At 44.1% G+C, this 72089-nt stretch overlaps 1 pseudogene; it reads right to left on the reverse strand.

Moving 5' to 3' along the window:
• Positions 1–9249: 9249 nt before the first annotated feature.
• Positions 9250–34417, reverse strand: LOC147728616 (uncharacterized; annotated as a pseudogene).
• Positions 34418–72089: the final 37672 nt, after the last annotated feature.

The following is a 72089-nucleotide window of genomic DNA, read 5'->3' on the forward strand; positions in this document are numbered from 1 at the left end:
AGTAGTTGTTGTAAAGGATTCCATAAATTCTGTTGTTGATGTTCTCCTTTTACGTATGGTATTTTTGATAATTCTTTGCCTTGAAGGCATTTTTGCTTGCTTTTCAGAAGTTGATTTGAATCTGTTGTTCTGAGAAAAAACCACATGAAAGACCACTATTAGCAAACAACAAAGTAATGTCAAAAAGCAAACAATAAAAACAATAAATTGCAACATATTTAAGTTTATACAACAGCAACTCAGGGCCTTCTTTATGAAGGCCTTGCACCACCACTGCAACCCATATTAAAAGTGACATACCGGCGCCACAAGACAATCATAAATAAGACCCAAATAAAAACACCATTGATTGGCACCAAAAATCGTTTTTTGAATAACATTTAAAAAACACAGGGCAAAACCTATCTATAAGCAGTCAATATCACTTTTGAAACCTCACTGTTTCCTAAAATACAAATCCTTTACCTTGCAAATGTTAATATCAAGCATTATCAAATAGCAGAGCACAAACCAAGAGCAAATAAACTCAGGGCCTTATTTATGAAGGCCTTGCGCCACCAGTGCGTCACTTTCTTTCCATATTTAAAGTGATGCACCGGCTGCACAAGGCAATCATAAATTAGACCCAAATATAAATTCCATTGATTTGCACTAAAAATCGTTTTTTGATTAACATTTTAAAAACACTGCCCAGAACCTATGTACAAGCACAGAATTTCACTTTTGAAACATCACTGTTTCCCAAAATACAAATCCTCTATCTTGCAAATGTTGATATCAAGCATTATCAAATAGCAGAGCACAAACCAAGAGCAAAGAAACTCAGAGCCTTATTTATGAAGACCTTGCACCAGAAAAGCGTCACTTATTTCACATGTATAAAGTGATGCACCGGCTGCACAAGGCAATCATAAATAAGGGCCAAATGAAAATACCATTCATTTGCCCCAAAAATCGTTTTTTGAATAACATTTTAGAAACACTGCTCTGAACCTATGTACAAGCACAGAATTTCACTTTTGAAACATCACTGTTTCCCAAAATACAAATCCTCTATCTTGCAAATATTGATATCAAGCATTATCAAAAAGCCAAAAACAAACCAAAAGCAAATAAACTCAGGGCCTTATTTATGAAGGCCTTGCGCCACCAGTGCGTCACTTATTACCCATGTTTAAAGTGATGCATCAGCTGCACAAGACAATCATAAACAAGGGCCAAATGAAAATACCAATCAATTGCACCCAAAAATCGTTTTTTGAATAACATTTAAGAAACACTGCGCAGAACCTATGTACAATCACTCAATATCACTTTTGAAACGTCACTATTTCTCAAAATACAAATCCTCTACCTTGTAAATGTTGATATCAAGCATTATCAAAAAGCGGAACACAAACCAAAAGCAAACAAACTCAGGGCCTTATTTATGAAGTTCTTGTGCCACCAGTGCGTCACTTATTACCCATGTTTAAAGTGATGCATCAGCTGCACAAGGCAATCATAAAAAAGGGCCAAATGGAAATATCAATGAATTGCACCCAAAATCGTTTTTTGAATAACATTTAAGAAACACTGCGCAGAACCTATGTACAACCACTCAATATCAGTTTTGAAACATCACTGTGTCCCAAAATACAAATCCACTATCTTGCATATGTTCATAATAAGTATTATCAAAAAGCAAATAACAAATCAACAGCCAACAAACTCAGAGCCTTATTTATGAAGGCCTTGCGCCACAAGAGTGTCACTTATTTCCCATGTATAAAGAGATGCACCGGTTGCACAAGGCAATCATATATAAGGGCCAAATGAAAATACCATTAATTTGCACCCAAAATCGTTTTTTGAATAACATTTTAGAAACACTGCTCAGAACCTATGTACAAGCACAGAATTTCACTTTTGAAAGATCACTGTTTTCCAAAATACAAATCCTTTATCTTGCGAATGTTGATATCAAGCATTATCAAAAAGCCAAAAACAAACCAAAAGCAAATAAACTCAGGGCCTTATTTATGAAGGCCTTGCGCCACCAGTGCGTCACTTATTACCCATGTTTAAAGTGATGCATCAGCTGTACAAGGCAATCATAAAAAAGGGCCAAATGAAAATACCAATGAATTGCACCCAAAATCGTTTTTTGATTAACATTTAAGAAACACTGCGCAGAACCTATGTACAACCACTCAATATCAGCTTTGAAACATCACTGTGTCCCAAAATACAAATCCACTATCTTGCATATGTTCATAATAAGTATTATCAAAAAGCAAATAACAAATCAACAGCCAACAAACTCAGAGCCTTATTTATGAAGGCCTTGCGCCACAAGAGCGTCATTTATTTCCCATGTTCAAAGTGATGCACCGGTTGCACAAGGCAATCATAAATAAGGGCCAAATGCAAATGCCATTCATTTGCACCCAAAATCGGTTTTTTGAATAACATTTTAGAAACACTGCTCAGAACCTATGTACAAGCACAGAATTTCACTTTTGAAAGATCACTGTTTTCCAAAATACAAATCCTCTATCTTGCAAATGTTGATATCAAGCATTATCAAAAAGCCAAAAACAAACCAAAAGCAAATAAACTCAGGGCCTTATTTATGAAGGCCTTGCGCCACCAGTGCGTCACTTATTACCCATGTTTAAAGGGACGTATGACGTTAGCACGCATACTATTACCACGCATACCTTTACAACGCGGTATTTACAACGAATACCGTTACAACGCATAGCGCTTTGAGGTGCTGGATAGTGGTAAGTATAATTTTATATTCCAACTCCAGTCCCCGTGGACACTAGGGAAGGTGTTGGATATAAAATTAAACTTATTCCCTATCCTAGAGCGCCCCCCAGCGCAATGCGTTGTAATGGTATGCGTGGTAATGCCTGCGTTGTAATGGTAGTGTGTTGTAAAAAATGCGTGCTAAACGTTGTACACCATGTTTAAAGTGATGCATCAGCTGCACAAGGCAATCATAAAAAAGGGCCAAATGAAAATACCAATGAATTGCACCCAAAATCATTTTTTGATTAACATTTAAGAAACACTGCGCAGAACCTATGTACAACCACTCAATATCAGCTTTGAAACATCACTGTGTCCCAAAATACAAATCCACTACCTTGCATATGTTCATAATAAGTATTATCAAAAAGCAAATAACAAATCAACAGCCAACAAACTCAGAGCCTTATTTATGAAGGCCTTGCGACACAAGAGCGTCATTTATTTCCCATGTATAAAGTGATGCACCGGTTGCACAAGGCAATCATAAATAAGGGCCAAATGAAAATACCATTCATTTGCACCCAAAATCGTTTTTTGAATAACATTTTAGAAACACTGCTCAGAACCTATATACAAGCACAGAATTTCACTTTTGAAAGATCACTGTTTCCCAAAATACAAATCCTCTATCTTGCAAATGTTGATATCAAGCATTATCAAATAGCAGAGCACAAACCAAGAGCAAAGAAACTCAGAGCCTTATTTATGAAGACCTTGCACCAGAAAAGCGTCACTTATTTCACATGTATAAAGTGATGCACTGGCTGCACAAGGCAATCATAAATAAGAGCCAAATGAAAATACCATTGATTTGCGCCCAAAATCGTTTTTTGAATAACATTTTAGAAACACTGCTCAGAACCTATGTACAAGCACAGAATTTCACTTTTGAAAGATCACTGTTTCCCAAAATACAAATCCTCTATCTTGCAAATGTTGATATCAAGCATTATCAAAAAGCCAAAAACAAACCAAAAGCAAATAAACTCAGGGCCTTATCTATGAAGGCCTTGCGCCACCAGTGCATCACTTATTACCCATGTTTAAAGTGATGCATCAGCTGCACAAGGCAATCATAAAAAAGGGCCAAATGAAAATACCAATGAATTGCACCCAAAATCGTTTTTTGAATAACATTTAAGAAACACTGCGCAGAACATATGTACAACCACTCAATATCAGCTTTGAAACATCACTGTGTCCCAAAATACAAATCCACTATCTTGCAAATGTTCATAATAAATATTATCAAAAAGCAAATAACAAATCAACAGCCAACAAACTCTCGGCCTTATTTATGAAGGCCTTGCGCCACAAGAGCGTCACTTATTTCCCATGTATAAAGTGATGCACCAGTTGCATAAGGCAATCATAAATAAGGGCCAAATGAAAATACCATTCATTTGCACCCAAAATCGTTTTTTGTATAACATTTTAGAAACACAACACAGGACCTATATACTAGCATACAATTTCACTTCTGAAACATAACTATCTGCTTCCAAATATTCTCCATAGAGCAAACAAGTCTCTATCTTAATTAAATAAATAATTTCTTACCTTTACAAATGCTTTGGAAGATTGAAAACAGTGTCAGACACAGACACCAATTTTTCTTTAGCAGAGCAAAAGATGTGCACTCAATACACTGAAACCAAGACTGGCATAGAAATCTCTAACTTTGTACACATATGCCTTAATTCAACCAATCAAAAGTCTTCCCTCACTATTTTCAAACCAACACCCTTCCCCCTCTCAGATCTTTCTATCTGTTACCATAGCAACTCCCTCCTAACTGAACTCTCAGGTTCAAAAGTTTATTGTACAATGTTGCAAATTAACTCAGCAAGTATGTTTGACCTCTCAATACACCAGCTTATCCAGGGTATTATTGCTTTTAGTGACTGTTTTTTTAACCATTCAAATTGCTTCTTTCACACAACACAACCATGCACCCAAACTTTCAGTTTTCAACTATCTGAATCCACCAATCATTGCTTGTGATTCAAGAGCAGTGAAACTCCACAATTATTTTTTTGTAAGCTCCTACTGTTCCAACTGCCATTTCATTCCCACACTTCATCTGACTGCACCAGAACCTTCTCACATCATGTATTCTGTATGGATTATTGGACATAGCTACATCCACTGGGCTCAAAGGTATGCAGCAAGCAGAAATTATCACAACCTTGATTTATCAAATCTGGAAATCAAGTGGATTGGCCAGAGAGGATTGAGATGTCATCAACTGATACCATTGGTGAAAACCTTTTTGCATCTGCCAAGCCCTGACCTCTTAATAGTGCACTGTGGTGGAAATGATTTGGGCACTATGACTGGGGTTGGTCTGGAAATGCTATTAAATGACACCTTGATCAATTGATGACACTTTTTCCACAAACTGCCTTGGTATATTCAAATATATGCCAAAGACAGAAATGGAACTGGTCCAACCAATTTTATCCACAATTTGAGAAAGCACGGAAACGTGTGAATAAATCTGTTTCTGCTTACATGAGAGACTGTGGAATGGGTTCAATATACAATAACAACTTGCGTTACAACATGCAAGACATCTACAGAGGAGATGGTGTGCACTTCTCAGATGAGGGAGATAGAATATTCCTCCTGAATTTAAGACTGTGCATTGGAACCTACTTGTAGGTACCTAACTCAACCACAGAACCAAAAGCTCTTTTCAGAGCTACCCTACCTCTGATCATTCAAAACGTTTATCTTTTTCTAACTTTTTTCACAATTTTTCACCAAAGTACACTTCCCGGTACGCTTACCGGTGCGCGTACCGGGCGCTTCCCCCGCGAAAAATTAAAGAATTCTTTTTTTTTTACCTTTATGAGCCTCCTAAGCCCCCCTCGGAAAACCTAGAGGGTCAAGAAGTCTCTACCGTGCCCCCTTCTAGCCATACCGAACATTGTTTGCCCTCCATCTTGTGTCTCGATTGTAACAAAACACAAAATAGAGGACTCCCGTTACACTCCCGGTGCGCGTACCGGAGCGCGCACCGGTAAGCGCTCCATAAAAAAAGGTAGGAAATTAATTTTCAGAAAAACCACTGGAGACACTTTCATCAAATATAGAATAGGCCCTACTACATACCAGTCCCTACCATTTGCCCAAATTTGGTGGAATTCCATTGAGACATTTAGGCTACAGGCCTGTCTAAATATCCTGAGGTAAATTACATGACAAAAACACATATGAAATGTTAGAATTTACAACCAATTAAAAAGTTTCTTTCATTTTCTACGATTATTTCCTGACATTTGATTGGTTATGTACAAGAATATATATAAAAGAAGAGAGGGAAACACAGCCATTTTGACTACTGCTTCCTGAAGTACATTTGAAAAGAAATAACACTGACAACTTCAACTGATTTCTCAAAGGTAAGTTGTTATTTTGGAAAGTGAAGTATGTTGTGCACTTTAAGTTAATTTGAGAAAAAATATTCTGTTAGTTATATACTATCCCTCTGTAATAGTTATAGATTGAGATAGACTTCTCTGTAATAGTTATGGATTGAGTTAGGCTTCTCTGGTATAATTATGAATTTACTTAGGCTTCATCACATGCACTTTTTAATAGTTCTACTTCCTGCCTGAAACCATACACAGCCCAAAAATTACTTCACTGTTAAAAACTCAAAAGTACCTGAATGAATGAATGAATGAATGAATTACACATTTGTTACGCGCACAGCTACCCGTAGGCATCCCGGCGCCCTTTGCTCATTCATTCACAGAGTTAGGCGAACAGGTGAGTTTTAACTAGCCTCCTGAATTTTTGATGATTGGGTTCCAATCTAATGGAGTCAGGAAGACTATTCCATAGTTTGGTTGCCTGTAGCGAAAAGCGTCTCCCGCCTGTACGTGTTCTTTTTGTTTTAGGGACCACTAACAGATTCTTATTATTAGATCTGAGGGTCCGTTGAGGGGAATAGGGGGAGAACATGGCTTGAATCAGTACGGGCCAGTCTTATAGAAGGCTTTATGTACCGTGGTCAAGGACTTAAACCTGTCTAAACTTAAACCCAACAGTACCCTAACTCTACTAATATAGTTAATTTTTATGCAATTTTCAGAAAGAAAATGGAAGGAGAAAAACAAGCAAATGTTACTTCTATCGAAGTAAAGGTGGAAAATCCAGAAGAGCAAAAAGATAAAGTTGATTTCATGGATGACTCTTTGGACCAACAGTTTATAGAATGTTTGGAACAAATGGAATCACGTACTTATAATTATGAAGAAATACCGGACAATATTATGTTACAAGTTTTAATAAATTATGAAAAAGAATCAGAGGAATAAATTTATATTTAATAATTTTAAATTGTTTGAGACAATATTCATTTTTATATGTAATTCATGAAGTATTACCAAAATAATTATATTATAAAATGAGACTTATAGTATACTGTGCAACTTTTTTTCTGTTACATAGTAAGTTTACTCATAGTTACTACCTTTCTCCCACTATATTATCTCCTATGTGTATTTTACACCTCTTTTTCATCATAAGGGATCAGGATAGACTACCCATGATCCCCTAGGACTTCTCAGGGAGTGCTTAAAAGATCTGTTTCTGCTTTCCTGACAGACTATGTTATGGATTCCATATACCACAATAACTTCGATAACAACATGCAAGATATCTACAGAGGAGATGGTGTACATTAAATTTAAGTCTCTGCATTGGTACCTACATGTAGGTACTTAAATAAAATAAAAAAAACAACAAAAAAACAATTAATAAACATACAATTTTTTGAAGTGATTTTTTTCCCATAGTACGCTCCCCGGTGCGCTCCCCGGTGCGCGTACCAGGCGCTTCCCCGGCGAAAATCGAAAAAAAAAAAATTTGAGACCCCGTGGAGCCCTTTATTGGCCCCCACATCAAACCTAGGGGGACAGGGGGTGTCTACTCTGCCCCCTTATGGTCATTTCCCCCTTTGTTTTGGCCACCTCTCATGTCTCAATCCTACCGAGACACAAGATGGCGGCCGCTCCGGACTGTTTAGAGTGTTTACAGACACCCGAGAGCCAATCAGCTTTCCGTACGCAAGTCGCGTGGCGCGCCCGGTGCGCTCCCCGGTGCGCGTACCGGGGCGCGCCTATAGATATATATTTTTTTTTAACCTAAATTACTCAAAATCCACTGGAGCACCTATCTTGAGACATAGCAAAGGCACATCGGGCTACCAGTCCCTACAATTTTGCCAAGTTTGGTGTAAATCCATTCAGCCGTTCGGGCTAAAAGTGAAATCGACCGCCCTATGGAAATTAACATGGAGAAAACGCGTTTTGGGACCCCCCTTTTATCTCGGCCCCCGCTTGACGAATCCCCCCCAAACTTTAAGGGAAGGACCGAAGCGCCGCGCGGCCATTTTCAGGAAATTTTCAGGCAGATTCGTCAACCGGCGCCAAAGTTATTCCAAAAAGAATTCTGAGATTTAACATTGAAAAAAATCCTAACTATAACTACCTACTGGCGACCGCCAGTAGGTAATATATATATATATATATATATATATATATATATATATATATATATATATATATATATATATATATATATATATATATATATATACCGCCAGTAGGTAATATATATATATATATATATATAGTAGGTAATATATATATATTACCTACCCCTGAAACCCGTTGTGTCCTTTGCTTTCTTCAGCCTGAGGGAAGGAGAAGTTGATGTTATTTTACCGCCGACCTATGAGGCGGACAAAGGACCCTTTCGTCAAAAGTGTGTCACGGGGACATAGGAAACAGTTGAAGGTAGCCGAGGCATCGGATTTAAGCCGTGACCCGCCACTCACCAATCTAACACCAGGAAGCCGCTGTTGCACGGCGGACCAAAGACTGCTAGGTGAGACGCGAGGAAAATGTTGGCGTCTCCGATGCTGGTACAGAGAAGTGCGTGGCAGAAGGAAAGGGGGCAGGAGGAAGAATTGCATTAACAACGAGGCAGCCCCGTTCCGCGCTGAATTCCCTGAATGCTGCACTGTGGGACTGGCAGTCCTCCGAATTGGCAACAAAAGGTGATTCGAAGCAGGTGAGGCTCCTGAACCACTGAGAGGAGGAGCCCTTAAAAGAACATACGAACGGAGAGCAAGCAATTGAATTCTTGCATCTGACGAAGGCACAAGCCGAAACCTGGTTATGCGGTGGAATTCAATAAAAGGCAAACCCCTGAAACCCGTTGTGTCCTTTGCTTTCTTCAGCCTGAGGGAAGGAGAAGTTGATGTTATTTTACCGCCGACCTATGAGGCGGACAAAGGACCCTTTCGTCAAAAGTGTGTCACGGGGACATAGGAAACAGTTGAAGGTAGCCGAGGCATCGGATTTAAGCCGTGACCCGCCACTCACCAATCTAACACCAGGAAGCCGCTGTTGCACGGCGGACCAAAGACTGCTAGGTGAGACGCGAGGAAAATGTTGGCGTCTCCGATGCTGGTACAGAGAAGTGCGTGGCAGAAGGAAAGGGGGCAGGAGGAAGAATTGCATTAACAACGAGGCAGCCCCGTTCCGCGCTGAATTCCCTGAATGCTGCACTGTGGGACTGGTAGTCCTCCGAATTGGCAACAAAAGGTGATTCGAAGCAGGTGAGGCTCCTGAACCACTGAGAGGAGGAGCCCTTAAAAGAACATACGAACGGAGAGCAAGCAATTGAATTCTTGCATCTGACGAAGGCACAAGCCGAAACCTGGTTATGCGGTGGAATTCAATAAAAGGCAAACCCCTGAAACCCGTTGTGTCCTTTGCTTTCTTCAGCCTGAGGGAAGGAGAAGTTGATGTTATATATATATATATATATATATATATATATATATTACCTACTGGCGGTCGCCAGTAGGTATATATAGTTAGGATTTTTTCTCTATGTAACTTTTGAAAATTCTATGTCTAATAACTTTGGCGTTTGTGGACCGAATCGGCTGAAATTTTCAGGAAAATGGCACATTTTGTTTCTGAGCAGCCCCTGCAAATTTGAGGGGGTTTCGTCAAGGGGGGCCGAGAAAAAAGGGGGGTCCCAAAACGCATTTTTAACATTGAGTTTTCCATAGGGCGTTTGGCCTCACTTTTAGCTCGAACGGCTGAATGGATTTGCACGAAACTTGGCAAAATTGTAGGGACTGTTAGCCCGATGTGCCTTTGCTGGGTCTCAATATATGTGCTCCAGTGGATTTTGAGAAATTAACGTTTTAAAAAATTTATATATCTGTGACAGCGTCCCGGGTAGCGCTCCGGTTCGCGTACTTGTCGCGTTACGGAGCTTTGCGAAGCGAAGCTGATTGGCTCTCCGGTGTCTGTCAACATTCTAAACAGTCCGGAGCGGCCGCCATCTTGTCTCTCGGTAGGATCGAGAGAAAAGAGGAGGAGAAAAACGAAGGGGGAATTTAATGAAAGGGGGCAAGGTAGACCCCTCTTGACCCCCTAGGATTGATGTTGGGGTTAATAAAGGGTCCCGTGGGAAAAAGAAAATAAAATTGATTTTTCACGGTAGAAGCGCTTCCCGGTTTGCGAACCGGGTCGCGAATAGGTAGCGAAACAGGAATTCGCCATTTTGTATTTCGTTTTATTAAATTACAGGGTATAAGGGGGTACGGGAGACGTATCCTGTCCCTTTATGTTTTCTGAGGGTGGCTGAGGAGGCTCATATATGTTGATACATGTCTTCCAGCGGCTGCGCGTGAGCGTTTTTTTTTGTTTTTTGCTGCGTGACGTCTGTTAACGTTCGATTTGAAGGAAATCAGGAAGTGTTGACCGCCATTTTGTCACTGCGAGTAAATATTTTGTTAAAAATAATTTTTATAAATTAATCCGTATTGATAAACATTGTCTGCGCCATCTTGCCTTTTTTCCAATGCCACAATTTTGTCGTGCACGGCAGCCATTTTAGATGCCTTGACCAGACCCACTCTCTGCACGTCGCCGATCCTCAGCATGGCTCCCCACCCTCGCAAGCATCTCCCCCACGCACTGGTCACCCCCGCTCTCTCTCTTATGCATGGGCCATAAACCTCACCCCATCTGCGCTGTTCTTCCCTGAGAATCACACCCTATGCCCGCCCGACACCACCCTTTCACCCTATTCACTACCGCACCCTCTGACATTCCTCTTCCTCTGTGTCTGATTGTCCAGGCCGGTCCCAGGCTATCACCTAGCCGTGCAGATGTAGTTTATGGCCCCAACTTTAAAGAATCACCCTCTTCAAAGGAGTTACAGTAGATCAAGGCCCCCACCCCATGAGATCCGTCACACCACACGTGTTCCTACTATCTGATAACCATCCTGTATTGTGATTGGGGAGGGGATTCTCACTGTGAGGGTGTGTGGGACCGAGCCTGAAGCGGAAGATTCCAGGGATGCCTCTTTGTACATCAAAGTTTTTACACTTATGTGTCACATTAAAAATCTATAGCACTCCAACAAAGTAGTAGGATTATAAAACTTTAATAACTTATAAATATATACAACGCAACAAAAACAGTAAACACATTTAAAAAAAAAATTGAAAAATGAAGCAACAATGGTCTGTAGCTGTCTTTTGTGCGAATAGTCCCAAGGCAGCACAACGTGCTGAGTTCTGGACGGCACCTAGGTGATGTCACCTGGGTGCCGCACTGGTTTTTGGTATCCTACAATGCTGCTCCGAAAAACGGCGCGGGCGCCCCGGGGGGGGGGGGGAGGCCTCGTCAGTAGCGGTCTGTTGTGCGAATAGTCCCAAGGCAGCAGAACGCGCTGAGATGTGGATGGCACCCAGGTGATGTCCAGTAAGTTGCCGCACTGGTTTTGGAATCCTACAATGCTGCTCCGAAAAACGGCGTGGGGCGCCCCGGGGAGGGGGGGGGAGGCGGCGTGATCGGGCCTCCCCAGGTGGAGTCTCATCTGCTGTAGTGGGGCGCCCCTTTACCGTTTCAGTTGCCATTCCGCCCGCTTTTGGTACACTGTGCCAAAATCTGCCATTCAGCTGAGTTGCGCCCACTCTTGCGGTGCTGCGATAGGCGGCTACCACAGGACTCTCAAAATGGCGGCAGGCTCTTCGGATTTGGGCCTGGTCCACTAAAATGGCCCTGGGACACCTTGGAACTCGGACACTTGTCTGCTTGGGCTTGGGCCCCATTCTCGAAAGCGTCCCCTCAGCCTTGAAGATTCTACAAAAGTCTTGGGGGCCCCCGACTCCCGCAGGCTTCCGGTGGGGAGCGGCTGTCATGATTGCTTGCGGAATGGCCACGACGGAGCTACGAGATGGTGGTGCTCTCATGCTGACGCCAGCTTCAGTCTGAAACATCCAGAAACACTGTAGACTATCAATTCGATGAGTTCCGGTGGAGCCCCAACGTGACCCGGTAGGGAAGAACTTGCCCTCCCCTTTTTTGAGTGATGGTTCTTGTTGCCTGACCCCTCTGTTGTCATCTAACAGAACCTTTTTGGATTGCCGAGTGAGAAAAAAAAAGGTGGGGCTTTCATCGTTTGGGAAAAAAAATGTTTTAATCCAATGAAAAGTGTTATTTTTAGGTCATATGATCAAGCCTTCCATCATTAGGAAACCAAAAGTAAAATGAACCAATGAAAAGTTTTATAAACAAGTCACATGACCTGTTATGCGGCTTTGGGCTATAAAAAGCCAAAATAATCCGTTGGCCCGTGAGGCGGCGTCAGTAGCGGACCGATGTGCGAATAGGCCGAAGGCAGCACAACGCGCCGAGATCCGGATGGCACCGAGGTGGTGTCCAGCAAGTTGCCGCACTGGTGTGGCCATCCTACAATGCTGCGCCGAAAGTCGCCGTGGGGTGCCCTGTTGGCCTGTGAGGTGGCGTCAGTAAGTGGGGGCTGTTTGAGGATCTGACTGCATTGGAAAGCAATGTGATGCGGTGCCTCCCCCCCAAGATGGAGGCTCCTCGGCTGCAGTGGGGCGCCCCTTGGTGTTTCACTCGCTATCCAGCTGAGTTGTGTCCGCACTTGCGGCTACAGTAGGCCGAAGGCAGCACAACGCGCCGAGATCTGGATGGCACCGAGGTGGTGTCCAGCAAGTTGCCGTACTGGTGTGGCCATCCTACAATGCTGCGGGGGGGAGGCGGCCCAAATGAGCCTCTCCCGCCTCTCCAGGTGGAGGCACTTCATCTGCAGTGGGGCGCCGTCTAGCTGAGTTTCGCCCGCTCTTGCTGCTACAGCGATAGGCGGCTGCAACAGGACTCTCAAAATGGCGGCCTGTTCTTTGGATTTGGGCCTGGTCCACTAAAATGGCCCTGGGACACCTTGGAACTCGGACGCTCGAATTTTTTTCCTTTCCTCCACATGCAAAAAAGGTAAATGCCCGGTACGTTACCTGCCTCATCTGCCACGATGTACTCTCCAGAGGAACCGAAAAAAAATATAGTTATGGTAATTATACCATGCATCGTCATATGGAGAGGTGGCACCCGATTAATTATAGTGCTGCCCAAATTCGAGATTTGGTGGATAACCCCGACCTGCCAGTACATCCACCAATGAAGTGGCAGTGACAGCATCAGAGGCAAGGGAAACGGTTCTAAATCTTCAGAAGAACTTTGGACAAATGGAAATGACATGTTTAACTTGCGGCAAATTAATTTCATGTGGAGAGAGGAGTGTTAGTCTAATCAGTAGAGCTTATGAACATCATCATAGTCGATGGTTGGTGGAGACATTTTGACTATATCCTGGACCTGCTCGGCCTCGCCCAAAATGGCGCCGGTATAAATGGGACTCGTAACTCCTTGTTGTGTACTGGTTGCCCAACCTTGATATCACGAGATACGTATGCAGTTTTGAAGCACATGGCGGGCGGGGATGAGAATTGATTGAACATTTCGACATCCCTATTGATATTAAGTTCTGATGTGTTATTGATTACTGTACTATTGAAAGTTCGTATTAACGTCACCCATGGTACTTGCCCGCAAATGTATACCTAGATAATTTTATTGTAACTGGCTTGTCGTATTTTAATTATAAAATGTACGTCCACCGATTCCGCAACTGTTAGACACCTTAGTTCTTGCAACCTAATGGCCCGCCCGTTACGTTCTTCTACAGTGTAAATGTCCCCTCATCATATACGATTCCAGTTTGCTCCGTGGCCGGCCCACGTGGTTATAGGCCCGTATTTGTATACTGACATTTTCACAATAAAGGTTTTTAAAACAAAACATGGTAGTAGTACTTACATTGGTAAAGTTTTGAATAATAGCCACTGTTTTCGAATCAGTAAAAGGCAAGTGAAATAAAGCAGTCCAATTACATGACGGTTAAAAGGTATAATATGCAGGAACGCAGTAAAGATAAATGGTCAAGGGCTGTTGTGTTTTCTACTCCTGCAACATAAAGTGATCGATAAGAATCTGATATTCATGCCTATCAGCGACTAAGACAGCAGGCCGAGCCTCTTTTGCTCAACGGTTCCCTCATGGGACGAAGAAACGCCCTTTTTCTCGAAAAAGGAATATTTTACTTGCAGGACAGTTGTAAATTTCCCGGGAAAATACATTAGCCTGGAACATTGTTAGTGATAAACTGTAAATGCATCTGGGTCCTTTGCTTTACAAGTCAGAGTGAGAAAAAAAAAGGTGGGGCTTTCATCATTTGGGAAAAAAAAATGTTCGAAAGCAATGAAAAGCGTTATTTTTAGGTCATATGACCAAGCCTTCCATCATTAGAAAAACAAAAGTAAAATGAACCAATGAAAAGTTTTATTAACAAGTCACATGACCTGTTATGCTTACGTTACGCGCCGCGCTCTGGATCGCTTCCGGGAAGCTGAGCCTCGCGCACCGGAGCACTTCCGGGTGCGCTAACGCGACGCGTCATATGACGCATTACGCGACAACGCAGGTCCAGAATATAGTCAAAATGTCTCCACCAACCAGCGGTCGGAACACAACCCCTTTCAGTAGTCCAAAAAGTTCTGTAAAATGACAACAGAAGGTACAGGCAACAAGAACCATCACTCAAAAAAGGGGAGGGCAAGTTCTTTTCTACTGGGTCACGTTGGGGCTCCACCGGAACTGAGCGAATTGGTAGTCTACAGTGTTTCTGGATGTTTCAGATTGAAGCTGGCGTCAGCATGAGAGCACCCCGTGGCTACGTCATGGCCATTCCGCGAGCAATCATGGCAGTCGCTCACCACTGGAAGTCTGCGGGAGTCGGGGGCCCCGGTGACTTTTGTAGAATCTTCAAGGCTGAGGGGACGCTTTTGGGAATGGGGTCCATGCCCTAGCAGTCAAGCGTCCGAGTTCCAAGGTGTCCCAGGGCCATTTTAGTGGGCCAGGCCTAAATCCGAAGAGCCGGCCGCCATTTTGAGAGTCCTGTGGCAGCCGCCTATCTCTGCACTGCAAGAGTGGGCGCAATTCAAGTGGATGGTGGGCGAGACGCTGTAGCCGCAAGAGCGGGTGCAACTCAGCTGGTTGCGTAAAGCGCTGGGGTGTACCTGAAAAACCTCCACCTGGGGAGGTGGGGGAGGCTCGTTCGCGCCGCCTCTCCCTTCTAGTGCATCCCACGCCGTTTCCTGGCGCAGGAATATGTGATGGTCGGACTAGGGCACCGCAGGACGTGTCTTCAGGTCGAACGGATTGTGGGACAAGGTCCAGAATGGAAGAGTCACCAAAAGGCAAAAAGTTCCGCTTGACCCCGGGAGCCGGCCGCTTATGTCGGGGGCGATCTCAGGCCACACCAGGGCAACAAGACTTGGGGAGGGGGTCGGAGCCAAGCGCCCCCTCCGAGTCCGCGCCATCACACCGCCCCTCGGGGGCCTCCGTCAAGCGGTTTAGAGAGGCACCGCATCACATTGTTTTCAAATGCAGTCAGGTCCACAAACGGCCCCCACTTACTTTGAGAATAGTGAAGCTGCAGCAGGTGCAAATAAGCTTCAGACAGTGTTACAAACGCTGCTCAGAACTCTGAACTATGGCACCCAACTTCCAGGACGTATGCCATTTGTGCAAGGCAGTGACATCGAAGCAACTCAGGGACCAAAACCATGAACGTACACTCATGTATGAAAATCTTACTATTGATGCTTGACTGAGGCCAAGGAGATCAGAGTGCATGAGTCTCATGCTTGATCGATTGAGCTAGCCGGATCGGGCAATAAAAAGTATAAAATAGTTATGTAAATAGTTATTTAATAAAATGTTTTACCCTGTTACTTTGCTGGTGTGTTGTATATATTTATAATATTTGCATAGGGTTTGTCGTTATTTTGGGTGGGGTGGGTGGCGGAGCCGAGCTGTCTTGCAGCCATCATGGTGTGGAGATCAGTTGATCTCACTAGTTTCGTATTTCTCATGAGGGGTTGTTCTTAATGTTTCTATTTTAGCGAGGTCAAAAAGAGATCCCATTAGTGGCCTACTGATTTTGCTCGATTCCTTTTGTTTTTTTAAACGATTTTTCACTATCTGCAAAGACTAAACAGAGTATTGCGACTCTGTGCTTGTTTGTAAATAGAGAATGAACCAAAGCGAACCAATTCTAAAACAGTAAATGCTTGGATAACAATCAATCAAATAGAGAGAGAAGCAGGCACGACGGATTACAACGGGGGCAAAGGCCTGCGTTAACTACCCTTCACTATCTGCAAAGAGAGAGTACTCCTAAGAGAGAAGAGGGGGGGGGGCAGCGTTCAAAGCACATCAGCGTGCATAAAATAGAAAATGTTTTTACCTATCACGTACTTGACATTTTAAAGCTTTTGATATTTGCTATTAAAAAACCATTGAAATTCACTGAAAAAACCTTAGGTTATAGACCATATCAAGGGGCCGATTAGGATGGAGGATTTTCCGCCTCCTCCGGGCCGGCGGAAGCCACCTCCGGCCCGGAGGAGGCGGAAAATCCTCTGCGGACTCACCAAAGACCCACCGCCGCATTACGATGGCTGGTGGGTCTTGGTTTCTGTCCGCTGCTTTTCCGCCGCGGTCGGATTACAACCGCGGTGGAAAAGCTCTCATTTGGCTGGCAGTGTCTATCAGACACCGCCGGCCAAATTAGGAAGCATTTGAAAACATGCTTTTCCGCGGCGCTTTTTCCGCCGTGGAAAAGCATGTGTACTTTTGATTTTGGGGGCCCGTTGCGGGCCCCCAGGGTGTTGGCGGGTGGGGGGTGCACATGGGGGGTACCTATGGTACCCCCCAGCATTTACATGCACAATGCGGCAGGCACCGCGCGGTGCCTGCCGCTTTGTGCATGTAAATGTTGCACATGCACTTTTAACATTGCGGCCGGTGCTGCTTGAAGCAGCACCCGCCGCAATGTTAAATATCCAGGATGTGACCGCCAGGGTGGCGGTCACATCCTAATCGCACATGAGGGAACGCCGCAGCCCATGCGGACGTTCCCTCATACTCTGGGGTCGCGGACGGACTCAAGTCCGTCCGCGATCCTAATCGACCCCATAGTTAGGAATTAGCATTTACAAAACCTTGAAAATTCACTGAAAAAACCATAGGTTATAGACTATATATAGTTAGGGATTAGCATTTACAAAACCTTATATTACTCGCACAAAACCATTGAAATTCGCATATATAGTTAGTTGCAATAACTATATATCGCGCGCCCGCAATCCACTGCTGATGATGTCACATATTACATCATTCATGACATGGTCAGGGACATCACTGATGACAACTCAAATGACATCACTGACAACATCACAGATGACATCAATCATGTGATAATACGATCAACCTCTTCAGACTCTAATATAACTTTAGATACACTCAGAGTAAACAGACACTCACAGACTGTCACTCATCCATGGAGTTACTCACACACCTAGTCAGTCATGCACTGAATCAATCACACCTCCATTTCCTCAACTATACAGTTATACACACCTTACTTATTGAAACATATTCTAACACATATTTACTCTCTTATACAATCACTGATACAAGTTCACAATGATCCATACAGCCACTCACACATTCACTGGCTTTATGCACAGTAATTTATATATGTGAACTCTCACATGTACTGTGTTTTACATATGTACTTACTTTGACATGTAGCACTGAGATATCCATTCACTCACCAATACACTCGTACACAGTCAACCACCCATACAGCTGTTTCCACATGCAGTTTTGAACCCATAGATCTAGTGAATCAACTGTTCACACATGTATGCACAGAGTCACACACCTCCCAGCCACCCCCACACACACACTCACTCTCCCATACAAATACTTGGGCAACCAATCAATAACCCATATAGTTACTCATATAGCTACTGATCAACACATGCAGCAGTTTATAGAACAACAGATATAATGCTGCACAAATTAAGACAGTTTAGTCACTAACCCATGCACTCAGTGAGACACATTTAATCACTCTCTCATACAGTCAGTCATGCACCTAATAAATCCTTCATCCAGACACTTATACATCCACTCATTCTTCAATATGTGAGACATATTTTAACTTTACAGAAACATACAGTCACTGGATGATGTCATCAGTGATGTCATCAGTGATGTCACTTACCATGTCATGAATGATGTAATATGTGACATCATCAGCAGTGGATTGCGGGCGCGTGATATATAGTTATTGCAACTAACTATATATGCGAATTTCAATGGTTTTGTGCGAGTAACATAAGGTTTTGTAAATGCTAATCCCTAACTATATATGGTCTATAACCTATGGTTTTTTCAGTGAATTTTCAAGGTTTTGTAAATGCTAATTCCTAACTATATATGGTCTATAACCTATGGTTTTTTCAGTGAATATATATATATATATATACATATATATATATATATATTACCTACTGGCGGTTGCCAGTAGGTAGTTATAGTTAGGACCTAGTTTCCATAGGAAATCCACAGCATTCTATTTGGGATAACTTTGGCGTTGATTGAGGAATTTGCGTGCAATTTTCCAAAATTTTGGCCAGCTCAGTTCTGCTCCTTCCCTGAAAGTTTTGGGGGGATTCGTCAAGCGGGGGCCAAGTAAAAAGGGGGGTCCCAAAACGTGTTTTCCCCATGTTAATTTCCATAGGATGTTTAGACACGGCTACAGCCCGAACCGCTGAATGGAATTACAGCAAACTTGGCAAAATTGTAGGGACTGGTACGCAGAAGTGCCTTTTCTATATTTGGTGAGTGGTTTTTATGAATAGTTACTTCTAAAAAATGTATATATCTATATGCGTGCTGCGAGCGCTTTGGGTACGCGTACCCGTAAGTGCACCCGGCGCGCCACGGAAGTGCGTGAGCGGAAAGCTGATTGGCTTTTGGGTGTCTGTCAACATTCGAAACAGTCCGGAGAATCCGCCATCTTGTGTCTCGGTAGAATCGAAACAAAAGAGGTGAAAAAACAAAAGGGTAATACTATAAAAGGGGGCAGGGTAGAGACCCCCTGACCCCCTAGGTATTCTTAGGGGGGCCTAGGAGGACCCTGAAGGGCAAAATCACTATTATTATTATTTTTTTATTTCACGGAGTGCGCTCCGGGTGCGCGTACAGGTACGCGTACCAAGGGGAAAAACAGAGAAAAAAATAGAGTAAAAAAAGAATTTAGAGTCTTTAGAGGTAGGGTAGCTCTGAAAAGAGCTGTTGTGTTATCTGGGTGAATTAAGTACCTACAAGTAGTATTTTCTTAAAAATAAACATTATTTTTAACCTTTGGAGTCCTTCAGGGTCCCCCTGAGAAGGCCTAGGGGGTCAAGAACATCCAACCCTGCCCCCTTTCCACGTTTTCAACTTTCATTGTTCACTCTCTTCTGAAACCACAAAATGGTGGCGATAGGGTTTGCTCTCTGAGCACTCACCGCACACTCTCCGAGCACTCCCCGTGCGCGGACCTATCCATTTTTTTAAAATAAATTTTTTTTTAACCTTTGAATTCCTTCAGAGAAGAGCAGTGAGGGGATGGAGAGTGTTACAAAACTAGAAAACTAGATTGAAAAAAGGGAACTCAGGATTTTAATGAGAAAAGGACAGTAAGTGAGGTACAGTGATGGAAAAAATACATAAAAGAGAAGAGATGTCAGATACACACAGGAGAGAGTATAGTGTGAGAAGGGGAGTAACTATGAGTAAATTTACTATGTAACTCAAAAATGTAGCACTCTATACTACAAGTCTCATTTCATACTACAATCCCTTGGCCACTACCTCATAAATTACATTTAAAAAAGTATAATTTCTCAAACAATTTTCAATTACTAAATATAAATTTATTGTTCTGAATTTTCGTATTTTGAAAGAACTTCTAACATTAATTCATCAGAAATTTCGTCATCGGTAGTCTCCCAAGAAGAATCCTGGAACTCAATGAACTCCAAATATTCAATTAAGTCAGAATCCAAAGATTCATTATAAAAACCCCCATGCCATCTCCTTCTTCAATAAGGTCTTCATTATGTGTATTCACATCAACTGGATCATTCAAATTGTCTACAATAGTCGCAGAAATTTCAAAACCAATGTCAACTGACTCCTCATTAAGATCCATCATTGCTGTTAGGGTAGTATGAAAAGAGAGAGAGAGAAAAGACAGTGAGAGTAAGAAACTTCAACATTAAAAAACATTGGCCCACATGCATCAAGCATTTTTGTAGTCGCAAACGGTGCGATTTCTTAAAATCGGCCGTTTGCGAATGCAAAAGTGCTTTTTGGGATGCATGAAGCAATTTTAGAATTCGTAACATGTTTGCGAGTTCTAAAATTGCGGGTGCTTTTAAGAAGTCGCAGATGTGCGATTTCTTAAAAGCAATGCATCATTATTTTAAAAAGTGAAAATTCGCAAATAGGGTGCCAAATTTACCGAGTGGTTGAACCACTCAGTAAATTTGGAAAAAGTGTTTAAAATGTTGAAAATGCTTTTTTTTCAACATTCATGTTACGGACACACATGTCCTTAGGACATGTGTGTGTGCAACATGATGCGAAAAATACATTTCAGGGGTGCATGGGGGGGTCCTTTGGACCCCCCCCTGCACCCATGAAATTTTCTAAGTGCCACTCGCAATTTACATTGACTCCTATGGGCCTTGGCCCATAGGAATCAATGGGAATTGCGAGAATTAACTTAAGAATTCGGTATTTCTTTGGGATTCGGTAAAAATTGCGATTTTTACCGAATCACAAGGAAATACCGAAAAAAATGATGCATAGCATTTTGCACTTCTTAATTTGCGATTCCTTATTTTTCGCAAATTAGGAAGTGCAAAATGTCACAATGATGCATGTGGGCCACTATTCTTATTAACTTAACATGTACAACATAGTTCCCCTTACAAATTAACAACTAATCTTTTAGAATGCTGTTGAAAATTCTCACACCAGAAACTGAAAACCAAAAACTCCTCACAAATCTACCTCAGACACTGCAATCACAAAATGGCCGTCATTCCGTCTCATTCTTCACACTTATACCCGTCCCTAACTAATCAAATTTCTTCACACACAAATACTAAACCAAACTAACATTTTAATTGGTTATACAGATCAACACTTTCAAACTCACATAATCTTCAACCTACCGAAAGAGGCAGGGTAGAGACCCCCTGACCCCCTAGGTATTCTTAGGGGGGCCTAGGAGGACCCTGAATGGCAAAAACACTATTATTTTTTTTGTTGAAAATTTCGCGGAGTGCGCTCCGGGTGCGCGTACAGGTAGGTGTACCCTGAGCGTACCAAGGGGAAAAACAGAGAAAAAAATTAGAGTAAAAAAAGAATTTAGAGTGTTTAGAGGTAGGGTAGCTCTGAAAAGAGCTGTTGTGTTATCTGGGTGAATTAAGTACCTACAAGTAGGTACCCATGCAGAGTCTAAAATTCAAAAGGAAGACTTTGTTCCCCTCATCTGAGAAATGTACACCATCTCTCCTATAGATGCCTTGCATGTTGTAACGCAAGTTATTGTGTTATATGGAACCCATACCGTAGTCTCTCAGGAAAACGGGAAACAGATTTATTCACATGTTTCCTTGCTTTCTCAATCTGTGGACAAAATTGGTTGGACCAGTTCCATTGTTGCCTTTGGCATATATTAGAATATACCAAGGCAGTTTTTGGAAAAAGTGACATCAATTGCCCAAAGGTGTCCTTTAAAAGCATTTCCAGACCTACCCCAGTCAAAGTGCCCAGGTCATTGCCACCACAGTGCACAATTATGAGGTCAGGGTGTGGTAGATGCATAAAGGATTTTACCAATGGTATCAATTGGTGACATCTCAATCCTCTCTGGCCAATCCACATAATATCCACATTTGGTAACTCAAGGTTGGGAATACCTCTGTTTGCTGCATACTTTTCACTCCAGTGATAATAGCTATGTCCCACAATCCAGACTTTAGGCATCTTGAAGGTAGATGTGGTTGTACTCAGATGAGTTGTGGAAATGAAATGGCAGTTTGAAAGTAGGAGTTCTGAAAAAAAAGTGGTTGAGATTCAGTGCACTTGAAAAAGAAAAATTATTGGTGGTTTCTCAAACATTCAACACTGAAAATTAGGGTGCATGCTTTTGTTTTTTGAAAGAATGAATTCTAATGGTTGAGAAAAAGTCATTTAAAGAAACATTGCACAGGACAAGCTGGTTTATTTAGAGGTCAAACACCCTTGGTGGGTTCATTTGCAACATTGTATGATGAACTTTTGCACCTGTGAGCTCAGTTAGGTGAAGTGTGGAGTGTTACCATTGAAACAGGCAGAAAGAGCAGAAGGGGGATGGTTGAAGATTATGTGACTTTGAAATTGTTGAAATGTAGAACCAATGAAAATGTTAGTTTGGTTTTGAATTTGTGGGGGAAGAAATTTGATTGGTTATACACAGGCATATGTGTGAAAAGTAAGAGGTAATCGGGCCATTATTTGGTTGCTGTGTCTGAGGTGCATTTCAGAGATTCTGCTTAAGAAAATCTGGTGTGTGTGACTGACACTGTTCTAAATCTTCAAAAGCATTTTTAACAATGAGTAATGATTAATTTAATATAGATAGAGTGCTGTATGCACTATGGGGAAGATTAACAAGCATATTGGGCTTCTTTATTCTTGCATTGTGTCTGATGTTTTTTTGTAATGCTGGTAAAAAATTAATGGTGCATATTGGAAATGTATTTTGAAAATGAGTCAGGTTTGTGCATTGTATTGTAGTAGTCATTTAAATGGGCTGTGCTCTGTGTCTAAAACGATTTACTATGCTAAATGTTTTTTGGTAAAATGTATGGCTTTAACATTTTTGGCAAGGATCACACTGAGTCTCTGTGTGAAATAAGGAATTATATTTTCACATGTTTCTATAATGTCACCTGTGTCTCCTCACAGTTTGCATCTCTTAGCTTACAGGGTACTGTTTCTTTTTGCATTGTGTCTCATGTTAGTATGTAATTCTGGCAAAAAATAAATGGTGCATATTGGAAATGTATTTTGGAAATGAGTCAGGTTTGTGCATTGTAATGTAGTGGTCATTTAAATGGGCTGTGCTCTGTGTCTAAAACGATTTACTATGCTAAATGTTTTTTGGTAAAATGTATGGCTTTAACATTTTTGACAAGGATCACACTGAGTATCTGTGTGAAATAAGGAATTATATTTTCACATTTTTCTGTAATGTCACCTGTGTTTCCTCACAGTTTGCATCTCTTAGCTTATAGGGTACTGTTTCTTTTTGCATTGTGTCTCATGATAGTATGTAATGCTGGCAAAAAATTAATGGTGCAAATTAGAAATGTATTTTGGAAATGAGTCAGGTTTCTGCATTGTAATGTAGTGGTCATTTAAATGGGCTGTGCTCTGTGTCTAAAACGATTTACTATGCTAAATATTTTTAGGTAAAATGAATTGCTTTAACATTTTTGACAAGGATCCCACTAACCGCCAGATTCATGAAAAACGGCATTTGCGAATCTGTAATAGCGAAAAATTGCAAATTCCGTTAGCGATTACCGATAATCGCAGAAAAATCGCTATTTTCGGCTACCCGCGCCGGGATTGCGAACTCGCAAATAGCGATATCGCTATTTGCGATATCGCTATTTGCGAGATCGCAAACTCGCGAGATCGGGAAAACGGGAAGTCGCATTTCGAGCCCAGTGATGACATCACAACCAGGAAGCAGCCAGTTCCCACCCCCATTCACCACAGTGAGGCAGACCTCGAGGTAGCAAGTGGGAGAGCTGCTGCAATACAGGAGATTACTACACATCTACTACTTTGCTACAATGTCAGAGGAACCTGTTCCTGGCCCCAGCAACTCCTCTGGGCGCAAAAGGAAGCTCAAATTTTCCGAGCAGGAGCTCGAACACTTGATTGAGGGGGTGGTGGCCAACCACGACAAACTCTTCGGAAAAGACTCCAGGAGGGTCCCTGAGCAAGAGAAACGGAGGATATGGCAGGGGATTGCCTCCACTGTCAACTCCGTGGGAGTGGCCGACAGGTCCCTAGAGGAGCTGAAGAAACGGTGGTACGACCTCCGAGGCCGTGCCAAGGAGAAGGTGCAGAGCGCCTTGGAGAGTCGTCGGGCACTGGAGGTGGCGGACCTACAGTCCCTCCCAACACAGCCATGGAGGACCAGGTGGAGGACACCCTAGAGAGGGAGGCATGTATAGGCTTCACACGTCTCGACTCATCCCGCACCACCCAAGTCACCCAAGGTAAGTGGCCTGCGACTGCGACCCTGCCCCCTATGAATGTCCATGACCAAATAGGCTCCCCTAATGTCCCATAGGCATGCCATAGTTGCACATCAAGGAATGTCCTGATGCATTGTGGGAGATGTAGTGTGGCCACAATGTAGTAGTACCACAATGCAGCCAGACAGGTCCCAAAGCACACAAAGCCACAGCCATTCAGGGATTGTCAACCAGCATGCATGTAGCAACTGCACGTCTGCCAGATACATGCAACTAATGATCCTCCACTTACCCTCACAGGTGGCGGCGAAAGCAGCGATAGTGAAAGGCTGCAAATTGATGAGGAGGTCCAGGAGGAGGAGGCGCCACCACCAACCCAGGCACCAGCCCCTGCCGCTGCTACAACACCAGCAGCCAGATCCACCTGCAGTGTTCCCCCTGCGACTGGTGCAGCACCTACAGCCGCTGCCAGGCCAGCTACTATTGTGCCCCCTGCAACTGCCGCACCACCTAGAGCCGCAGCCAGGCCAGCTACTATTGTGCCCCTTGCATCTGGCGCACCAGCAACGCCAGCTGTCACACCCCCAGCAGCTGTCGCTACAACATCTGGGCCCGCGCCAGTTGCGACACAGCGGCCAGCCACAGACTCAGGCCAGCAGGGCAGGCGTGGCAGGTCTCGCCAGCACACCACTCCAGCAAGCAGGAGGGCCAATGGACAGGGACTGGCGCGTTTGAGCGTTGAAAGACGCATGTTGAGGATACACCAGCGCCAGGCACGACAGCAAGGTGCCATTCAGCTGCAGCTCCATAAGATAGGGCGCAATGTGGCCGGAGTCGCTGACCGCATGGACCGCATGACGGCGGCCATGGCAGGTGTGGGGGAGCGCATAGACAACATGACTGCAGCCATGGCAGGTGTGGGTGAGGGAATGGCCCGCATGACTGCAGCCATGGAGGCCAACACCGCTGCGATGTCCACACAGCGCAGTGCAGCACGCCGCCGCCACCGTCAACTCATGAGCCGGCTGGCCTCCTACAGCAGGTCGAATTATGTTGCTGCCAATGCAACTTCTCTGTTGGCGCGGCGGTCCCTAACACAGCAGCACCAACTTGTCCAGTGCAGTGAGGACATGACCAGGGTCCTGGAGCACCTCACCACGGCCGTTACGGCACTACACCCTCCAGCAATACCATCCACTGTGGGGGGTGATGATGCTAGTGAGGGGGCATCCAGCGTCAGCAGCCACTCAGCCTCACAAATCCCACCACACAGCCGCAGCACCAGGCCCACGCCAGGTCCAGAAGCCCCGGAGGAGGATGCCCCTCAGAGGCGCTTGGGCGCAACGCGCAGTAGGCGCACTTGAGAACATTTGACTTTCATTGGCACAGGCTGACTTTAAGCCTGCCATGTCCTATGACACAGCAGTATGCTGTAATACTGTTAGTGGGAGATAGTTGTACTGAAACCTTTTTTTTGTGAATTGAAGAAATACATTTATTTTGCTACACACATTAGCGTTGTGTCATCATTACATTTTGCATGCATTGTTGATTTGTGGGGTGATGGAAGAGGGTGTACTAGAAACTGTTCACTGTGATGTGGTTGCGACGTCTGTGGCCTTCAGCTGGGTTCTCCCCACGTGCATGGCGCGCATGTGCAGGTGGCCGGTTTCCCCTTCAGATTCACTGCCAGAGATGTCGACAGGTATCCGGCGCTTGGTTGCAATGTTATGTAGTATTGCGCAGACAGCCACAATGCGGCAGCACACTGTAGGACTGTAATACATGGCCCCACCTGTCTTGTGCAGTATGCGGAACCTGCTCTTGAGCAGGCCAAATGTCCTTTCTATGCAATTCCTTGTCCGTATGTGTGCAATATTGTAGCGCCGTTGCTGGGGTGTAGCAGGGTTGAGGTATGGGGTCAGGAGGTATTCACGGAGGGCGTAGCCACTGTCACCTGAATGAGAGGAGCAGATGGTGATTGCCTGTGCTGCGCTGTTACATCTTAGCAATGTGACATTTTCGACAAAGTGTACTTACCAAGTAGGTGTCCTTCCCCAAACTCTCCCCTGACCAGTCGTGTGTGGAGGCCGCTGTGCCGGAATATGAAGGAGTCATGGGTACTCCCTGGGTACTGTGCGACAATGTCAGTGATGTATGTCTTAGCATTGCAGACCATCTGGATGTTGAAGGAGTGGTAGGACTTTCTATTGCGGAACATATACTCCATGGCAGCTGGTGGGCAGATGGCGACGTGGGTACAGTCTATGCATCCGAGCACATGTGGAAAATGGGCTACATTGTAGAATTGTAGCTTGGTCATGTCCAATTCCTGTTGGCTGGCGGGGAATTTGATGTGACGGTGTAGCTGGGTGAGCATGGCGTCAACAAAAGTGTGGAGGCAGCGTGACATGGTGGGCTGGGATATCCCCCCAGCAGCCGCTACTATCCCCTGGAAACTCCCGGAGGCCAGGAGGTGCAGGCTACACAATACCTGCACATGTGTAGGCACCGCATTGGTACGGCTTGTTGGGTGCTGCATCAGGGGGTCAAGGTCCTGTATTAGCTGCATTATCATTTCCCCATTCAGCCTGTATTTAGCATATATCTGCTCTCTGGTTTGGCCCAGCAAGGTGACCCGCTGGCGGAATATCCTGTCCTGGATCCTGCGTCTCCTCCGTGCTAATCGCTGTAGCCTTCGACGCCTCACCACCATGTACATTCCTGGCATTGTGGGACTCCTAATGCTGCTGCTGATGATTGTCCTTATGTGTGATTGGTCAGGCCAGAACCTGTTGGTGATTGGACAACGGTTTTTTAAAAGTAATTTTTGCATGGCTTTTATGGTTACCACCTGCTTTGAGTTGTCCTTATTTTGCGCGGCGCAAAATGCGATTTTTGGGTTTTTCGCTATTAGCGATTTTTCTTGAATACCGATAGCGATTCTATAGCGAATTCGCTATTTCTTTCGCAGAATCCGTGGATTCTCGCATTTTCCGATTCACTAATGATCACCTGCCTGGATTCTGCGAATATAATAGCGAATTCGCTATTCTGTGTTTGCGAATTCGCTTTTTTGATGTTGAATGCCGATTACGGAAATTGTGCCCGCAATTGCATTTTCGCAGCGATTGCGGGCGCAATTTTACTTCATGAATCAGGCTGTAAGTGTCTGTGTCTATTAAGGAATTATATGTTCACGTTTTTATATAATGTCACCTGTGTCTCCTCACGTTTTGCATCTCTTAGCTTATAGGGTACTGTTTCTTTTTGCATTGTGTCTCATGTTAGTATATAATGCTGGCAAAAAATGAATGGTGTATTGAAAAGGTATTTTGGAAATGAGTCAGATTTCTGCAGTGTAATGTAGTGGTCATTGATATGGGCTGTGCTCTGTGTCTAAAATGATTTACTATGCTAAATGTTTTTTGGTAAAATGTATGGCTTTAACAATTTTGACAAGGATCACACTTAGTGTCTGTGTGAAATAAGGAATTATATTTTCACCTTTTTCTATAATGTCACCTGTGTCTCCTCACAGTTTGCATCTCTTAGCTTATAGGGTACTGTTTCTTTTTGCATTGTGTCTCATGTTTCTATGTAATGCTGCCCAAAAAAATGAATGGTGCATATTGGAAATGTACTTTGGAAATGATTCAGGTTTCTGCCTTGTAATGTAGTGGTCATTTAAATGGGCTGTGCTCTGTGTCTAAAACGATTTACTATGCTAGATGTTTTTGGGTAAAATGCATGACTTTAACTTTTTTGACAAGGATCACACTGAGTGTCTGTGTCAATTAAGGAATTATATTTTCACCTTTTTCTATAATGTCACCTGTGTCTCCTCACAGTTTGCATCTCTTAGCTTATAGGGTACTGTTTCTTGTTGCATTGTGTCTCATGTTTCTATGTAATGCTGGCAAAAAAATGAATGGTGCATATTGGAAATGTATTTTGGAAATGAATCATGTTTCTGCATTGTAATGTAGTGGTCATTGATATGGGCTCTGCTCTGTGTCTTAAACAAATTACTATGCTAAATGTTTTTTGGAAAAATGTATGACTTTAAATTTTTTGACAAGGATCACACTGAGTGTCTGTGTGAATTAAGGAATTATATTTGCACATTTTTCTATAATGTCACTTGTGTCTCCTCACAGTTTGCATCTCTTTGCTCATAGGGTACTCTTTTTTTTAAATTGTTTTTCATGCTTTGATTCAATGCTGGATTAGAGATAGATGACACAGGCAGAGAGTGCGCTATCTCGGAAAGAGAGAGATAGCGCAGACAGAGACTGAGACTGAGATGGCACACGGAAAGAGAGAGATAGCACAGGCAGAGAGTGAGATGACACAGGCAGAGAGAAAGATGACACACGTAAAGAGAGAGATGATACACAGAAAGAGAGAGATGGTGCAGGCACACAATGAGATGACACACGCAAAGAGAGAGATGACACACACAAAGAGAGATGACACACACAAAGAGAGAGATGGGGCAGGCACAGCGTGAGATGACAGACGCAAAGAGAGAAATGACACACACAAAGAAAGAGATGGTGCAGGGACTGAGTGAGATGACACACACAAGGAGAGAGATGACACACATAAAGAGAGAGATGACACACACAAAGAGAGAGATGACACACACAAATAGAGAGATCGTGCAGACAGAGATTGAGATGACACACGCAAACAGGGAGATGACTCACACAAATAGAGAGATAGGGCAGAAACAGAGCGAGATGACACACGCAAATAGGGAGATGGCGCAGGCAGAGAGTGAGATGGCACACGGAAAGAGAGAGATAGCGCAGGCAGAGAGTGTGATGACACACGCAAAGAGAGAGATGACACACACAAAGAGAGAGATGACACACACAAAGAGAGAGATAGGACATGCACAGAGTGAGATGACACACGCAAAGAGAAAGATGACACACACAAAGAGAGAGATGACACACACAAAGAGAGAGATGGGGCATGCACAGAGTGAGATGACACACGCAAAGAGAGAGATGACACACACAAAGAGAGAGGTGACACACATAAAGAGAGATGGGGCAGACACAGAGTGAGATGACACACGCAAAGAAAGAAATGACACACACAAAGAGAGAGATGGTGCAGGGACTGAGTGAGATGACACACACAAGGAGAGAGATGACACACACAAAGAGAGAGATGACACACACAAAGAGAGAGATGACACACACAAAGAGAGAGATGACACAGGCAGAGATTGAGATGATACACGCAAACAGAGAGATGACGCACACAAAGAGAGAGATGGGGCAGAAACAGAGCGAGATGACACACGCAAAGAGAGAGATGGCGCAGGGAGAGAGTGAAATGGCACACTGAAAGAGAGAGATAGCGCAGGCAGAGAGTGAGATGATACACGCAAGGAGAAAGATGGCGCAGGCAGACAGTGAGATGACACACGCAAAGAGACATGGCACAGGCAGAGAGAGAGATCATGCACGCAAAGAGAGAGATGACACACACAAAGAGAGAGATGGTGCAGGCAGAGAGTGATATGACACATGCAAAGAGTGAGATGGTGCAGGCATAGGACCCGTACCCTCCAGATATGCCCCCGCCGGCCAACTACCCTAGACATGCAAGATCCCCACATTTGAAATCACCAGAGATTCAGGTGGGGTTTAAAAGGCCATGTTTATTCACCACTTTGTATAAACATGACAAGCAATAACATGCATATCTAAATTCACAAGTTATAACATAACTACATTTATGAGCATATCATGCTCCATCACCTTCCCAACCCTAAGGGAGGAACACCATCTGGTTCGCATCTCGCAACTGGGTATCCTACGCCAAGTGCCGTGCACCTGCCCCTTAGAGTGGTGGGTCCCGCCCTTCTATCCTTGTCTGCCATTACCAGGGCCCACCTCTAGACTACCAGGCTGCCCAGGGTCGCCAGGGAGGCTCGAAATCTGTCGCCCTAGCCTCCCCAGCCGGTGGTCACTTCCTCCCAGTGGAGAGCTTGCCATATCCCCCCTCAGAGCTGGCCTATGGAGCCCGGCAAGCGGGCTCCCATCCATCTTGTTTAGCCACTATCTACTGATCGCAGGTCTCTTCTCCGCAGAACGCCCCTCAAACCATTAATCTAAGGGACGGGTGGGTGAGAGTTTCGGAAAGCCGGCCCGGATCACAAGAATGGCCAGGTGCCGGCGAGCAGTCAGGTATTAAGGAGTGATAGCGGGAACAGAGACCCCAATCACAGGGAGTTGACCCTAAATAGGCCCAGAGTATCCACCCCCTGACCCCCGGGTCACGCGATATCGCCGGAGCGGAAATGGGTCAGCCGGACGCCGATTGGGCCGTCCGCCCGACCAACCACCAGAGACCAGGAGCGGGCGGGGTCCGGAGAGGCCGGGTCCTAAGTGCGCGCGTCGTGATTCTCCACGCTTGTCATAGGACCCGTACCCTCCAGATATGCCCCCGGCGCCCAACTACCCTAGACATGCAAGATCCCCACATTTGAAATCACCAGAGATTCAGGTGGGGTTAAAAAGGCCATGTTTATTCACCACTTTGTATAAACATGACAAGCAATAACATGCATATCTAAATTCACAAGTTATAACATAACTACATTTATGAGCATATCATGCTCCATCACCTTCCCAACCCTAAGGGAGGAACACCATCTGGTTCGCATCTCGCAACTGGGTATCCTACGCCAAGTGCCGTGCACCTGCCCCTTAGAGTGGTGGGTCCCGCCCTTCTATCCTTGTCCGCCATTACCGGGGCCCACCTCTCGACCACCAGGCTGCCCAGGGTCGCACGGGAGGCTCGAAATCTGTCGCCCTAGCCTCCCCAGCCGGTGGTCACTTCCTCCCAGTGGAGAGCTTGCCATATCCCCCCTCAGAGCTGGCCTATGGAGCCCGGCAAGCGGGCTCCCATCCATCTTGTTTAGCCACTATTTACTGATCGCAGGTCTCTTCTCCGCCACAAGGGTGGCCAAGGCCCACAGGTCTGACACCCTCCCCACCTGCGTTCAGAATAAATGACCAAAGTTCTCGGATAAAAGTATCAGTTCCATAATCCGACAAATGCACCCCATCCTGGTGGTACATTGCTTCCCCGGAAATCATCCGGTGCTGGAGGTAGCGCAAGCGGCCCTTCACTGAGCACAACCTTGCTAGTTCGCCGTTCAATCGCCTCACCGAGACGTTCAAAGATCTAGGACGCACTCCTGGGCCCCATGCCCTGCGTGATATCATGCCAGACCAGACTATTTTTGTCGATGGGAACTCATGCCCCAGCCAGACAAACTCTGCTAGTAGGGCTTCCTTGACAGCCAAGCGCCCTCTGTCGACCATGTCGTTGCCACCCAAATGTAGAATAATCCAATCCGGCGATTTGTGCTCTCGTGCCTTGAGCTCCTCAACGATCCGCCCCAAGTGTCAGATACGCATTCCTCCAACGCCGTGCCATACAAATTCGGTCTCGCCCAATGCGGCCGGTTTCACCACCTCTCTTCGCTGCAAGCGCACCGCGGCGCGACGCACGAAAGAGTGCCCGAGTACCCATACCATGGAAGCAGGCATACTAATCAGAAAGGAGAGAGATGAGGCCGTTAGATACTGCACACACATGTTTTTACAACAATTCAGGCCTCACATATCGCTTGTAGCAATCCGAGGTCCAGCGACCCACCCCTTTTACCACGTTGGGGGCGAGACCGGCCCCTGCCGCCAAAGTTGCGGCGCCAATCCTAAAGGAATGAGAGGAATAGCCCACTGCTCCAAGACCCAGGTTCCCCAAGGCCAACCCAAATACTGCTTTAAATTGGTATTGAGACAGGCAATCCCCGTTTTCATGGACGAAGAGAGCCGACCCCCCCCTGCTGGGCGTCGGGCCAAGTACGCCTGCATACGGGATACGGGGCAGGCTGCTATCCCTGGGGCTGGCAGCAAACGGATGGTGACCCCCTTTCCTGTTTGGTCTGTCTTGGAACGTCCCAACCGCAGTACTAGACCCCCGAGGAAAGGGCGATATCCTTGAACTGCAACCCTCCCCCATGGTCTACCTTGGAGGCTCCCACTATCTCACCCAGGCGAAGGGCCCCGTAAAAGGCTAGGCAAAATGCCGCCCCCAGCATGATTCCCTCGAACGGTGACTGGCAAATAACAGGCAGTACCCCCAAAATATCAATCAAGGTCGGGAGATCCAGAGGCCTACGACAGTCCCGCTGTGGCCCGTCCAATTGGGCCCAACCCGCTAAGGCCTTCCTGATCAAGAATGAAGCCCCAGAGTCCCGCTCCCCCGCCAGTTTAGCGAAGAAGCCTATCGCTGCCAAGGCGGCCCTAGCATAGGACACTGATTTGCCCTGATCCCACAGAACCTGTAAGAAGGCATACATTGTTTCAGTTGAGAAGATCCTAACCCCTCCGGCTTATTCCACAAATGATCTGTAAACATTAAACTGTGACTGATAAGCACGTTTGGTGCGGTCACACAGAGCGGCACCTACTAGCCCCGCTAAAGCGGGGCTCCAATTTTCCACGGTGACGTAGGGAACGTCGTCATGCGTTCTTCCGCCTGCGGGTGGAACCTCCGGAAGTCCTGCAACTTGGAACGAGACAAAGCGTCAGCAGCATGGTTATCAACTCCAGGTACATGCGCAGCTTTAAAGGTCAAATTCAATTTCAAGCATGTCAACACCAACAACTTCAGCAACCTCATCACATGTGGGCAAGTCGCCCCTTGCCAATTGATAACCTGCACCACTGCCATGTTATCCGACCAGAAGGTCACGACCCTGTCCCTGAAGCGCTCCGCCCAAACCGTAACTGCAACCCAGATGGGAAAAAGCTCTAGAAAGGCTAAATTCTTAGTCAAGCCTGCTAAGTGCCACTCCGCTGGCCAGACCGCCCCACACCAGGCAGGGCCCAAGATTGCCCCAAAACACCATACTACCCGCCCGTTGAAATCTGCCAGAAAGTCACGCCACACTTTGAGGTCCTCCTTCACCCCTGCTTTTAACCTCACCCGGTGATGCTTCTGGGTAAGACCCACCATCGCTCTGACTATAGACCTCGAGAAAGGGCGTCCCATGGGAATGATACGCAAAGCAAAGTTTAGCTGCCCCACCAGAACTTGTAACTGATGCAACGTCACCTTTGGACACGCCAATGCTACCTCAATGGCTAGGGAAAAGACCTTTACTTTATCCATTGGCAACCTACATTCCCCCGCTACTGTGTCAATTTCGATGCCCAGGAAGGACATGTACGTGTCAGGGCCGACTGTCTTGCTCGGTGCCAGCGGCACCCCAAAATCCTTTAGCATCGCCACCAGCTGACTTAGGGCCAGCGCACAGGCATCCGACAATGCGGGACCAATCACCATGAAATCATCTAAGTAATGCACCACATCTGTACATCCCGACTTTTGTGAAAACACCCATTGCAGCAAGGAGCTAAAGGTCTCAAAATACTTGCAGGAGACCGCACAACCCATAGGCATACATCTGTCGTAATAAAATTGCTGTTGGACCTGAAAGCCTAGAAAATGGTAATCCTCAGGGTGTACCGGTAACAAGCGGAATGCTGACTCAATGTCGGTTTTCGCTAACAACGCCCCACGGCCTAGCTCCCTCACTTTCTGAACCACGGCATCAAAGGACGAGTACGTCACTGAGCATACTGCCGGGTCGATGGCATCGTTTACCGATGCACCCTTCGGTGCGGATAAGTTATGGATCATTCTGAACTGTCCCGGCTCCTTCTTGGGCACTACTCCCAAAGGGGAGCACACATAGTTCTCCTAGGGAGGAGCCGGGAACGGGCCTGCTACTCGGCCTAAGGCCCGCTCTTTCTCCACCTTTCTGGCCACTACTGAGGGATGGGTTCTTGCTGAAACTTGGTTCCTACACTGAGTAATAGGGGTGACACGCAATGCTGGAATACGGAAACCACTGGAAAAACCCTCGAACAACATCCTAGCAGCTGCCCTATCTGGATACCTGTCCAACCAAAAGATCAGCTTCTCAATATAAACAGGAGTAGGCAGTTTAGACTTGGGGAGGCTTGATATCCTTAGAGGCATTACCCCCCCGTTCCTTGGATTTCTTGTTGCACTTTGGTTCGGGATGGGACGGGTGACCGCAGTAGGCGCATGCGTGCTTGAACTTGCACTGCCCGGGGGGCCATGTGCACCCTTTGCCATTGAATGCCCAGCATGTACCTTTCTTCTCGCCCGGCCCTCCCTGGGAAGTCTGAAAGGGCTGCCTAGCCGGGTGTTCCCTAGTGCTCACGCTCTCCAACCAGGCATTGACCTCAACCTGATCCCAACAAATGGAGGGGTTTTCTTCCTTCGCCCAGCGAAACTCCCTATCATAAGTCAACCAGGCTGAACCACCATGTGTGGAGTGAGCCTTCACGATCTTATTGGTATAAAACACCAGTGGAATCGCCAACTCCGGCCTTCTTTCCAACAACACCGTCATATAAACGTGAAAGCCGCACAACCAATTGGTAATCGTCTCCTCAATCCTAGGTCTCTGCTCTCGGAAGGAATGCTCTTTCCCTTCCCTGTCTTTGTAATCTTCCTCTCTTCTCTTTGGCCTGATAAGGGAGAATATGTCTACGTAGGCACCCTTCCAAATCTTCTCTCGCATTTCCACACTCACATGCGTAGCTAACATTCCTGACTGGGACAATACGTTCCCCTGACTAACCCCCACCTCGCTGCTTCTTGCTGTAGAGTCACCAGGCTTACCTCCTGTAGGTGCTACAGCTATCGCTGTCGCGGGGGTGGGCTCCAATTGCTACACTTGGCAACGCCTTGCGCGACTCGACTACGAGGGCCAACTGCCTCTGAATGTCCTGCAATGCGCCCTGATCTGTGGCCTGAGGGGGCCCCCACGGTGCCGCCGCTCCAGCGCTCACTCTATCAACTACTTTCTCCGGAGCTGATAGTTGGCCCACTATTGTGGAAACCGACGCCAGCAAGCTATCTAACGGATCGCCCACGGCTGCCACTGCGGCCACCGGCTGTGGTTGGAGTGGGGCCGGGGGGACCGTAACTACTGGTCCCGGGCCTCCCGGGGCCAACGCCTTCAGCGCCTCCCTAATCTCGGACAACACTGAACCCACCGGGTCTACTGGCGCAGGTACATTCAGAATGGGGACGGAAGGGTACACCAGCTCTGCATATAACGGAGGCGTGGGGACGGGACCTACTGATCCCTCGTCCTGTTTCCCCCTGACAGGGCTAGGCCTACCCTTCCCCTGCCTGGCTCCACCTTTCTTTTTAGGCTGTGCCTTAGGTTTCTTCTTTAATGAAGGATCCGCGGCCTTTGGTGGCACCCCCCTGCGCGGCCGCTCTACGACCTCGGGCTGATCCCCCTGAGAAGAGTCGCTCTCATCCCCGCTATCAGGAGCCTCCTTGCTCAACTTTTTCAGCAGTAATTTCATAATTTGTGCCAATTCAGGCTCAGAATCTTTCCGCTTTTGTCCTCCATTTTTGGGCACCATGCTAACTATCTCGCGCTTTGCGCTACCTTGTATAACACCTAAAGCACGCGTTCCCTGCTCCCGCACCCCTACGCACCGTTCACGCCGCCCGGCAGCAGTTCGCACCACGAGGAACCACGCACACAGCCGTAACCCCCTCAAAGCAGCGACACTCCTATTCCTTCCCAGCACCCACCGTGACTCACGGCTGTCCACGAGGCCCCCCGAGGCACTCGACCCCTTACCTGGCTACACGAAGGATGCTCGAGTCTTCTGCTTCTATAGTTTCGGAAAGCCGGCCCGGATCACGAGAATGGCCAGGTGCCGGCGAGCAGTCAGGTATCAAAGATAGCGGGAACAGAGACCCCAATCACAGGGAGTTGACCCTAAATAGGCCCAGAGTCTCCACCCCCTGACCCCTGGGTCACGCGATATCGCCGGAGCGGAAATGGGTCGGCCGGACGCCGATTGGGCCGTCCGCCCGACCAACCACCAGAGACCAGGAGCGGGTGGGGTCCGGAGAGGCCGGGTCCTAAGTGCGCGCGTCGTGATTCTCCACGCTTGTCAGAGAGTGAGATTAATAATGAAACTGTATGCACTGCCATTAACTGAGAAACAACACTTACTGCATGATTTCCTATTCTGGTGAAACACAGTTGCTGTGCTATAAACGTAGTTATGTTGTAAACTAGTGTTTATATTGTTTACTTATTGTCATTGCTATGTAGTATGTTAGTAGTGGTCTATAATATGTTATTTTTCTTTACCACAGATTGTAATCATCTATAGAAAGATAAAAGAATATGCCGACGAAGGAAAGAAGAAGAAAAAGTTATAAACATGTTTTATTGTCCAAGAAAACACAATTAGAAGATTCCTCCAAAACACAATCTTCAGTGAAAAAAAGAATGCTCCTGGTAAGCAAACTAAGGACTTTTTAAGGAAATTAACGCACTGTAAAAAACATCTGGATATTGTTTCAAAGAAGAAAAAATCATCTGTAAATACAAAGAAAAAGCAGAGCTCCCCAAAAAATATTAGACCTGTACAAAGAGATGATATTGTCTAGAGTAATAGACGGAGAAATCAATTTATTGACATTCGTAGACGAATGTTTTATAACAGAATTATTTTAAATTTATTAAAAAATGTTAAGAATTATAAAAAGAAAACTGCTATCTACAAGAAAAAGAAAAGTATAGTGAAGATTGTGGATCAGGCTTTTGAAGTGAAAAACAAATTATATATTTTAGTAATCAATAGAATTCGTACACTAGATAAAGTAATCAATGTTTCAAAATCAAAATGTAAGTGGAAAAGAGTAATTAATCCGACTAATTTTTGTGATGTTTTTTCTGGAGAATGGAAGCATAGTTCAAGTTGTGAGCCATTTTTTAATGAAGAGAGTTACTTTCAGGATAATGATTTGGTGCATGCAGTTGACACCAATGGTCGAGCATATGAGGTAAAGGACGGTTGTCCGGTTGAAAAAGAAAAAAATGGTGCCTAGAAATGCAGAAGAGGTGTTAGCTGATGAAGTTTTAGGGAGATGTCCTAAGGCTCCAATGTATACTTGGAATTGTAGTAGTATTTGTAGTGTGCGACAGGATTCAATTGATTTGTTTCGCAATTTCTTACATACATATTCTAAGAAAAGTCTTAAACAAAAAATGAAGATGTTACAAGAGTTAGGTCCTTGCAGAGTGAGAGAAAAAACAGGTTTGCATGGGCATTCACTGACTTGTCTTTCAAGAAAAGTATGTCAGAGTGTTTTTCACCATTTTAGGATGTTAGCAGTGCATCGTAATAAAGTGAGGAAATTAGTGAGAAGGTTGTATTATGCAAATTGACCAGCACTTAAGCTAAAACAGTTAAACAGTGCTCTTTTGCATGGATCTGAATTAGATGTGAAGAACATTTGTGAAGAAATTGAGTTTTGTTATTTTGGTGAAAAAGAGGACAGTGCAGAAACTGATACAGTAATAGAAGGTAATGTTGAAGAGAATGTTCAGATTTTAAGTACAGAAAAATGTGATCATGAAATAACAAAGTTTAAGGTCAATTCAAGTGAAAGGCCTAATTGTTCTTGTGTGTGTTGACGACGAACTCATTAGAAGTATCAGACTAGGTTAGTTGATTTATATGTAAAAAGTGAAATGGAAAATAATAATGAGTGGAAGGATTTTGCAACTTACTTGTTGGTAGAAAATTGTTTTGATTTGGGTTCTGATCAACGTATTTGTAAATATTGTTATAATAAATTAAATGAAAACAGAATGCCTGCTAGAGCTGTTCATAATAATCTTGAGTTGGTAGACATTCCTTCTGAATTGATGGATTTAAATACCTATGAGTCTATTCTGATTCAATGTGTGCATCCTTTTCAGGCTATTGTTCGCATGGAGCCTAAGACAGGGAAATTGCCTCCTTCAGATTTACAGAGCGGATTAAAGGGAAGAGTTGTTCATTTACTTCTAGATTTTAAGAAAAATATTGATACAATTGGTGTAGAAAAAGTGGAAACGGAACCTCTGGTTATTCTAGTTAATGGTGTTCCGACAAAGAGTAAGAAAATCTGGCAAGAATTAGTGGATGTTAGGAAAGTCAAAAAGGCAACGTTGTATTTGGTAAAAAACAAACACTACTACAAAAATGTATATGTTGGAGAAGAGGAAACAACTGTAGAAGCGGACAGTGATTTCTCAGCTGGGCAAATTGAAAAAGTTGATGTCTCTAGAAGTGAAGAAATTTATGAACATTATAGTGTTCATCCTTTGCATTCCAAAGAAGTAATGGGGAATGCTATTGACTTGTTTCCAATGAAAGAAGCAAAAGGAAGTCCCATTAATGTATGGGAAGAAAGTTTGGAAGCTCGTTGTTTTCCTCAGTTATTTCCAACAGGGCAAGGTGGACGATATGATGACCGACCTGTTCAAATTCCTGCATCTCAATACCGGACTTTAAGATTATATGCAGAAGATCCAAGGTTTTGTCAATGCATTCCATATTTGTTTTATCTACTGTTTGAGAGTGACTTGTCTGGACTTTCTTATGCAGTGAACCATATACTGAAAAGTGGAGTACATCTGCAAAATGTTTCGGCAAGGGACTTTATGGATAAAGTCAACTTACAAGACAGTATTTTGGAATCTCCCCTAATTAATCTCATGGCATGTCAGTGTGGTACTAACGAGTATTGGTACCGTCGTCATGGGGAATTGAAATGTATGCTAAGAAACTTAGGAACTCCTACATGGTTCCTCACTCTTAGCTGTGCTGAGTATGCTTGGGAAGACTTACTTCAATTTCTACGAGAGGCAAATGCAAACATTGAAAATATAGAATACAAGACACCTGGAGAACTGTGCTCTTTGGATCCAGTTAATGTATGCAGGTATTTCAATATTAGATTTGAAGCTATGATGTCTTTTATCACAAACAAAACAAATCCTCCGCTTGGAGAGGTTTTGAATTTCTTTTGGAGAAAGGAGTATCAAGCTTTACGCTTTCAAAGCCATCGTTGTGGGAAATACTGTCGTCTAAAGTTCCAATCCAAGGACAAGTTCTACACAAAATGTCGTTTTGGCTTTCCTCAACCAGTAATATCTAAAGGAAGAGTGAGCAATTTTATGTCTTCTCTGCGACACACTGGTCTGTACTCAATGTAAATCTGCAATGCTATCAACATTATTTATACAAAGATATGGACAGTATGTAATTTTAATGTTCCAACGATGTAGACCTGATGGAACTAAATTGACAACTTTAATTAAAAATTTTGTGGCATCTCAATTATCAATTTCAGGAAGAACCTTTGTAACTGCAGCAATTATTTTCCATGATGGTCCTTCGACAACATTAGGACATTACACAGCTTATTTAAAATGTCAAAAAGGCTGGACTAATTGTAATGATACTCAATTGACTTTCAAACAACGTTTGCCTTTTGACTTATGAAATTCTTACCTAGTGTTTTTACAACCGAAATTTTAGGAAAGGTAATTAGCCTATGAAGATTGGAGTAGTTAATAAAACTTAGTCTGCTGTTCAAAATTACTTTGTGAGTGAGAGTGATCAAGATAATAAAAAACTTGTAGTTGTCTTAGAGGTAGTGTAAGTGTATCACATAGTGCGTGATATCAGTATTATAGGAAATGTTGATCATGAGTGAGCCAGAGGTGGAAATATAACTATTATTACATGATCAAAAAGATGTTGGAGCTTTTCATTCAGAAAGTCGGGTAAATGGAAGTTTAGAAGTACTATTGAGTATTTTCCAAAGAAAAGGACTTTCCATATACTATTTGGCCTCGTGGAAAAGTAAGTGAATTAAAAATGAGTTAAGATATGTTTTTTCTAAGTTTTACATTATTTATGGAAACGTTGTATGGGTTTTTTAAACACAATCTTTTTGATTGAGTTTTTTCCTCCGCTGTCATATGATGAGTAGTATTGAATTCACTGTTTTTAGTGAAATTCAATATATTCTGAGAACAGCAAAAATAAACCATATAACATGTTGTACAAGTTATTTTGTATTATGCATTTTGTATTGTGAAATATATATTATACTCCCCTTGTCTCACGCTCACTCACCTTTTTCCACCCTCTATCACCCCTCTTTACTCACCCTCACTGCCCTTCTCTCACTCTCCTTCACTCCCGTTCCCTTACTCCACCTCCCTCACTACCCCTCATTCCCCATTCCTTCACTCCCCTTACCCTCTCTCCCCTCCACCGCTTTCCAGCTCTCAGTCCCTCTGCTTCACTTCCCTTCCCCTTCTTTCCTTCCTTTGCTCCCTGGGTAATTCCCCTTCCCTCACTCACCTTACTCCACTTCACTCACTCCTTCTCTCACTCCCTCTGTCCTCTCACATCCTCACTCTCCTTCCCTCACTCCCTCTCTCTTACCCTCACTCCCTCCATCCCCTCACTTTGTCACTCCCCCTTCCCTCACACTCACTCCCTTTAACTCACCAACACTCCCTCATTTACCTTTCTATGCTCCCTCACTTAGGGGCATATTATCAAGGGGGTTTATCTCGGCTTTTTTGGTTTTAAAAGCCAAGAAAGCGGAGATAAAATTATCTCTCTATTACCTAGCTGTCGCTAACACCAGTTAGCGACAGCTAGTAGGAGATAGCGACCATCTTGGGCCCCGCTTTGCATGTCAGTGAAATTTATCACTAATGACATGCAAAGTGGGCATGCAAAAGATGTTAGCGACTGGAAACAGTCGCTAACATCGCTATCTCCTATTACCAACTTTTGGAGATATTCGCGCTAAGCGCAAATATCTCCAACATCTAACACCTGCCCCTGAGCAGTTCTTAGCCATGTTATCCAATGGTAGGTGGATAACATGGTTAAGAGCATTAGCTCGGTAATGCATGAATATCGCTGACTTTTCAGCGATATTCATGCATTTCGGCCGATTTTTATCGCTTAGGAGATAAACCTTGATATTAGCAAGGTTCCTAAGCGATAAAAATCACCGCAGCTCGGCGATAAAAAATATTGCTGCTAAGCCAACATAGCAATAATTATCGCTAGTTGTTGGTAATATGCCCCTAAGTCCCCTTCTCTCACTCCTTCCTTCACTACCTCTATGTCCTCACTCCCTCACTCCCCTTGTCTTGCGCTCACTCGGCTTTATCCACCCTCTATCACCCCTCTTTCCTCAACCTCACTGCCCTTCTCTCACCCTCCCTCACCCCCGTTCCCATACTCCGCTTCCCTCACTTATTCTCATTCCCCATGTTTACTCTTCTTTCCCTTACTCCCTTCCCACACTCAACTTATTCAGTCCCCCTGCTTTACTTCCCTTCCCCTCTTTTCCCTTCCTTCGCTCCATCACTTATTCCCCTTCCCTCACTCACCTCACTCCTTCTCTCACTCCCTCTGTCCTCTCACTTCCTCCCTCCCCTTCCCTCCCTCCCTCTCTCTTAGCCTCACTCTCTCCGTCCCCTTACTCTCTCACTCCTCTTCCGTCACGCTCACTCCCTATAACTCATCCACACTCCCTCACTTACCTTTTTTTGGTCCCTCACTGAGTCCCCTTCTGTCACTCCTTCTTTCACTCCCTCTATTCCCTCACTCCCTGACTCCCCTTGTCTTACCCTTACTTGCTTTTATCCACCCTCTTTCACTCCTCTTTACTCACGCTCACTGCCCTTCTGTCACCGTCCCTCAACCCTGTTCCCTTACTCCACTTCCCTCACTTATCCTCATTCCCCATGTTCACTCCCCTTCCTCTCACTCCACTCCCACACTCACCTTCTTTCAGTCCCCCTGCTTTACTTCCCTTCCCCTCTCTTCTGTTCATTCGCTCCCTCAGTAATTCCCGTTCTCTCACTCACCTTACTCCACTTCACCTACTCCTTCTCTCATTCCCTCTGTCCTCTCACTTCCTCACTCCTCTTCCCTCATTCCTTCTGTCTCACCCTCACTCCCTCCATCCTCTCACTCTGTCACTCCCCCTTCACTCACCCTCACTCACCTTGCATTCCTCACTGTCATCAACTCACCTTTACTCACTCCCCTTCTGTCATTTGTTCCATCAGTCACTTTCTCCCCTTCATTCAGTCATTTCATCCAAACAGTTATGCAGTACACATTCATTGAAAAAAAGAACAACACAATATGTAAGGAATATAGCTCTTTTTGGAGAATTGGAGGTAGTTCTAAAAAGAACTCTTTTTTATCTTCTTTTTTAGTTTTCAATTTTTTTTTTACTTTTTCCGAATGTTTTAAAAAAATGTTTGTATTTTTTTCAGAACAAAAACAAAACTAGGGAATGCAAAACTGCTCAACGGGAGCAAAAAAAAGGGAAAAATTAGGGCTGAGGGGCACAGCGGTGTTCCTCCCTCTTTCTAACAATTAGTTCAATGCTCTGCTCCCCATAACAGAGCAGTTGGTCACACTGCTTACAATGAATTGTAATATCTCCCAAAACAGGCTGAATATTTGGGATCATCACTGCTGGTCTTCCTCTCACTGCTGATGTTGAAGCTCCGGTGGAAGTGGAGGGGCCATCTTGCGGTGGATTGCGAGCCAGGGCCCTGGTGCCCTCCCGTGCATAATTATTCGGGTGCCTCCTCTCAACATGCCTGATTAAAGTAGCATTCCCGAAACTATACTTCCGGGTGGGATCCCCACGTGATAGGACAGTGTCACAAATCTTACAGGTGACTTTGGCAGCATTGCATTTTTTCTCCCCCTCTGGAAAAGAGAAAAACTTCCATATGAAGTGGTCCTTCACTTTTCTCTGTGGGGGGGCCTCAGGCAGGAATTCATCGGAAGAGTCTGAGGACTGGTCCTGGGAAGGGTTCTGGGAACCAGACATGGTTGAATAAGATTTTTTTTTTGCAGGAACAGACAAGAGGTGTTGTCTCAGCAAAAGCAAAGAGGTTGTGAAGGAAATGGGTGGGGTGTTTCCCTACTTGTGAAAAAAAACTGTTATTAACCAATCAAAAAGTGTTGTTTTAAGTTCACATGGCTGGACGCGCGCTTACGCTACACGCTCCGTGGCGCTTACACGGCGCTTACGCGGCACGTATGTAGGCGCTTCCGGGAATGCTTCCAGGGGCGCTTACGCGGCGCGTCAGAATGACGTTTTGCTAGATTTTCTTAAATGCATTTCAAGGTGAAATACGGTTATTAAAAATGAAAATGAGTACTTTTATGAGTATGCCACTGAATGTCTTGCATTATTATTTACTTTAAATACATAATTATATATTTTTTCGCACACGGGAATAGCGCTCTCGCTACGTGTACGGGTGCATTTATGGGTGCGCATACCCTGAGCGCTCCAAGGTAAAAAGTTTTTTTTTAAAACACAGGAAAAATACATTGAAAAATTAATGTTAGAAAAATATACATTATTTAAATAATTTTTAAAAAATTATAATAATTAATAGCTATAAAAAATAGCTATTAAAAAAACTTAATAATTCACTTTAAAAACCGTAGGTTTCAAACTCGTTATAGTTAGGAATTAGCTTTTAAAAAACCTTTGAAATTCACTGAAAAAACCATAGGTTTAACACTCGTTAAAGTTAGGAATTAGCATTTAAAACATCTTTGAAATTCACTGAAAAAACCATAGGTTTCACACCAGTTATAGTTAGCTGAACATTTTACTCATACAAAACCATTGAAATTCCCACGTTATAGTTAGTTGGACTCACTATAACTCACGCGCCCGCAATCCACTGCTGATGATGTCACATATTACGTCATTCATGACATGGTCTGTGACATCACTGATGACATCACTGATGACATCTCAAATGACATCACTGATGACATCACTGATGACATCTTCCAGTGACTGTGTGTTTCTGTAAAGTTTAAATATGTTTTACATATTGAAGAATGAGTGGATGTATAAATGTCTGGATGAAGGATTTAGTAGGTGCGTGACTGACTGTATGAGTGAGTGATTAAATGTGTCTTACTGAATGCATGGGTTAGTGACTAAACTGTCTGAATATGTGCATTACTATGCTGTTGTTGTGTGAGCTGTTGCATGTGTTGATCAGTAGCTATATGAGTGGCTATATGGGTTATTTATTGGTTGACAAAGTATTTTTATCGGAGACTGAGTGTGTGTATGGGTGGCTGGGAGGTGTGTGACTCTGTGCATAGATGTGTGAGCAGTTGATTCACTAGGTGTATGGGATCAAGAGTGCATGTGGAAACAGCTGTATGGGTGGTTGAATGTGTGCATGGGTGTGTTGGTGAGTGAATGGATATCTCAGTGCTACATGTCCAAGTAAGTACATATGTAAAACACAGTGCATGTGAGAGTTGGCATATATAAATGACTATACATGAGAGCCAGTGATTGTGCGAGTGGCTGTGTGGATCAATGTGTACTTGTATCAGTGATTGTATAAGAGAGTAAGTAGAAAGAATTCAAACGAGCCCGTAGTCCTTATAGATGATTTATTCAGACACAGCAAGCGATCGAGGACAATGCGCTTCGAACAACCCTGGTTGTTCTTGGTCACATATATATATATATATATATATATATATATATATATATATATATATATATGTATATATATATATATATATATATATATATTCAATGAAAAAACCATAGGTTATAGGCCATATATAGTTAGGAATTCGCATTTACAAAACCTTATTTTACTCGCATAAAACCATTGAAATTCCATATATAGTTAGAAGCGCTAACTATATATCGCGCACCCGCAATCCACTGCTGATGATGTCACATATTACATCATTCATGACATGGTCAGTGACATCACTGATGACATCACTGATGACATCATCCAGTGACTGTGTGTTTCTGTAAAGTTTAAATATGTTTTACATATTGAAGAATGAGTGGATGTATAAGTGTCTGGATGAAGGATTTAGTAGGTGCATGACTGACTGTATGAGTGAGTGATTAAATGTGTCTCACTGAGTGCATGGGTTAGTCTTAATTTGTGCATCAGTATGTTTGTTGTTATGTAAGCTGCTGCATGTGTTGATCAGTAGCTATAAGAGTGGCCATATGGGTTATTGATTGGTTGCCCAAGTATTTGAATGGGAGGCTGAGTGTGTGTGTGGGTGGCTGGGAGGTGCGTGACTCTTTGCATAGATGTGTAAGCAGTTGATTCACTAGGAGTATGAGTTCAAGAGTGCATGTGGAAACAGCTATATGGGCGGTTGACTGTGCATGGGTGTGTTGGTGAGTGAATGAATTTCTCATTGCTACATGTGCAAGTAAGTACGTATGTAAAACACAATACATGTGAGAGTTGAGATATATAAATAACTGAACATAAGAGCCAGTGAATGTGTGAGTGGCTGTATCGATCACTGTGAGCTTGTATCAGGGATTATATAAGAGAATAAATATGTGTTATTATATGTTTGAATAAGTAAGATGTGTATAACTTTATAGTTGAGGAAATGGAGGTGTGATTGATTCTTTGCATGACTGACTAGGTGTGTGAGTAACTCCATGGATGAGTGACAGTCTGTGAGTGTCTGTTTATACTGAGTGTATGTAAGGTTATATTAGAGTCTGAAGAGGTTCATTGTATTATCACATGAGTGATGTGATCAGTGATGACAAATGAGATGTCATCAGTGATGTCATTTGAGTAGTCATCAGTGATGTCATCAGTGATGTCATTTGAGATGTCATCAGTGATGACATTTGAGTTGTCATCAGTGATGTCATTTGAGATGTCATCAGTGATGTCATCAGTGATGTCACTGACCATGTCATGAATGATGTAATATGTGACATCATCAGCAGTGGATTGCGGGTGCACGATATATAGTTAGCGCTTCTAACTATATATGGAATTTCAATGGTTTTATGCGAGTAAAATAAGGTTTTGTAAATGCGAATTCCTAACTATATATGGCCTATAACCTATGGTTTTTTCATTGAATTTTCAAGGTTTTGTAAATGCAAATTCCTAACTATATATCCACTATAACCTATGGTTTTTTCTGTGAATTTCATTGGTTTTTTAATAGCAAATATGAAAAGCTTTAAAATGTCAAGTACGTGATAGATAAAAACATTTTCGTATTTATGCACGCTGATGTGCTTTGAACGCTGCACCCCCCCCCTCCCCTCTTTTGCCTTAGTAGTACTCTCTCTTTGCAGATACTGAAGGGTAGTTAACGCAGGCCTTTACCCCCGTTGTAATCCGTCGTGCCTCCTTGTCTCTCCATTTGATTGATTGTTGTCCAAGCATTTACTGTTTTAGAATTGGTTCTCTTTGGATCATTCTCTATTTACAAACAAACACAAAGTCGCAATACTCTGTTTAGTCTTTGCAGATAGTGAAAAATCGTGTAAAAAAATAAAAGTAATCGAGCAAAATCAGTAGGCCACTAATTGGATCTCTTTTTGACCTCGCTAAAATAGAAATATTAGGAACAACCCTTCATGAGAAATACGAAAATAGTGAGATGAACTGAGCTCCACACCATGAGGGCTGCAAGACAGCTCGGCTCCATCACCCATCCCGCACAAAATAACGACAAACCCTATGCAAATATTAAAAATATAGACAACACACCAGCAAAGAAACAGGGTAAAACATTTTATTAAAAAACTATTTACATAACGTTGGTTTATAAGATGATGTCAGTAGTGGACCGATGTGTGAATAGATCGAAAACAGCACAAGGCTCCAAGATCCGGATGGCAAGCTCCTGGATGTTGGGTGCCATAGTTTAGAGTTCTGAATTTCAGCCTTTTTCAATGCCTGTGCTTTGTTGAATAAAAATGGCGGCTTGACACAAAGCTGACTCAAGCGTTGTTACTGATGCTATGCAGACCAAAACTGGTTTTCAGTTTGTACATTTTTCTAGATTTTTCAATCCAAGTTTGGTTGACTTTGTAGAACGATGGCTTCAGATTTTCAACATACGGTGTGGTGGCGCTGACTGGGAGGGGGCGCTTCGCTCCTGCCCCCTCCCCAAGTAAGATTTTCATACGTGAAAGTACGTTAATGGTTTTGGTCCCTGAGATGCTTCGATGTCACTACCATTCTCAAATTGCATAAGTTCTGGATGTTGGGTGCCATAGTTAAGAGTTCTGAGCAGTGCTTGTAACACTGTCTGAAGCTTATTTCCACCTACTGCAGCTTCACTATTCTCAAAGTAAGTGAGTGTCGTTTGTGGACCTGACTGCATTAGAAAACAATGTGATATGTTACCTTCCTAAACAGCTTGACGGAGGCCCCTGAGGGGCGGTGTGATGGCCATGGACTCGGAGAAGACGCTTGGCTCCGACACCCTCCCCAAGTCTTATAGCACTGGTGTAGCCTGAGATCGCCCCCGACATAGGCGGCCGGCTCCCGGGGTCCGGCGGAACTTTTTGCCTTTTGATGACTCTTCAATTCTGGACCTTGTCCCACAATCCGTTTGACCTGAAGACAAGCTGTAGTGGGGCGCCCCTTTATCGTTTTAGTTGCCATTCCGCCCGCTTTTGCTACACTGTGCCTCTTCCGCCATTCAGCTGTTTACCGCCCGCTCTTGCGACTACAGCGTCTCGCTCACCATGTAGTTGAGATGCGCCCGCTCTTGCGGTGCAGCGATAGGCGGCTGCCACAGGACTCTCAAAATGGCGGCCGGCTCATCGGTTTTGGGCCTGGTCCACTAAAATGGCCCTGGGACACCTTGGAACTCGGACGCTTGTCTGCTAGGGCTTGGGTCCCATTCTCGAAAAGCGTCCCCTCAGCCGTGAAGATTCTACAAAAGTCTTGGGGGCCTCCGACTCCCGCAGGCTTCTGGTGGGGAGCGGCTGCCATGATTGCTCGTGGAATGGCCACGACGGAGCTACGAGATGGTAGTGGTCTCATGCTGACGCCAGCTTTAGTCTGAAACATCCAGAAACACTGTAGACTACCAATTCGATCAGTTCCGGTAGCGCCCCAACATGACCCGGAAGAGAAGAACTTGCCCTCCCCTCTTTGACTGATGGTTCTTGTTGCCTGTCCCCTCTGTTGTCATTTAACAGAACTTTTTGGACTGCTGAAAGGGGTTGTGTTCTGAACGCTGGTTGGTGGAGACATTTAGACTATATTCTTGACCTACGTTGTCGCGTAATGCGTTTTATGACACGCCGCGTTAGCGCACCCGGAAGTGATCCGAGGCGCGGCGCGCAGCGCGTAACGTAAGCATAACAGGTCATGTGACTTGTTAATAAAACTTTTCATTGGTTCATTTTACTTTTGTTAATTTAATGATGAAAAGCTTGGTCATATGACCTAAAAATTACGCTTTTTATTATTTTCGAACAATATTTTTTTTCAAACATATGTTATAATATTCCAGGCTAATGTACTTTCCCGGAAAATTTACAACTGTCTTGCAAGTAAAATATAATCCTTTTTCGAGAAAAAGGGCGTTTCTTCCTTCCATGACGGAGCCGTTGAGTAAAAGAGATTCGGCCTGCTGTCTTAGTCGCCGATACGCCTGATTATCAGATTCTTATCGATCACTTTATGTTGCAGACATGAAAAACACAACTGCCCTTGACCATTTATCTTTACTGCGTTCCTACATATTATACCTTTTATCCGTCCAAAATCTAACACCTGCCCTGAGCAGTTCTTAGCCATGTTATCCAATGGGAGGTGGATAACATGGCTAAGAGCATTTGCTCGATAATACATGAATATCGCTGACTTTTCTGCGATAATAGCAAGGTTTATCTGCGATAAAAATCGCCGATGTGCGGCGATAATTTTTGTCTCTAAACAAGTTAGAGACAAAAATTATCGCTAGTTGTTCGTAATATGCCCCCGGGTTTTTGCTTGCAGAAATCGGGAGGCGGGAGACTAGCACTGAAATCAGTACTCACACGCCTGAATCAGGAGGATTGGCATGTCTGAATTCTCTACAGCTGGGGCCATAAACTACATCCGCAGGGTTAGGTGATAGCCTGGGACCAGCCTGGCATCTAAAATGGCTGCCGTGCACGACAAAATTGTGGCATTCGAAAAAAGGCAAGATGGCGCAGCCGCTGGAAGAGATGTATCAACATATATCAGCCTCCTCAGCCACCCTCAGGAAACATAGGGGATTAGGATACGTCTCCCGCACCCCCTTATACCTAGTACTTTAATTAACGAAGCACAAAATGGCGAATTCCCGTTTCGCTACCAGTTTGCGGCCCAGTTCGCGGCCCGTGAAGCGCTTCTACCGTGAAAAATCATTTTTTTTTTATTTTCCCCACGGGACCCTTTAATAACCCCAACAACATTCCTAGGGGGTCAAGAGGGGGATACCTTGCCCCCTTTCATTAAATTCCCCCTTAGTTTTTCACCTTTTCTTCTCTCTCGATCCTACCGAGAGACAAGATGGCGGCCGCTCCGGACTGTCACGCAGCAAAAAAAAAGAAAAGCTCACGCACAGCCGCTGGAAGAGATGTATCAACATATATCAGCCTCCTCAGCCACCCTCAGAAAACATAGGGGATTAGGATACGTCTCCCGCACCCACTTATAACTAGTAATTTAATTAACGAAGCACAAAATGGCAAATTCCCGTTTCGCTACCAGTTCGCGGCCGCGCTTCTACCGTGAAAAATCATTTTTTTTTTATTTTCCCCACGGGACCCTTTAATAACCCCAACAACATTCCTAGGGGGTCAAGAGGGGGATACCTTGCCCCCTTTCATTAAATTCCCCTTTCGTTTTCCACCTCTTCTTCTCTCTCGATCCTACCGAGAGACAAGATGGCGTCCGCTCTGGACTGTTTAGAATGTTGACAGACACCGGAGAGCCAATCAGCTTTCTGCGCGCAAAGTTCCGATAAGCGAAAAGTAAGCGGACCGGATCGCTGCCCAGAGCGCTGTTACAGATATATATCTTGGTTTGAACGTTAATTTCTCAAAAACTACTGGAGCACATATATTGAGACCTAGCAAAGGCACATCGGGCTAACAGTCCCTACAATTTTGCCAAGTTTCGTGCAAATCCATTCAGCCGTTCGAGCTAAAAGTGAGTCCAACCGCCCTATGGAAAACTCAATGCAAAAAACGCGTTTTGGGACCCCCCTTTTTTCTCAGCCCCCCCTTGACGAAACTCCACCAAATTTTCAGGGGCTGCTCAGAATCAAAATGTGCCATTTTCCTGAAAATTTCAGCCGATTCCGTCCACAAACGCCAAAGTTATTAGACATAGAATTTTCAGAAGTCCCATAGAGAAAAAATTCTAACTATATATACCTACTGGCGATAGCCAGTAGGTAATATATATATATATATATATATATATATATATATATATATATATATATATATACCCCCTTTATAGCATTTAATTTACAGGCCCTGGGTATATGATATACCACTTTACTAGGGCCTTTAATCAATAAATTATGCAAATTATGTGTAAAGCAATTTTACCACGTTTTGGGAGTGAACACAAGCACTTTACTATTGTTTAGCAGTGGCAAAGTTCATAGAGTCTTAATGACAGCAAAAACTAATTAGAAAAATAGGAAGATAAAAGCAAATCATTTAGGGGAAGACCACCTTAATGTTGATAGGTCTAATAATGGGTGCTCATTCTTAGGAAGTTCAATGGCATGGCAACTGGCACAGTGCTGCCTCCACAATCACTCATATGGTCAGGTTTACCTAAATCTGTTCTCTTGCTTTGCATTTCATGTTTCAGCCATTTCACCTCAACAAGTCCACCTTTAGCCTCATATCTTTTGGGGTCACTCATCTATAGTTGTCACGTGTTCTAAACTGCCCAGCACACCTTTGTTAAGACACACTCAAAAGTTTTCCTTTTGCTCATAATCTACTTGGCAGGGTCAAATTGAGATTTATCAATGAATAAAGGTCACCTAGGTTAATCAAATCCATCACCACTCTCAAGAAAACACTCCTGTCCTTTAACCCGAGCCAGACCATTTGGCTTTGCCACTGCTTGTTACTGGCTTCTGTGGTGCATGAGTTTCAGAACAATTTTCAGAATGTACTGTAATTATTCTCAAGTACCCTACTAAGGAAAGGGTGGTGGGTTAAGTGCATATTCAACAAAAAAATAGCTTATTACAGAAGTAGAATACTAGATTAATGACTGCTGTTTTCTTACTTAAGGAGAGGGTGAGGCTATGAAAGTAGACCCTTTTATCTATGGATAAGTAAGCTTAGGACAAATTAAAGTGCTATTAAAAAAACGTATTTTCGTCCACTGCAATGCAGTATGTTTCCACCTAGGCTTTTAACTCAAACGCCTGTTTTTGTACATAGTATAAAAGAGCAGCTTGTGTACATTGAGAAGTCACAATTACATATTGTTTGCCATTAGAACCGGTGCCAGACAAACCAGTAGCACTGGAACTGCACACAATTGTGGATGCAGACATGAGCATTCCAAATTAACAGCACAGCAACTAGTGGGCCGCGGAGGCTCCTCCGCAGTGGTGGAGGAGAGGCGCCCCATTGCCTGGCTCAGAGCCAGTAAATAAAAAAGAAAACAATGCATCATTTTATTTTTTGCTTTGCACCTTTGAGCCAGCTTGCGAGGGGAGGGGCTGGGAATTGAGACGAGAAGTGCGACATGCACCCCATTCCCAAAGTGCGCATATGTGTTTTAGCGGGCCATCTCAGGCCGACCAAAACACACATGCACACTTAGGTTTTCTCCAGCCCAGCTGCATTGAGCAGCTGGGCTGGATAAACCCCACAGACTCCCTGGTCTGTGTAAGGCCTCTTTCCAGCCTGCTCCAACCAATCCCCATGCTGCTCTCATGTGAGACCAGTGCGACAATTGCAGGGAGTCCGTGACGTGGCCCCAGTGCTTGCTGGGACCAATGTTGCCAGATTGGGTGTTTTCCGGCACAATTGGGCGACATTTTTCCCATTTGTGCGGGAAAAAACTACCCTGGCGGGTTGCGGGCAATAATCGACATTTGCCCTAGTGTGCGCAAAATAAGTGGTTGTGTGGCGCCCACAGAGAATCGGTAATAGGGCCGTCAATCATTCATAGCGCGAATGCGCTACGTATTCGGGCCCTGCTTTTTGTTGATGGCCTGCCCCCAGAGAGTATGGACCAATGGTCTTGCGAGGGGGCAGGCCTGTAATCATTTTTTTTTTTACTTTTCATTTTCTTTTCTTGGCGCGCATCGTACAGTAGTACTCGGAGGAGGAGTCTCAGGAACGGCAAGCCAAGGACTGGTCGGTGGCCGATCGTGCAGCCTGCTTCTGTTGCTGTTGCGGTGGTTCTTTAGGTGCCAATGTATTAAGGTAGGATTAATTTAGTGGTCGAAGTGTCCACTTTTCCTGATCTGCCGCTGTCAGCTGCCCCGTCTCTTTCTATCTCTCTCGCTGAAACTGTACTTTGTCTCACACTGTATGTTTCTTCTATTTTTCTTCATTTGTTCCCTTGTGAAATGGATCCGAAAAAGAAAGAAAAACTTTTGTTGGAAGTGTTTCTGACATTTTCCAAAGTGCAGCCTCGGGCCTCTTGCTCCTTGATGACCTTACTTTGATTGACGCCGCATTTCTTGCACAAGTTTGCACCACAGGTAGACAAAAAGGAACATCTGCTTGAGACCGCATCAGTGTGGCTTAAATCCAGAAATGTTTGTGGGGAGACATCTTTTCAAAAATACTGCAAAATATACTTTTTGAAAGTTCCGGGCAGAGCCCTTTGGATATCCTTTAAAGGGTCTAGAAAAAACTGGTGCCAGGTGCCTGTGGTGGAGATTCAAAATGAAAGTCCTCGGCTGGTAGAAATAAACATCAGAACACCTTAATTGTAATCCCGGACTTTATGCATACTAAACTGAGTAAGCTCTTCTACCTCAAACCTCTTACTAGCTTATGTGGAACAGATGAAGTATCTAGGTAAAAAGTCTATAAATGTATTCCACTGCCTGATATCCACCCATCTTTACACTTATGTTTCGAACTCTGTCCTTCTGGTCCTCTTATTTGCTCTCTCAGGGTTAAAAATACGATAAATAAATAACTAAAGCATTACAGGGAATTCACAAAGTGGCCAGATTAGTTTTATTAACACCCAAACACAGTAGTGCCACTTTACAGAGCTTGCCAGCGAAGCACTACTTTTTGTTTTCTCCTCTTTCTTTGAACAGCATTGTTTTCCCTGGGTGATGAAGTGCACCATGCCTGGAGGTACTGCAATACCTTGTTAATGGGTGGAGTGGAAACCGATTAATGTGATCCTTATCCGCTTTTTTCCTTATTTTAGTTTATAAAATGCGTACCACGGCTCTGTGTTGAGGAATGTAGTCTTTTTAAACCATACTGCTCACGGTTCATAGGATATAAGCAATGGACCTTGATACTGGTCCCTCCAGGGATCTGTAGTGGTGCTTGAAGTTTCAGTGCAGAATAATGATTATAAAAGTGTTAAGGTAGCCATGTTCTTCTACTTACATTTAACATGCTTTACTTAATCTTGCATCCATATGAGGGTTTGCTTTTTCCAGGAAGGTACTTTTTTTTCCAGGCAGCATATCACTCTTGTGCATAATTTGAATTGAGCCGCATCCAGGTATATATAGCAGGGCACAACTGGGTTGTAGCTGAAGGCAGTTTGGGTGTCTCAGTGGGATAGTATGGTGTTCATTGGAGGATGTGGCACTACGCCAGAGCTGTCGAATTTGGTTCTGGGGAACCAGGTTCAGCTTTCATGAACAGTCCACCAGACCACTCTCCTGAGGGAGCACATTCCCATGGTAGAACTTAGAAGCCCCAGCTAGACCTTTAGAAGCCCTGTGTCTTAGTACCTTGAAGGCCTGTCCAACACAATCGATACTGAAGTTCACCTCCAGTCTTCTTGCAGACAGGCCTACAAAGCAGCACACCCTAGAGCAGCAGTGACTCAGTCACTAAGGTCACAGGACCCTTGAGGCCAGACCGCCTCACCCATTTATGCCTCCATTGGCCTTGTTTCAGCAGGAGTAGTGCAACTCACCAGGGATCGGCAAAGCAGGATTTGCACGCACACCAAACTAAGGGGCAGATTAGTAAGGGCATGGCGAAGCGTGGCATTAAGCAAACATGGCTAATGCCCAGCTCTGCCTTTATGAAAATGCAGGAATGCGCCGTAATATGCACATCCCTGCAACTTTTCCTAGCACTGGCGCTAAACTCAGCTGCCTAGCGCCAATGCAGGCGCCCTTGCACCATAGTACAAGGGTGCTAGCATGGAGGGAATTATTGTTTATTTGCAGGAAGGTTTCTCTTCCTGCACATAAACAATCCAGAGTGGCGAAATGTAACTTCTGTGTCCTGCATTGTGCAGCACACATAGAAGTTGCAAATCATCTGTTTTAAATGATTGTTTATGGAAGGGACACCTTCCTGCACATGAACAATCATTCATGGCAATTTGCTGTTTTTATGTGTGCTGCAGCACACAGAGGTGAGCAAGGTCATTGATGCCGCCCCGGGCCATGTCCATCGGGTAGGTACACAACACACAACAGTTGGTCCGGCCAGTAAGGCAGGGTGCGCTCTACGCAATCTGTCAAAGGGGTATGTTGCAGTCGTGGCCTCTCGCTTAACGTGAGGTCCCCCTGCAGGTGCCAATTCCAAATGCCAATGCAATCTCATTCTCAGGGGGACGGGCAATCAAGAAGGGGCGGCCAAGCACAAATTCACTGCAGTGGTCGTAGCTATAGGGGCAGCAGATTTTCAAAGATCAAGATGACACCGTTCAATTTATCTGCAAAAGAGGCACTTGTTGACTAGGAAAATTTGAAATATTCTCGTGTTTAATTTCTTTTCCACGCTTTCCCATGTTGCAGGTCTGTTGCTAAAATGTAATTTTCAGGGGGTCTCAAGCCCCAAAGATTCTTAGTCTGTTGCTAAGGTACAATGCTCCATGCCACTTCACTCCACAGACCAAATGTATATGTTTTCATTACTTATGTATACAGTTTTAATATGCGTGTTTCCCTGTGCATAAATGAGTACCTTAGTGTGATCGGGCAAGTACAGGCGACCCGGCGAGGCCGCTTTCAGAACAAGTCTAAAGCAAAATTTGTTAAATGTCATAATACACATGGTAGTAGATCTGTTATGTTTCATTGGTTGCCAAGTCTACATTTTCTGGGGTTAAGGCATCTGCAGAGGTGTCTAGTAAATATTAGGGAATAATATTTAGTGAGAACTCTGGGGGTTAAAACATTTGTTGGAGAGATCTCGGTGTTTGTGTAGTCCCAGATCTGAATCAAAGTAGTGTAGAAGGTTAATGTGTCTCCTGCAAAGCACCTCATGTTGTATGTAGATGACAGATTTTTTTTAATGTAGCTAGGTTAGTGGGCTACTGCTTTGAACACAGATCCTTTTGTTACTTGCTGTTAATAATTAGTAAGCCTTTTAATATTGCACAGTGAGCTATGTAGGATATGTGACTGCTACTTTTTTTAACCATCACTGCCTTTCTTAATCTTTGTTTTGTACTATTGTAATCTTAGCAGTACCTGTTTCACGTTACAAAGTCACAGTTGTCTTAAAATTAGAGAATAATCTGCTACGTTTCCAGAAGGGACTCAAGACTTTGCTTTTTGAGTGATCTTTGTCTTTAGTTAGCCCCGCTGTCCTGAGTTTGCTGGTATTACCTGATATGTTCCTTTCTTCTTGAGTCTATCCCTAGCGCCGGGAAACCCACTGTGGGTAGCTGTTGCGCGTTACAAGTTAAATAAATAAATAAATACAAATAAACAGTGAGGACTGGTCTTAAAAATGAGTAGCATTAAGGCAGGTGCCCAGTTAACTCCCTCCCACTATCTGTATATTGAATATAATGTATATTTGTCCTTAAAATTGTTTCTGATGACTATTTATGCATAATTTGAGACTTGCTACTTTGGGCTGGTTTTTGGGCTGGAATGGTTGCGTTAGGCTTAATTTGGGCTTATTCATGAGCGGCTTTGGGCTTGGGAAGGGTCTGAAAATCTGGCAACACTGGTTGGGACCAGGAAGGACAGAGACCGAGCACGATGCAAGAGCCAGCTCCAGGTAAATTTATACTTAAAACATTTTTTTATTATAATCAACCCCAACCTCCCCGTGCGCTCCACCTCCTGCGCTCCCTCCACCCGCCCACCACCTCTATATGATGGCGGCTGCGACTGCTAGTGGGTCAAGCGGAGTCGTATCATACTGTGATTTAGAAGAGGAACTTTTTGGAGGCACCGGAGCCCAGGTTGTGCAGGCAATTACCGAAGAGCAGCAGCGGGGTGGGTGGAGGGGGGCTTCCAGACGTCATTTCCTGAGCCAGCTCGCACTACTAGGTATTCAAAGGCCAAGGGTGATACCTCAGAGAGATAGGAACAGTGAAAGTAAAACAAGGAGCAACTTTCAGTTATGAACCAAATTTCTTGGATTTTGCAAGGCTTGTTTCTGACTTTAAAAATTAATTATGGCACAAAGCCTAGCTGCAGGCAGCAGTAGACGACTAGAGACAACAAGAACTTCAGTACGAGCACCTGATCGTGGGATGTTGAACTTAGTGCAATATATTGTTTGGGGTCAGTTGAGGTCAAACTAGAGAAACCAGGCAAAATTGGGAGGGGGGGTTAAGAAAGGGTAATTCAGGCTCTGATAGAAAAACACAACATAATTAGAGTGTTTACAATTTAAGGGACTGAGAGATGATGTGATTTTTACAACAGTACAGATCTTTTGTTGGTACAGTGAGAAACAGGTGTGAGAACCCTCCCAGGTCCTCATGACAGGGACGGGATCATATATACTCAATGCCTGCCTTTAAAGTTGTTTCTCTCGAATTTGTCTTTTGAAAGCTTATTTGGCAATACCCTGTCCTTCTTATTGTCAAGCAAACTGTTACATATATTGCATGGATTTTGCAAAAGAGTTCCCTTTATAATCGTGACTCTTGGTAGCTCCTTGTTTGGAATTATTTAAGGATACCCATATTATATCACTATGCAATTTAACTTGGCTATAAAACTATGGCCAAGAGGTTTTATCACAGCTGCAAAGAAAAAGTACAGCCCAGAGAATACCAGTCTCATTTAAGCTATCTACAAGCACAATTTATTCCTCAAGTTTAATCTTAATGAACCTCAATAGAGGAATCCTGGTGTACATTTTCATAAACTACTTGGGCATTTGTAGCTTTATTGATGAAATAATCTACTTTGTATGCATAATATGATTATATTTCGTTATACGGACACAGTTGATATTCAACAATGATTAGATATAAACATGCCATTATAAAATATTAATATATATATATATATATATATATATATATATTTGTGTTTTCTGTAGGACATGTTGTGTTTTCTCTTATTTGCTCTATGACCAACATTTATATTTTGTTCCACATAAACTTACTGAATGTATTTTTATGGGGAATATTTCATTTTCTTTTAGTTGCTCCATGACTAGCATTTATCTTACATTCCACATAAACTTACCTTATTTATTCCATTTTACTGACTACGAGGTATATTTTTTTATATGATTTCTCCCGACTATGTGCAAAACCTACAAATGAATCTTCCTCATCAGAAAGTACTAGACAATTTTGGCAAGGAGTTCAGTCAAATGGCCTTGGAAAAATTATGGAGTAATATTGCTCTGCGTATTTCTGATATGGCAGACTCATTTGCAACCATACCAGGATTGCCGGACCCATTAAAACGATGGTCTGAGACCTAGAATCCATGGGGCAGATTTATGAAGGACTTGCGCCGCCGGTGCGTCACTTTTACCCATGTTAAAAATGACGCACCGGCGGCGCAAGGGCTTCATAAATCTGCCCCCATGTATTTATTTGCAAGAATGTAACATATCAACTTCTTTAACATTGGGTTTTGGCGGGCAGACGACGAGAGGGCGGTCTGCCCCCCGCGATTGGGGGAATGGTTCAGCCCGGGCTACATAGGTGCTATTTTTGGGCTTCAACCCTTTTATGGATAGGGCCCAATATATTTTTGCATCCATTATAAGGCTGTTGACCTCTTTTCCTTTTGAGAGGGTGCCCCGGTGGTTGGAGCCCAGTAGTTTGGAGTTTTAGGTTTTGTAGTTGTGTCCGCTGTTTAGCCTTATCTCGCTAGGAGGATGACAGAGTGCAGCAGGCGATGCGTCTCATGGATCTGATTGCACTATGTGCCCTCAGCGTGGTTTGCAGCAGATGGGGCTTCTGCAGTGGTATAGGCATGCACACCACTGCACCGCAGCCAGAAGGCCCCAAGAAAGCAGGTAGGAGGCAGGGGCCTCTCCTGTTTATGGGGAGCGGCCTCCGCTCTGTGCGCGGCATGCGCAGCACCTGCAGTGCAGCGCGGTGGCCCACACTACAAATTGTTTAAGGGCAGGGAGAGGGGTAAGGAATTAGGTGGCTGCACCCATTCCAGAATGGAACGCATTTGAGGACTGTTTAAGGACGCACCTGGGCAAGGTGGAGTCGGGGAATAGAAGGGGCACCTTATGACATTCAGAGGGATGTGGGTGATAGCATGGGCCAGAACCAGGCCCCAGCGTGGGGGGGCCTAGCTTGGGGGCATAGCAGGGAATACGATGTCTGAAACCTGTCTCTGGTATCTTTGGACAGAGGTGGGTGGTTGGACAGGGCCCGCAGGGTATCATGGCACATTGGTCAGAGGAAGCATGTTGGGGGGTAAGGGCCCGTTGGGCCTACTTTTGCGGCTTGGGAGTGGACTGAGGGAAGGTTTGGCATGGTGACAGTAGTGGGGCCCATCTTCTGCCCTAGTCACTGCTATGCTGGAATGAAAAGCGGGGAGGAGGAGGCGGGGGCAGGAAGCAATTCTGATGCGGGGGTGGCAGTTAGTGGGCACAAGAAAGGGGCTCGAGCAGAGTCCACCCCTGGGGGTGTACAAGTGTGCTTCCAGGGGTCGAGCCATGATGCAAGCTTGTCGGGAGAGCACATACTGGTAGGCCCCCCGGGGATGAGAAGGATTCCACGATGATGGGAACTTTCGTGGACCTGTCACTGCAGAGTGAGGGGCATAGTTGAGAGGTGGGGTAGAGGGGTTGGGAGCAGTGGTTGTAGGTGCCCGAGACAAAGACCAATATAAAAGATAGGGTAACTAACCCTTTGCAGTTGAGGTGAGTCTGTGGCCAAACAGATTCGGGAGAGCTTGGTATGGCTCATGGCCCAGAGGTGAATTGATGGCAGGGTGCTGTGCAACCAGCCGGATGGTGAAGTGGAACATCCACCACACTGCCACAAGAAGGTCTGGAATGGCCTCAGCAGTGCATCAAACCGGATGGTGCAGTATGACCCCCGGTCAAGAGTGCGAAGCATTTCCAGACACGGAGGGGCAGCCAGGAGAATGCATTTTAGCCCCATAGCAACCCACCAATGTCACCATCATGGGGCTGCATGAGAAATGTTACCCATGAGGACACGCAGTTGGATTATGATTAAATGAGCTTGGAGGAAGGCGAAGTGGTGGAATGACGAAGCTCCCATGGTGGAGGAGCTGGCAGAGGTGGTGGCAGAGTGGGGTTTGCGTCACGAGCGAGGGGTGGATAATGTGGCTGTCACTAGAGTTTTGCAGGAGTTACTGACTGCCCGGAGGAAGCGTGTCATGGATGTTGGTCATGGTGGACCTTCGCAACTGGTTAGGTGACTGGATCCAGAGAGGAGTCGGACCTTGAAACCAGGTATGGATACCAGGAGCTGTAGGGGTAGCTTGGAAATGGTGTCCACTGGGGTAAATGTGGGGTGACATGAGCAGCGGGGAGATGTGGTTCAGGAAAGGGTTGTATGTCAAGGATACAGGGGTGGCACGGATGAGCAGGGGTAGGCAGGTATGGGTGGAAACGCTAAACTGAAGGAAATGCCTGTTGCAGCAGGCAACCAAGCAGACACCGTGGGGAAGGGCACGAATGGACAGGTTTGGGAGGGACAGAAGTGCAGGACTGTAGCGCTCAGGAGAGTAAGGAGGTGAAAATAAAGAAGTTGCCCTCTATGGGGGTGATAAAACCCCTAGTGCACATTTAATTTAGTCGACAAAAGAATACATCTAGAAGGGGAGCTACAAAGGGAGCTTAGAGCAAAAGAAGGGTCAAAGGAAAAGGAATATGAATTGTCCAAAAGGTTTATGCTGCTGATGACCATTGAAAACTGGACCGCCATGTTTTTGATCTTCACTAGTGTTTACTATGAAAAATACTTGGAGAGGTGTGTTGCATAATTCAAGTATATGGACATGAACAGAAGAGCCCAGATCACGTATGGGGAAAACGCCTGGGTGCAATACGATGAGTTTCATGCACAGCTGTCATAAGACTCAGAGGCAAAATGTGGTGAAATCGATAATGACCTCTGGCAGCAGACAATAGGCCCAGCCAAATTTGGGAAGACTGATAGGATATTGGCCCTTTCAAGGCCCTCCCACTCGTGGCGGGGAGGGACCAGCAACTAAAAGCCAAAGAACAGCTCTCAGTGTGTGCTCAGACTTTAGTAAAGGTCGATGTACGAGAGAGCATTGCAAATTCAAACACGAATGCTCCAAATGTGCAGAGAGGCACAGCCTATAGCAAAGTTAGGGAGCAGGGGGTAGAGGACAGGATCAGCAAGAAGGACAATGGACACCACACCAAGGGAACTTCAGTCCCCATCACAATGCGCAGGAGGTATTCCAGGAAGGTAGGGGCACACGAGGGGCAATGGATAAGGGCTCATACACCAATTGACTTAGGACAACTGGACTTCTGGCTGGCCCAATATCTGCAACAAAGAAGGCGTTAAGTTGTTAAGCGAGGGGTTTCACTGGGGGTGGTTCAGGCTGAGTTATTAGAGCCCCAGGATGCACAGGTCGGCGGAGAATTAGAAGTATTCTAAGTCACATAAATGAGTGGCAGCTGTTAAACTTCAGAAATAGACTCAATAAGGGAGGATGACAGGTACTTTTAGCGATTGGCCAATGCAGGACTTCCTTGTCTCACCAATTGGTGTGTTTCCCAGGAAAGAAAAGTGTCAGTTTAGGCTCATTCAACTACTGTCCTGGCCAGAAGGCCATTCAAACAATGTCTTTATTGTGGAGGAGATGGCCTCAGTGTCATATTCTTTGGTGGCTGTAGCTATGGCACTGGTTGAACAGGTAGGAAGGGGGACGCACATGGCCAAAAACAATATTAAAGTCCACTTTTGGGCTGTTGCCCATACACATCGAGGATTTCCCATTACTGGGAATACACTTTGAAGGATAATGGTATGTGGACAAAACCAAGCCCATGGGGTGTTCCATTTCATGCGCCCTGTTTAAGTGCTTCAGCTCATTCTTACAATATGTGTGCACACGGAACACAGATCAGGATACAGTGGCTCATTGTCTGGATGATTTCGTTTCTGTGGGTCGACCTGGTTCTGCGGACTGTCAACACCAGTTGGTACAGTTCCAAGAGCTCATGGATGACCTAGGGTTGCCGCTGGCACCAGAAAAGATGGTTCATTTCTAGGTATCGACAGCGAGTATGTAGGTCAAGTGGATGCTGGAAGGGTGGGCTAAGGAGAGGTTCGGTGGGGGAAGAAGGAGAATGCCACTGACAAGGGTCATGTTCTGCAAAGTTTTGGAATTCTTGCCAGTAACATGTGACGGGTTGAAGAGATTATTTTATTTTCTGCTTTGATATCATGGATGTTTTTAAGGCCTTTAGGGTTTTGCAATTGCTGAGTGGAAGGGGTGTGAGTGGGCTTCGGTGGCATGAAGTTTCCTGCCAAAAGGGATGTGCAGCACTGTCCTTGTGCATGTCCAAGACTGATCAAAAATCCTACGTGAGACAGTAGTTTTCCAGGCCTTTCCAGTTCGGGGACTGTGTCCTATTCGGTGTGTCGAACAACAAGAGGTCTCTCTAGGAACGTAGGCAATGGGGTGTTTTGCCATACTAGTGGGGCACGGGTGACCTCTTCTCAGCTGCTGGCAGCATTGTGCAAAGCTTTGGCCCATGTTGGGGAGGATCTGGGACATTCGTCACGCACTCCTTTTGGATCGGAGTGGCCACGGAAGTGGTTAGACTGGGCTGGGGCAGGGCTAAGATTATGAGTTTGGGAAGATGGTCATCTGACTGCGTTCACCTCTATGTGCATAGGGGGCTGTTGAAGGTCATAAGGTCTTTTTTGTGTCACCCACATGTCTTATTTATGCAAGTGCTGTTGCGGGCCCGAAGACTGTCAATCTAAATTGTAGGACATTCATTCATATATCAACTGAGCAGAGAGAAAACAGTCTCCAAGAGGTTATAGAGCAAATGTTGGCCTTGACAATGGCTTGTATAAAGTGACATGGCATGGTAGAAGGGGCATGAGATGGCAAGATTTGTTGAAGTGTTTGAATATCTTGTGAAGATGACATAGATGCCCAAATGTGTTATAGCTGCACATTGGTGAAAATTACATGATAGTGTGCAAAGGGGCAAAGTTGCTCAAGGAGAAGAAGAAGGATTTTAAAGGAGATAAACACCAGTGGATAGGGTGTCATGTCAAATGGATAAAGTTCATTCTGCAGAGGGATTAGAGGGGGTCAAAATGGTCCTCTGCCATTGACTACGCTAGGAGGAAGATAAATAAGTGGATAGGTTCCTTCTGCAGTGATGAAGGCTTTGGCATGGTGGAGCATCCTGAGTTGAGATACAACACAGTTTAATTATTTCAGGGGGGATGGGGTGCATTTGTCTCACTTCACGATGGAGCTGTACCTCTTGCAGTTGAGGCAGGCCCTGCATTGGACATTGAATGTGCGCAGATGAGGTGAAGGACCCTAGGTGGTGGGCCAAAAAAGCCAGGGCTTTTCTGAGTTGCATTTGGCCGTTAACTTGGCATGGTTCTTGGTCAAGATTATTGTTTTTTCCATAGGGGAACAGGAGAATTGGGAGGTATCAAAAAAAATAAAACTTGGATAAAACAAGGAATTACAAGTTATGATGTAGGAATGTAGATAGTTACATGTTAATAGGTGTAGGTTAAGAGGTAGGAGAGTAAAAGGTCAAAATATCAACAGTAGGGTAGGAGTTAAAATGTTGTAAGATAAATATGTAAGGAGGTGGGTATTTTAGGGCTGGGAGTCAGTGACTTTAGGCGGTTGTGTATAGTGAGGTTTAATTTTGTAAAGGCAAAGACCTAAGGCTTTACTTGTGAGCTGCACTTATTTTCAATAAAGCAGCCTTTTTCACTCCAAAAGAGGAGTATGTTGTCTGTGCTGCCCGTTTCACCCAAATGTTATTGAACACTTCAATTTGTGTTTATATAGGTTTCCATGCCGGTTGTCTCATGCGTAAAAGCTCAGTGAATGGCAGGCTTTGTTATCACTCAGTTTAGTGGTCTTCAAGTACCTGACCTGGAAAATATGGAAGAATTACCTGTAGGTCACAAAAGATGCTAAACAAGCATTTACCTTACTGAGCATCCATGCCAGTTTGCACTTGTTGACATCACCAAACTACTAAACCATAAGCCAAACAAAAATACACACACAAATGGTCATTGGTGACATCTTAGAATGGTTTGCCTTTGAAGAAAATCAATTCCAAGATAAATGTTCTGTGCACATACATTGTATTTGTCGGGATGTGCTAGTGGCTCTTTTGGCTTATTTACATTACTGTTCCAACATAGTGACGGGTATTTTAGGATGGTAATTAGAAATAAAAATGAAGTTCAATGGAGCACAAAAAGAAGACAGGGCAGCGTCGAAGCATAGGGGAGCATTGGAGGAGCAGGGAGAGTGAGGGGATAGAGCTCGGCCTTAAAGAAAAGTAATCAAGAAAGGTAAAAAAAGGAAGTGGGACAGGGACAACAAAAAGGCAAGAAGGTGAAAGCAAAAACAGGGAGTTGGGGTGTTGATGCTAGGGAGAGGAAAATGGACAGAGACCACGGAAAGAAGACATGTAATTCTATTGAGTGCAGAATGAAAAATAAAAAGAGTCCTCATACGACAGTAGTTGAAGACTATAACTCTTCCAATCTGAAGTAATAAAAGCAGAAATGCTCCACGGGCTTGTCAAACATAAGAATATGGAGGAAAGCCATTGAAAAAAGAGCACAGACTATAGACGGACAACAAATACATCCAATCATGAGCAAGGTCTGACCCAAAGCCCCCTCTACATATTGTATTGTAGACATTAGGTCTTCCACCAAGGATAGTTAAAGCTGTCCATCAGTGAGACCGAAAAAGAAAATGGGATATGAGTCTTGGTTATTGATAAAGGTAATAGAATTATCTCAAAACTTCCACCATAGAGTGCTCAGAATCATTTTGTGACTCACTAATATTAGATATAGACTTGAAATCTTTCAAAGAATCATGCCAATATTAGAATCATATGCTGGCTTTTTAACATCATACTCAAGGAAAGGCTAGCAATGGAAGGGTCACTTTCCCTGAACACATTATGTTATTTCCTTCCCCTCTCCCTCCTTTTCCTCCTTACCCTTCCTCTTTAATTGCGATTTTCTTTTATTATTATATGTCAATATTGCGTATTTTGGTTTAATGCATTTCATATTGATTATTTGATCGCTTACGCTTGTAACTTCCTTCCTCTTTTTTGTATTGTACTTGTTCTTTTTCATTTTGTCTTAAAACTTAATAAAATCTTTCTGAACTAAAAAGCATTCCGTGCACCACCTCACATGATTGCTATGGATAGGTCAATGCACTTAATCACCTACGAAGACATTGCACCTCTTGAGCATTATTGGTATATGACACTACCAAAAACACTGAACATCACAGCTTCTAGTTTCTGCCTCCTCAGCCAAGTCAATATGTATGTCAATAGGCACATGCCACAACAATTAAAACACAAATATGTTGTTTGGCCCCTTTAGTGTTGCCGTCGGCCAACAGTCGTCGCAAGCACTACCTTGCCAGTGCTGCGCACGTCCGTTGGCCGACGCGGCCGCACCCGTTTCTTCGAACGTTCAGCACTGGCACAGAACGTTCGAAGCAACAAACGGGTTAGACACAAGATACAGTTGATATTCCCGTTCTTCTGTATGTTCTTTTATTTTTCTTTAGCCAAATGCCAACGCATTCCGTTGCAGTCGGAATTACCCTTACGACTTCATCAGGGCTAAAATATAACAGAAATACCAATTTTGTAGCACATACATGATACAGTTTTCAATATATTCACAATTATATACACCCTGTGCAAAGGACACTGCAATCATATTTATCACATTCTGTGGCAACCTGCCCCACCACCTCTTTCATCAATGGCAATACTGTGAACTCTAGTCTAAGCTCAATATCCCCCCAGTCCTTCTTTGTACAAGTATCACTCATGGTTACAGTAGTGGTCTATGGGGAAATAAAGCACAATGCTGCGCCCAATAATGTGAAATGTAAATGCAGCTAGTCCTCCCCTCTGTATACAAAAAACACCTAAAGGTGCGCGAAGTGCTGATTAAAATCCTACATATCAAAAAATAATTATCAAAAATTTCAAGGAAGCGTGCCGTACCTGCTAAAGTTGAGTTACTTTACAGTAAGTAACTCAACTTTAGCAGGTACGGCATGCTTCCTTGAAATTTTTGATAATTATTTTTTTGATATATAGGAACATTCTGCATGCTTTTATGATGCAGTATCTAAATCAGAACTTCATAAGTGTGTTTCTTGAAATATGGTAACCTATTACACTCTTTGTCATTATCATGTACAATTGTGTCACAATCCATTTTCTATGCAAAAATTGGCATAATATTGATTGATAAGATCTCAACTCCATCAATTCCCCCTTTCATGGTGAATCAAGCCATCACACTCTTATCTTTATCTGTTTCCAATATCAAATTTATAAGGCAGATGTCTTCATAAGCTTTAGCCTAGTTTGTTCTAAGGCTCTTAATTCATTGTATTACCCACATTGTCTATTCTCTCATTCAATTTCAGCTTTCTTTCTCTTTATTCCCCTAGTCTCTTTCCCAGTTTTTGTAAGTTTATAATATCTGATGACCATTGTTATTATTAATACGCAATAGCAATGGTTAGTATGGAAGTTAATATTTTCCCCACTAAACTACCCCCCGAAGTTGAAAACCATTTTCCCACAGAGGCAAATTCTTTACCAATAGATTCCCATGCACCATCAGCTTTTAATTAGGCCAAATCTTTCCTTAGTTTGAAATATTGCCAATAAATCCCTGCAAATCTTTGCGGGCCTTATTCATGAAAGTCTTGCAACAGTTTTGCGCCGCCGTTGTGTCACTTTTTGTGACGCAGCTGCAGCGTAAACAATGAGTCATGTTGTGCCATATTTACAAGATGACGCATCTAGGCAGATGTGTCACCTTGTAAAGCACAGGGCCACATTATACCTGCGTCAGGTATAATGTATGCAGGGTGGGCGTTCCCAAGTAAAAAAGGGTCGTAAAAGTGTTCCAGTGAAATCTATGAGATTTCACTGGAACACTTCCAATATGCCACTACATCACAACCTTACACCTGCGCATAAGACGAATGATACAATTCAGATTTGCAAAACAAACCATAGAGGAATTTGTTTATTTTGAACGATTATAATTTGAAAAACCCTGTTTGGGTCAGGATTGTGCCTTGGGTGACATGCCTAAGGCTGGGCATGCAACTTACTGATCATAGCATCTCTCCCAACATGTGCAGAACCATGGTAGTTTCTTGCCATTGGGGCAACAAACTATACGGTAAGACTGGTCTTCCATCTGTGTACACCCACATCTCATCTTCTTGCCTTTATGTGCAACCTGCTTTGATCCATCCCTGTGTTTCTGTTTCTAACACTTCCTCCTGTAATGCTTTCATTTCCTCCCATATTTCCACAACTGAAAAAATCAGCCTGCTTTCTGTGACATCAGGTTGTTCTTTTAATTGGTCCCCGATGAAGATGTTGAAATTTAGGGCACAATAGCGTGCAGTCTCATCCGCATAACGGTTGCCGTGTGTCATATAATCATTTCCCTGTTGATGGGTGGGACATTTTACCACCGCAATGTGGGCTGCCAATTGTAATGACAGCAGTAGGTTTTTCACACTCTCTCCGTTGCGGGTGGGTGAACCCCGAGAAGTCATGAACCCACGCTGACGCCACAACTGCCCAAAATCGTGGACAACCCCAAATCCATATTAGCTGTCTGTGAAAATGGTAAATCTCAATTGTTCAGCAATGCTGCAGCCCCGGGTCAGCACTGTCAGTTCAGCCACCTGGGCTGAATACACTCCTTTCAACCATGATGCTTCCACCACTTCAGTAACAGTACATATGGCATATTCAGCTCTTAAGTTTCCTCCAGCATCTCTCAAGCATGATCCATCCACAAACAGCACATGCTCTGACTCAGGCAACAGTACATATAAAATATCCAGAAAAGGCTTTGTACATAGCTCAGTCAAATCCAGACAATCATGATCTGCTTCATCAATCACAACTTAATTTCCTAGTAAGGGCATCAATGTAGCTGGATTGAGACTCGCACATCTCACTAATTCTTTTAAAAAAAGATTTTTTTGTTTTATGAAGCGCTGGCTAGACCCGGAGGTATCAGAGCGCTTTACATAGGTGAGAACGTGAATAGTTGCACAGTTAATATAAAAGTGGATACAAACATCAATGGTCAACAGTTGAGAAGTGCAGCGGAGACAGGATAAGCACAGGCAAACACAGCAAGGAGCAGAGGGGGATCAGAAGCCAGGTAGAAGGCAGTAGGAATATGTTTTTTAATGACACGTTCACAGGACCCAGATTCACTTGTTGACACTTGGTAAACCAGCTACTTGTGAGATGTTGCGTTCAAGTACCAGTAATCAAAATCTCAACAGAGTGTGGTACATGCACTTTCAGCGGGTGACCCATCACAATTCTCTCACACTGTTCCAAGCTCACACATGTGACAGCAACTCCTTTTAGACATCCAGGCAATGCCGCAGCAATAGGATCTAATGTAGTTGAAAAGTATGCAACGGGTCTGTGCTCAGTTCTGTGCATCTGTGTTAGAACTGACAATGCACAGCCTTCGTGCTCACTGAAGAACAGAGTGAAACATTTTTGAAAGTCGTGCATTCCCAATGCTGGAGCTTGACACAGACTCTCTCAAAGTTCGTTAAAAGAGAGCATGCATTCATCGCTCCATGGAACTGGATCTGACACATCCTTGTGCGTAAGCTTCTGAAGTGGCTCAGCTGTCAATGAAAAATTTGGAATCCACTGGTGGCAAGAGCCAACCGTTCCCAGAAACATGCAACCCTCCTTTTGTGTGTTTAGTGGATTCATCTGCAGAATGACAGTAATCCGATCTTGTGTCACTTTTCTGGCTCCCTTCTCAATGTGATGTTCTAAGTAGAGGACCTCCCTCCTGCAAAACTGTAATTGTGTTGGTGACACCTTATGCCCACTCACTGTCAGATGATTCAGTAATGCAATAGTGCCACATATGTAAGCCTTCTGAGTACCTGACACTACCAGCAGTTCCGCAATCTACGGTACCAGAACAGAATGATTTGGCATTACCAATGATTGCAAGTTCTAAAGGACTCTCTGTATACTGTTTTGGAACGCTGCACCATGCCAGGACACGGTTTCCAAAACAGAAAGCAAATAAAAATTGGCTATCCTGGTGTAAAGGGATGGAGAAGAAGGCTTGACGCAGATCAATGACAGAAAACCCTTCAGCTTCACATGAGATCTGATATAGTGTCACAGCTGGATTTGGCATGATTGGACTACATGGTATCACAATCTGATTAACTTTGTGTAAATCCTGCACAATCTATACTTTCCGTTCGGTTTCTGAATTCCCATAATAGATTAATTGTATGGGCTTCCTATGATCTCTTTCAAAATTCCCTGTTCAATCAATGACTCAGACAGAGGTGTTTTACCGGCAACGGTCTCAGGACTAAGATTATATGATGGCATTCAAGAAAACTCTGCATTTGATTTCAGAGTGATTTGTATCGGAGCAGCTACTTTGACCATCCCAATATCTTTTCCTGTGATATTCCAAACTTTAGGTAACACAGTGTCTCTCAATTTTAAGGGTAAATCATCACTAGTTAATAAGGGAAATAACCCTTTGACTTCCGTCTTTTGTTTTGCCATTTTGAATACATTATCTTCATCATTGGTATGAAACTCTATTCCTTTCGGAGTGCAATAGATAGAACAATTCAATTTGCATAACAGGTCCCGACCCAAAAGATTGAGGGGGTTAGAACAACATATCATGAATTTGTGCAAATAATCCAAATTGTACCTTAACAGGTTCAGTCACAGGGGTTGACATAAATCGGCTAGAAACTCCTACAACTTGGATTTTTTCTGCCGAGAGGTGTTTGTTGGGAACTTCCGCTGTTCTCACAGTGGAACAGGTAGCAGTAGTGCCACCGAGAAATAAAATAGGTGTTCCATTTACCTTGCCATCAACATAAGGACCACTTTGGTCTACCTCTAGGGATGCGACAAGCAAGCATTCCTCCTCCCCTCTCTGGAACCGTCATTAGGACGCATCGGAAGCACTGTCATCAATCTGTATTAGATATTGTTGGGTTACCTTTGGGTTTGTGTCAATTCGGTCATTTGTATGTAATCCCATGTTTACTTTATATTTCCGCACGTGACCATTTATCTGGGGCATAGGAGCTTGTGGCATAATTAACTTGTTCTGTCTTTGAGTCTGCTGATTCTGCATCATGTCACCTGCGTGGTCCTGTGCAGTGTTACCCTGCGTTGCGAGCCCATTCATCTGATTCAGTGGATTAAACCTACACTTGTGTTTCCAATGCCTTAACCTGCCACAAATGTGACATGGATTACTCTTTTTCAATATAGAAGCCCCTCTTCCTCTGCCTTGAGCTGTTGCACTTTGTTACTGACCTCCTGCGACTCCTCGCATACCAGTATTCGTCTGACCATTTTCCTGTACTAAAACAGAACAATCAGCACCAAATCCCACTGAACCTTTCTTTGCTGCCTTCATCTAAGCCAACATTAATGTTTCCTTCAATCTCTTATGCTTGTAATACCCTTCATCGCCACTGTATTCTGCATACCGAAGAATCTTGTCTATAGGCTTGCTGTGCAAGCAAATCAAATGCTGTTGTATCATTGCACTTATTTCGTAATCCATACACAAATTGATATACAAAATTTCCCATCTCTTTTCCAGAAACATTTTCCATACCACTATACTGTTTAGATGTCTTCAGAAGCCTCCCATAATATGTGTGCACTGACTTTTTCAATTCCTGTGTCGTCCTATCAATCTTTGCCCAATCGGTTTCTTTTGGAGAATGTTTTCCCTTTAAATAAGTAATGACCTGATTGTATTTGTTCATTACTTCAAGTGATGGTGCACCAGTTTTCCAATCTCTTGCAGCTTCTGTTTCTGGCCAATCTACTGCAATTTTGCACTCAGTCCACAGATCACTTGGGACCACAATGTCAAACAAGGTATCTAAATTCTTCAACAAAACCTTCAAAACCTTCACAAATCTCTAAACATGTCTATACCACTGAACTGGTTTCTCTCTTAAATTTGGGAAATCATTTGAAAAGGACAATATGTCTGGTCTAGTCCAAGGAACATGAACATATCGTCCCCCTGGCACTTCCCTCATTGGAAATATTTTTGTTTCTGAATTTTCAGTTTCCCCTTCGAACATTGGATACATTGGCATAGCTGCCTTTTTCATTTCCTTCTTTTTAGCCCATCTGCCTTCCCATCTTTCTAACTCACCCCATTTTTAAAGTGTCAACAGTAACTCCTCAATCCGTAATCTTTTTCCTGATGGGTTTCGATTCTCGAGATCTTTATCAGTGAAATCTAATCGATAACTTTTTTGTAATGTTTTCGATTTCTGTATGTCCACCTGTAGGAAAGTGCCCCTTTTTTGCATGGTTGTCTCCCACTTTTTGCGTGACCTTGATGCTCTTTGACTGAGTGTGCCCTGGGTTTCTGCCAACCAGGTACCCAGGGCCTATGTTAGTTCCATAAAATGTGCTGTGCATCCCCAAATTGGCACCTCTCTAGCCACATGTGAGTCACTTGTAGAAGGTACCCTAAGTACTAAGGGCCCTGTGACCTCAGAAGGCCTCTTGAGGTCCTTTATTTTAACAAACACACACTGCCATTGCAGGTTGAGTGTTTTGGTGCAGAGAAAAGTAAAGAGTCAACATGGCACACATCCTTGTGTTCCATGCCTACAGCCCACTGCGAATGGCATAGGTCAGCTATCTCTCTAGCGTGGTGCACTATGCCACTGGTAGGCTACAGGTGCATGAGCTCTTTACCCCTTCAGTGTCTAAGTCGATTCTTAGACATTGTAAGTACAGTAAAGCCATAAAGAGTATATGGTCTGGGAGTTTGTCATAACGAACTCCACAGCACCATAATGTGTTTTCTGAAATCTGGGAAGTTTGGTATCAAACTTCTCAGCACATTAAACCCACACTGGTGCCAGTGTGGGATTAAATTAAAAATGCCCTCAGAGGGCATCTTAGATATGCCCCCCTGAACAACTACCTAAATCTAGTGTCCTGGCAGACTGGCTACTCACCAGCTGCCATCTCCAGACATGTTTCTGGACCCCTGAGTCAAGAGCCTCCCGCTCTTGGGAAACAAAGCACATCCTGGGCAGAAGTGGCAAGCCTCCTCCCACAGAATAGGCAGGGTCCACAAAGG

Source organism: Lissotriton vulgaris, chromosome 3_1, assembly GCF_964263255.1.
Source record: "Lissotriton vulgaris chromosome 3_1, aLisVul1.2, whole genome shotgun sequence".
NCBI lineage: Eukaryota > Metazoa > Chordata > Amphibia > Caudata > Salamandridae > Lissotriton > Lissotriton vulgaris.